This window comes from Symphalangus syndactylus, chromosome 19, assembly GCF_028878055.3.
Source record: "Symphalangus syndactylus isolate Jambi chromosome 19, NHGRI_mSymSyn1-v2.1_pri, whole genome shotgun sequence".
Lineage (NCBI taxonomy): Eukaryota > Metazoa > Chordata > Mammalia > Primates > Hylobatidae > Symphalangus > Symphalangus syndactylus.
In genome coordinates, this window is record NC_072434.2 from 66,803,905 (window position 1) to 66,875,993 (window position 72,089).

General features: G+C 41.1%; 1 protein-coding gene and 1 long non-coding RNA gene across 3 annotated transcripts; one reads left to right on the top strand and one right to left on the bottom strand.

The window, feature by feature from the left end:
• Nucleotides 1-2,679: 2,679 nt before the first annotated feature.
• Nucleotides 2,680-44,530, bottom strand: DUSP10 (dual specificity phosphatase 10). Of its 2 annotated transcripts, none has more exons than XM_055233913.2 (4): nucleotides 43,485-44,530; nucleotides 40,404-41,260; nucleotides 7,475-7,846; nucleotides 2,680-3,935 (listed from the first exon to the last, which is right to left on the bottom strand). In XM_055233913.2, exons 2-4 carry the CDS (start codon nucleotides 41,215-41,217, stop codon nucleotides 3,670-3,672), a joined length of 1,452 nt encoding a protein of 483 aa, XP_055089888.1. In that variant the 5' UTR covers nucleotides 41,218-41,260; nucleotides 43,485-44,530; the 3' UTR covers nucleotides 2,680-3,669. The 2 variants fall into 2 exon arrangements, with proteins under 2 accessions (XP_055089888.1, XP_055089889.1); XM_055233914.2 differs by lacking the exon at nucleotides 43,485-44,530 and adding an exon at nucleotides 43,289-43,456.
• Nucleotides 13,242-26,791, top strand: LOC129458205 (uncharacterized). Its single transcript, XR_008649560.2, has 4 exons — nucleotides 13,242-13,311; nucleotides 17,874-17,937; nucleotides 19,086-19,185; nucleotides 26,183-26,791. It is a non-coding gene; the product is annotated as an uncharacterized lncRNA (long non-coding RNA).
• Nucleotides 44,531-72,089: the final 27,559 nt, after the last annotated feature.

A 72,089-nucleotide genomic window follows, 5' to 3' on the forward strand; every position in this document is an offset into this window, starting at 1 on the left:
ATCCCTGTCTTGTGCCAGTTTTCAGAGGGAATGCTTCCAGTTTTTGCCCATTCAGTATGATATTGGCTGTGGGTTTGTCATAGATAGCTCTTATTATTTTGAGATACGTCCCATCAATTCCTGATTTATTGAGAGTTTTTAGCATGAAGGGTTATTGAATTTTGTCAAAGGCCTTTTCTGCATCTATTGAGATAATCATGTGGTTTTTGTCTTTGGTTCTGTTTATATGCTGGATTACATTTATTGATTTGCGTATGTTGAACCAGCCTTGCATCCCAGGGATGAAGTGTTGTGGCCTATTTACAAGAGTCTGTCCCCACATAATGTGAAGGCCATCATTGATCGATCTCTATTTAACTTGGCTCATCGGACTTCTTACCATCAGAACATCTAGTGGAGCAATTTGTTAGCATTCTATCTTAGTCAGCTTCTGGAGTGTAATTCAGGTCCTAGTTCTTTACTCTGACATAGGTTTTCTTCTTTTCATTTTAGCCTCCCATTTTCTCCTGTTTCTCGTATTACAAAAGGCCACGTTTCCCCTTTACTGCCAGTATGTGATTGTGGGGTTGTGTACATTTCTTCTTGAATATTTCCCCTTGTACATGTTTTTTGTCAGCTTCTTTGCCCTACCTCCCATGCCCTCCAAACAAGTTGCCTTTCCTTATGCAGAAGACACTGGCACAAACTCTTTCAAGAAATGAAAACTCCCTATCCTGGTTCACATGCATTGATTGGAAAAGTATTAACTATTGAAATAAATGTAATATATATAGAAAGCTAAAGCTGTTTTGTTCAACCTAAGATAACAATGCTTGCTATATTTCTTTAAATTAATTACAGGTTCATTCTACTAAGTAATTAGATTCATTTAGTATAAAACAACCATTGCTGGATTCTGAGAATTGTTCATGCATTGGTCAGGGACTTGGCTTTCTTGGGGAGACACAATTATTTCCTAGGGCAGCCTCATAGCTCCCAGACAGCTAGTGAGGCCCAGCAACATGTGGAGTCGGGTTTCTAGAGCTATGGCTTGGTTAATCTGTATTATTTTCATGAATTGGTTAACATTCCTTATGAAGAAATGGAGGCTAAGTGACTCACAGCAGACTAGTAGAAAAGACCTGAGTCCCTCTCAGAATCCTTGGTATTCTGGTTGGCAGGATTACTGTTTGCCCCAGGATAGGCTTTTCTCTCAAAATCATAAACTTCCAAAAACATAAATCATTTCCATGTGGATAAAGATAAGAAACTGTATTGATTTTCCTGTTTTGTTAGAAAGAAAAAAGAGAGAGGGAAAGAGGAAAGAGGCAAAGTGGGAAAGTGGGAAAGGGAAGGGAAGGGAGAGGGAAGGGCAGGGAGAGGGAAGAGGGAGGGAAGGGAAGAGGGAGGGAAGGGAAGAGGGAGGGAAGGGAAGTGGGAGGGAAGGAAAGAGGGAGGGAAGGAAAGGGAAGGAAAGGGAAGGAAAGAGGGAGGGAGGGATGGGAACAAAGAAAAAGCAGAAGGAAAGAAGGAAGGGACAGAGGGAGGCAATATACCTTACATGCTATCAGAAATTTAACACTTAGACTTAAAATAACAAAAAGAAATGTCTGATAAATTACCATGCATTTTAAATCACTAATTATATATCAACCTGACTCCTTAAATACTCTAACAGCAAGGAAATCGTTAGCCTGAGGAGTAGAAAGCACAAAACAGAGATTTACTTTTCACCTGATTAACACTTTGTATTAAAATAATCTAAAACAGCTGTTAATTCCTGTTAAATTCAGTCTCCACTTTTCTATAAAAGAAAAATTTAAATTACTTTTGGTAGAAAAGCTATTTTTTTAAATGTCAAAAATATTTCCTTATAACATTTTCAAGCCAACATACACAAAATTATTTATGTCAAATGTTGTCACATAGAATCCAACATGCCAGATTCTTCAACTCTTTTATTCACCCCAGGCAAATTTCAGTTTGCCATAAATCTTCCTTATGGCCAAATCCCACTAGACTTTTAATTTAATGAAACATAGAAAATATTTGCATTGTGTTTTTCCCATACCCCCAACCCTCCATCAACAGTGAATTGGGAACCCAGCTATGCGTTAACCCAGTGTTATAAGGAAGCTGTACATATGTATGGAGCTGAGTTTCAGTTTGCTGGGAAAAGAGTAGGCAACAGCAATTTGCTGCAACCCATTACATGGTTAATGTCACCAAAGATGTCAAGTGAGCAAGTGACAATGGGGTGGGGTGGGGGTGGGAGGAAGAACATCAAGATCCCTAAATGGAAGATTGTCCTAAGTATGTATCAAATAGCCACTAGGGAGATCACTGAATTCTCACCAATCAATCTGGCAGTGATTTGGTCACCAAGGCGCAAAGGCAGATGGGATCCCCTTAATGCAAGCCTTCCCCAGTGCAAAAGGAATGATATTTGCAGGAGAGGATGACAGCATTGTGAGAATAGAAGGGATAGTGACTGGGCAGATCAATACTGGAGCTCTTTCACTTCCTTGCTAATTCTCTGTTTCACAGTGAGAAAACTGGATATGTTCCCTTCCTCATCTCTCTTTCCCTATATAAAAATCTGTTTTATTTCAACTTTGTTATATATGCAAGTTACCAGAGCTAAGAAAGGCTTGAACCTGAGTTAAGGTAAAACAGGGGGGAAAAAAGACACATCCCAAACCAGTTTCATTTATATAATGAAAATAAATTTTTACACAATCAACAGAAACACACCAAGGTTTTGTGTTTTTTTTGCGAAAAATATTTTTAAATAAATTTTTTTTCTTACATTCTGATATACATATGTAACAAGGTTTATGGCACTGTAACCAGAATCAAATCAGAAAAAAAAGGAAAAAGGTGGGAAGGAAAGTAATTGATATATTGTTGAATTCCTTTCTATCTCCAAGCTGGCAAATTTGCACTATTTGTCTATCATTCAGCTGCCAGCTCTAACTTGTTTGCACACTTAAAACATCATATTATTGCACAAGAAGCCAGTGAAGGCATATAATGGTCAGTTCCTCACTATTTCAAAAAAAAATCTCTTAAACCCAGAGAAGGAAAAAAAAAAAAATCCAGAGCATGAAACACACAAAATCAAAGGTATCCTTCGTCTCTTTAAAGAATGCCTGAAGGATTCTTAGACCACTTAAGCTGCCCTGATCTTCTCTTTGCACCAGTGAGCACAACAGGGCTTGGTTTGGTTGGGTTTTTGTTTTCTGTGTGGACAGCCCAGGTTGATCCCAGGCCTTGGTGATTCAATGTCTTTTCTATTATTTACTTTTGGTTCTTTTTAATTGGTTTAAAGTGTGTAGTATCTTCGGTCTATGAACCTGCACAGACTATTTAGTCATAAACTCTACAAATAGCTTAAAAGGAAAAGGGGGAGAAACAAGTTGTATTATATTTTTATTGTTGGCTTAAAAAAATTACTTCTTTAACCTCCTTAATTTGTCAGTTTGTGGGAGGTGAATCTCAATGGCATCAAAAGTTATAGTCTTCTTACACTTGTTAAAAATAAAGTGTTTAAACAAGTTTGTTTCCATTCACAAACTTTACTCCCAACTAAAAAAAAAAAGGAAAAAAGAAAAAAAAAAAAACAGAATCCATCCTCCTTCCTCATTGTCTCCTAATGGAGAGCAGCAATCCTTTCCATCCAGACCATTGTCACACAACCGTCTCCACGCCCATCAGCTTTGGTGTAAGGATTCTCGGTGTCACACCGTTGTTTAGGTCTTCCTCGAACTCTAGCAACTGCCCCATGAAGTTAAGGTTTGGGGAGATAATTGGTCGTTTGCCTTTGACAAATTTGTAAGCGTCAGTCATGGTCATCCGAGTGTGCTTCATCAAGTAAGCAATGACAACGGTGGCAGAGCGGGACACCCCAGCCTGGCAGTGGATGAGAAGCCCCTTCCCACACTGGTGAGCTTCCTCTGAAAAAAGGGAGAAAGACAAGAGATGAAGGGAAGATGGAAGAGAGAGGCACGGAGAGAGAAACTTTTATCTCAACTTTGCAATGCCTTATTCTGTATAGAAATAATGAATTAAAACAGTTTTAAAGCCAAGTATAATCCACTAGTTCATTAGGTATATTTATGTCACAACTTCCAGAACTGGCTAAAGTTAATATTAGCACAAATAAGAAGCTATACATCTACATTTAAATGAAAGAATTGCTCATAGGAACAGTTTGCTTCACGGGTGACAGCAGTGGCCTGAAGCCAGACCTGTAACACAGTTAACTTTCACATTGAATAAGCTATTGATTAAGTCAAGTCTAACACACACTGAACCTTCTCTCAAATGCCTTGTTCTCTTTTTTTCTGGAATTACACTACTGAAAGAAAAAAAAAGAATGAAGGAAAAGGAGAGAGGGAGGGGAAAAATTATATACACACGTGAAAATATACACTCACACATATATATGTATGTGTGTGTGTGTATATATATACACATATACATACGTATGTATATACATATATGTATATACGTATATACATATATATATACGTGTATATATATATATATACACACACATATATATATATATATACACACACACATATATATATATATATATATATACACACAGTTCCTCTTTGGATTAAGGATGTTAATTCCAATTTTCGGTTGTGTGACTTAACAAACCTAGTGCTAGTAACAACAACTCTCTCACTTGTAATAGAGAAAAAACACTTTATTTTATAGAATTGCTCTGTACAGGAATGGGCATTAAATGGATAAGAGTTTTAGTCTTACTAAACCCTGATTAAGGTTAAAGGAATAAAGCTAAACTAGAAAGATACTATGTTCAGCTTTTCCCCAGAAAAAAAAGTTGTTGCAAAGTTAACTAAAGGCTAGTAGTATATAGGCCGAGGGTGTCACCTCTCAAGCGTTCAATCCCGTTTGCTTCCACATATGACATTCCAATGTGGCAATAATGCAGAAGATGGAGGAATCCCAGCAATGGCTCAAAATCCAGAGCAATTGAAAGAGGAAGACTTGCTAAGTTTTCAGATATATTAAAAGCTCGAGACAATAGTGTGTGGGCACTGCCTGAACAGGTTCTTAATGACATTTCTAGACTCTAACGCATCCCTAAGAAAGCTTCCTTGAAGGAACATCAATTAGATAAACAGATAGGGAAGGAGAAGGGGTAGAGAGAGTAGTGATTTCACCTAAACTACATCTACTGGCTACCCACTAGTGGACCAAGGAAAAAAAAAACCTGATGTAAATTTTCATCTTAAAAATTTACAGATGAGGTTTACTTCTCATAGTCAACAGCATTTCAAGAAAAGTAAGCATCTCCGTTTTTCAGCTTTTTCCCTTCAGCACACAGTATTTATTTAGCTCCAAGTCAAGACCAGAAAGCATGGTGGTGACAGAATGAGCTTCTAAATGCCTGGCTGGACCACGGGTTCCACTACACACACTTGATTCAGGAATAAATAAACTGGTGTAAACACTAAACTTAGATGCTGCTTAGTTTATATTACACTCTCAGTGAAAGCTATTATGTTTATAAAACCTGCTGTGTTTTTCCTAAAGCAAGACTGTAAGATTTCAGTTTATCCAATAATATAACAATGAAAATAAAATTGTGCCTATGCAGGTTGTGATACAGAGTTGTTCTTCAGGCTGAATGCTATTTGTTATTGGTTTTTGTTTTCCTTAAAAAAAAAAAAAAAAAAAAAAAAGGGCAGGTAAGCCTGAGTAATCTATAAGGAATGTGAGAGCTTTGGTTGAAATCCTCTTAGAACAAGTATATCTTACCCTACTCATTAAATAGAAAACAATTTCCTAACTTCCTCCAACTGGAATTAAGTCAGATGGAAGCTCAGTCATAACATCACATCATGTATCAACCAGAAGTTCCTCATCTGCTTGTTGAGAAATTTTTCTTCCTCAGTGCTCCAGGTTTGGCTCAGATTTTATTAATAAAGAAAGAATCTGCAGTATCTCTGCATCCTCAGTGTTGCCAGTTGGGAATTACTTAGTAGGGCATCATAAACATTGCCTTAGTGTGTTGTGAAAAGGCCTCAGGCTTGGGAGTCAAAAATCCTGGATTCTGGCCCCTTCTTGGACACTAGAATTCCTATGACCTTGGCGAAGTCACTTTACTTCTCTAAGTTCAGTGATCACCCTGAATTTCCTTTCAGACTCAATATTCCACGGTCCTGTGCTGACGGCATAATTAGCAAGGAAAACAGCTTGGCAAAATGACTGGAGATGTCAACACTACAGCAAATCTGCCAGACCCCAGTGGCTGTTAAACCTAAGGCTGTTATTTTTTTCTCTGACAAAGGAACACCCCACTCCACTTAACTGTATTCTTCCTGGAATAACAACCTGCTGTAATATTTAGGAAAAGTACTAGGCCACCCCTTTATGGTAATAAAAGTTGAAGTTACGTAAAAAAAAAAACAAATGTTGAGTTTTGCTATATTGCAGGTGCTCCCAAAATGATATTTTGAGTCTTTTTTTATTTTTATTTTTTTTTGAGACAGAGTTTCACTGTTGTTGCCCAGGCTGGAGTGCAGTGGCGTGATCTCAGCTCGCTGCAACCTCTGCTTCCCAGGTTCAAGCGATTCTCCTGCCTCAGCCTCCCGAGTAGCTGGGATTACAGGTACGTGCCACCACACCTGGCTAATTTTTTTTTATTTTTAGTAGAGACAGAGTTTCTCCACATTGGTCAGGTTGGTCTCAAACTCCTGACCTCAGGTGATCCGCCCACCTCGGCCTCCCAAGGTGCTGGGATTACAGGTGTGAGCCACTGCGCTCAGTGATATTTTGAGTCTTATAGCAGTTTGGGGCTATAGAAGTTGCAGAAATTAAGATTAGGATTAGGCTAATAGTTGCTTCCTTCTGGGGATTAAAGCCTGCTGTTGCTAAAACTTCCTCCTTGGGAACTACTCTGTCTACACAACCTGATCTTTCCTAGTTCAATGAGTTTGGGGCAGACTGTCAAAGGAAACCTAGTACCATCTCCCCTTATGCTGGATGAATAAGGCTTAGTAGGGTGACCGGAAGGCATAGGTGTGTTTGGAAGGCATGTCATATTTACTAGATGTGGCTTCCAAGGTGCTCAACGGTGCTAGTAGATCAAGTAGCAGCAGCACCAGCTCTGACCTCCGATTCCTTACTTTCCATCCACTTTTCTGGTTATAGAGCACATAAATGCTAACCCCTACCACTATTTCACTGAGAACTTGAGGGATGAGGATTTCTAGTTGAACGGATCCCAACAAATTCAATTACTGTCCTTTTATGTCCATCCTGATGGCTTGGATACACTCGACAGGCAATGACTTAGGAGAATGCTTAGGCTGTTTCAGGTAGCAGAGCCCTCCAAAACTCCAGGGCAGCTTTTCTTTTCCAACACAGGAATAAACCTTGAACTTGATATCAAAGCAAGAGCCAGAGGGAAAAGGAAGGCAGAGGATGAAAATTCCCTATGGGAGATAGTTACCAATGAACTCAAAAGCCTCTTCAAAGTACTGCCGCAGGTTCTGCTTGTTGCTGTCAGTGGCTGGCAGCCGCTTGTAGTTGAACAGGCCTTTCTCATAGTGGTAGAGGGGAAGATGAGTGGTGACGTTGATGACGTAGCCGATGTTCAGCCGCTGCATGGTGTCCAGGTCCTGGGCATCCTGCTCATTGCCAAGGAACAGGAAGGGCAAGATGGGGGTGAGCTCAGCGTTCTCGATGTCAGGGGTGGTGGGGATGGGCTGAGGTAGCAAGCTCGAGGCCGCGGATGCGCCGCCCCCCACCTCCCGGCACTCTTGGAGCTGGAGGGAGTTGTCACAGAGGTTTTCATGGTTCTGCTTAAAACTACTAAGTCCACCTAGAACACAAACACAGAAGTTGAGAGTGACTGAGATTTCAGAGCTCGCAGAGCATGCCACCTCCCCATTAGAATGAGTTTGCATTGTAGCTCATGCACATTTTAAATACATATATAAATATGTATTTAAACAAAAAAAATAAACAAAAATAAAAATAAAACAAAACAAAAAATAAAAGTCCATTTGGAGACCCAAGACAAGCTTCGGGGAGTATCACTGCATGGAGCACTTGGGAAATGTGCTCTTTCTACAAATGAGGGCATGTTCCCCTAGCAAGAGTTCCACGCAGCATCAGGCAATTTCCTCAGCTGCAAATGTGACCTGCCTCAAAGAGCCATATGCTCAGTGGCCTACATAGAACCCTGCGCTTTGGGAGCCAAGAAAGGCACAGATGACCTCTTCGGGTGGAATCTCAGCACCACAGGAGCATGTCTTGCACCCTTCATAGCTCACCTCACCCAGAGGGACAAGTTTGCTCCCAATACAGCAGAGTGGTTACAAGCAGGAACATTGGAAGAGACAGGTTATCTTGATTATAAACTGGGTATCATCATTTCCTGACACTATGACTTAAGTTCATTTATCTCTGTGCTTCAATTCCACCATCTGTAAACTGAGGGTGATGGCGTCTCCCTTTGAGTGTGATTGTGAGCCTGAGATAAATGAATACGTGTAAAATACTTAGCACATCTCCTGGCACACAGGAGAACTCAGCAGGCATTCACTATTTTAATTTATATTATTTATATGATTGCCCACAGGTGAAATCAGCAGAGAAGTACTTGGAAAAGACAAGCCAGGGTGGGGTGGGAAGGATTGCTCTTATAATCTTTTTTGATATTCTCCATGTAGGGCCCTGACATTTGTCAACCCTGACTTTCAGTAGAACAGAATGGGAGAGCAGCGCGGTTGCTTACTCCTCAACTTTCCAAGGCTTGTGGGCACATAAACCCATCAAGAAACCTCTTGTAGATGTGTGAATGCATACTTTTGAGCTTATGGCTCTGTTCTGCCTCCCAAGAGTTATGGGTCTAGCATAAAAAGCTTATAAACTGTGCTTATTTCTCCACTTTTAAAATGCAAACCTTCCCCTGAACAAGTGCAATCTCACTTTTGGGCATGGATCTTAGGGAAATCATCTAACCAAAGATAGCTAGATATATGGAGATGTTCACTTCAATATTATCTGTTTTATATATATTTTAAAAAGGCCAAGTAAAACACAAAAATAAAAGAAAAAAGTTATTACATTCATTCCACGGAGTATTATGTAGCGTTTAAAAGAGTAGTTGCGAAAAGAATGTGAAAATAAATAAAACATTTTGGTTTAATATTAAATTTTTTAAAAGCTAAGTAAAAAACATTCACCAAAAGCTGAAGAATTGTACAAAAAAAGAACAATTGTTTAAGTTAGGGGATTTACGGATCACAGTTGTTTATTGTTTAAATTTTCTGCTAATATTTTTACACACAATGGCATGCACAGATAAATCCAAAGGATTATTACAAAGCTCAAATTATAATAATATACATGTAAGTGCTATAAAATCTGGATTGACATTATTAGTGCCAACTGAGTTCTAACTCTAATCAAACAGAACTAGATACACTCTGGCTTTCCCTTTGAGAAGAGGGGGAAGTGGAAAAGTCCTATTAGCTGAAAGCCACCAGAACACAACATCTACCCTCAAAGACAGATGGCTTGTGGCTGTCTTGATAGTTCCAGGAGATAAGGCAGAAAACCCAAAACATGAACAAGAGACGGTTATGTTGCAATAAGGACAGGAAGTCTATCTGTCCACTAGCCTCTGAGCCTAGCATATGTTCTTCTCCATTTCAAGTCTCATCTTTGACAAACCACAGCGGGAAACTCCAGACCATAACCTAGACCGAGTCTCATGACTCTTCACAACCAATGGACCCGGAGCTGGCTGTGTAAAAGAGAGAAATCATATTCTCCTTAAGGTATGGTTGGTTATGATCCAAGGAAAACTCAAAGGGCAATATTATGTTCACTTTACTCATTGAAAGTAAGAAGTCAAAACCTACCCCAGCTTTTTGAAAAGAAAAACAAGAGCTGTATACGAATTTCAGTTGATTTCTAGAATTAACATCTGCCCTTACATATGATAGTTTATTCTGCTAGGCAATTATGACAATAAAGTTCGAACCTGAAGAGCTAATTGTGAAGTAGAAGAAAGAAAATATGCAAAATAACTTCACCAGTGAAGACTTAAAAAATAAATAAATAAGATAAAAACTACCCATTGTCATCATCACAGCCTCCACAAAAGGGATTCTGAAGAGTTAAAATCTGCTCAGCTTCGCCTCCACAAAAACCCAAATTCCACACAGATTCTGTGATGGGAAACTAATTCACTTTTTTCTTCAAAAAAGGCAGTTGTTACATTTTTCCATACAAGATGAGAGGAAAGAACAATAAAACAAATTCAAAAGAAGTCTCTAAAAGCAGGGGAAAAACCTCTCTGTTCTTATTTAGGGTACTCAAGCTGTAATTTGTCTTAAAAGCAGCTAGTTTAGAAAACCCAACACATGCTAGAAAACCCCACACACAGAAAAAAGCAGCGTCCAGCTTTTTAAAATTCTGCCTCTACACCTCCTTTCTCAATGACATCAGCTGGAGGCTCCCCACCTGCCCAGTTGCCATAGCAGTTACACAAAGACATACAATGACATCAGTTGGCATGATATCAGCTCTTTGAGTGCAAACAATACAAGAAGAACTACTTTGTTTAAGGCCTTTGGTGCAACTGTGTTCTGGGGAGCCAATGATGTAATGCTAACAGGTGGCATGGGCCTTCCATTTGCCTAATGGGGGGAAAAAAACCCATGGGGGAGTGGGGGGAGGAGGGAATTTGAGACAGACACACAGAATGCTCCAAATCACAGAGCATGCTTATGTGCAAAAGTATGGGTGTATTGTATGCTTAGGCCATGTGGGAACTCTGTTCATACAATATTTGGAGGTGGGAGGGGTGGAGAGAAAAGGAGATATTACAATTTAAACATATAAAGTAAACAAGGAAATTCTCCTTGAGGGGTCTGAAGAAATAGTCTCCTGTTCAACTGCCAGTCTGCTAATCATCTTGGGCATCAGTTCTCCATAAGGCTTATGCACAGCTATGTATTGCAGTTAAAAACTCTCTCTGTGGACGGTGCCTAAAGTAAAACAAACCAGTGGAAGCTCACAGTGGTGGATTTTCCAGAGAAGTCTGCAGGAAGGATTGTTGTCTTGGGGAAGGGTTGAAATTGAAAGCTGGAGGGGGAAGAGTAAAGCTAATCTGGTTTTTCTTTTCCAGTTACTTTCCTCCGACCCTACCCCATCAAATGTCACCAGAGGCCAAAGTGACTGATCACTTAATGAGGAACCTTGATGATGTTATATTTATTACTATTTAAGAATATCAGAACATGATAATTAACAAACAAGGCAGGAGCAGTGTAGCATGGAGGTTAAGAGCAAAGATCAGAGACAAACACACCTAGCTGCAGTTATGATTCTGCCTTCTAGCAGTTGTGAGACTCTGTGCAAGTCAGGTTCCCTCATTAAGCCTCAGTTTACCAATCTATTAAGTGGATGTAATATCATCTACCCATCAGGGTCATAGTTCAGGAAGCCTATGTAAAGGTTTTGATACACAACCAGGTATTCAATAAATAATGTCTTATTACCCCCCCATATCATCACCTTTGTCCTAAATTCCAACTGATCTATGCACACGTATAGTCCATGAGAGCCCGAAGTGCAGTGCAGTGATTCAGAGCAGGGGTATTGAGGCTGGACTTCTTGGGTTTGAATCCCCAGCACAGCCAAACACTAGCTATGAGACCCTGGGCAGGTTTCTCACCTGTCTGTTCCTCAGTTTCCCTGTATACAAAACAGGGATAATAATAGTACCTACCTCACTGTACTGTTGTAATGATTAAAATGGTTAATAAAGTACCTTAAAACAATGTCCAGCACATTGTAAGTGCTTTTTCTTTTCATCACTTTGGGAAACTACCATTTTAAAGATCTAAAAGAAAAAATCTGCTTAATATAAAGACTCTATATAAGCTAATGTTCCTGAGTTTTTACTTTTCAAATTTTATTTAACAAAAAAGAATTAGGAACCAAGGTATCCGAGCAGTTTTAAAGTTTGCATAACATACTTTTAACATAAAGAAAGCAACAGCTCCCTATTTCTCCTAAACAAATATATCTGATTTCACTTTGTTGGTCCTAGCTTTCCTAATAAAGACTGTCTTTGCATTTCTGGTTTTACCACAGAATTGGATTTTGAAAATAAAACTGTTCTTCCCTCCTTCTTCCCTTCCTCTAATTTCTACCGAGGTGGCTAACTTCCCTATGTGCACAACAGCCTGCAGTTATTAGTGTGAACATATTGTAGCCATGAGCAACAATGCTGGGGTGGAGTGAGGCAGGGCGGGGTGGGGGTCAGCAAACATTTTCAAAGCTTATCTCAAAAGTAGGTTCTCTGCCAAAATGAGGGTGGTCAGTACATTGATTCTAAATGGCAGCAACAAAGAATACCTAGCACCCCTAAAGAACTATATGTGGAAATACTGCCTGCCAGTTTCTTCTAACACACTGTCAGTTCAGTGACAGTCCTACTGAAGCAATGGATTCTAGTTTTAGTGGGAAACTTCTCTTTATAGATGCATTTCAGCTCCTGTTGCTGTTTTGGCTACTGCAGTCCTGGAAACAGAAGAGTCCTCTGTAATGTAATTCAGAAGCAATGCGCTGGGTGGTGAGTTAAAGAAACCACATCCAAATGCAGAATCTATAAGCAAGAGATTTTTATACTGTAAAGGTGGACAGCACTTTTTGGTCTTATGCTAAGCTAGAAAGTGAGCTGTTTCCAGAAATTTAAGGAACACTCTCACTGAAGGTCAGCAAACAGAAGTAATGTCCAAAGACCAAGGGGAGGGGTGTAGGCTAAAATTGGACTCTTCTACAGTTTGCTATAAGCATATTGATCACCCCTCTCTGTTGCCTAGTTTTTCTTACTGAGTAACCAGTCTTTTAAAGTAAAACAGTGCCTTGACGATAGTGGTTAAGATCATAGACTGGAGCCAGACTGCTTGAGTTAAAAATCTTGACTCCTATCACTTACCTTGTAACCTCGAGCAAGTTATTGATGTCTCTGCCTCTCAGTTTACATATCTGTGACTTGTAATATAATATCTATCTCACAGAGCTCTCAATATGGATAAAATGCTACATGAGAGGTGTTTTATTTTAAGTGGGAAAGACATTGCTGTAAGTTGGATACTATTTTGTTTATACCAAGAACAGATGGATGCTATGATATATTCCATGGAAACAGAACATCAGAGCCACTCAAGATTCTATAAGTACAAGAATCTGTGGAAGAACAAAGCCTGGATGAACTGGAGCTGATGTCAGGCTGTCAAGGCTGAAATCTTCTTCAAAGACAGGGTCAGAGTCACTTCATAAGTTTCAGGGCAGAATATCACCCACCTACCTTAACAGGAGAAACGTGGGGTGGGGGTGGGTAGCAGCTCAATCCACAAAGATTATTTCTACTTCTGGTTTTCTGTGAAATGTTCTTTATACTCCATAGATGTGATTGGGTATTTTACAGTAGGAATTGGGTATTTTACAGTAGGGTATTTTCAAGTTCAAGATGAAAATCATTCCTGCTGTAAAATACCCAAGGAAGTGTTACTTAAATTGTCTTATGATCTTGCCCCCAGGGAACTTGTATTTCTTTCCCAAGAAGAGTAAAGGGAGGCCCTATCAAACAGAGGCAGAGAGAGTTGAATGGGAGTGTTGTCTCACTAGGTATAAGGTATGAATCACGAGATAAAGAAGTATTTATCTTACTCAGGGAAAGAGAGAGATTTAGGAGGCTGACTATGAGTCAGAGAGAAGTCTTCTTATTATCACGTCATTTGACTGCTTCCCTCAAACCAGCGCGGTCTGGCTTACATGTGAAATGCCTTATGTTTGAAAAGACATAAACAAGGAAGTATCACAAGCTTAAAATATACACATATACATAAAACTTCAGATATATAATATAATGGGATCTTGAATCCCATTGAGTACCTATCCACATTATTTGGCTTGCTATATTATTAAGTCTTTTAGGAAGATATATCTAAAAATATTTTAGTCCCTCCATTCATGGGTTTTTCCTGTGTGAAGAAGACACAGTTATCTACAGATATATCTTAAAAGCCAACTCTAGAAAAGACAGTGGATGATATATAAAGCAGCAAAAAAAAAAAAAAAAAAAAAAAAAAAGAGCTTTGCCTTGGATTTAGAATAGTGGGTCTGCCACATGCTAAGTGTGTGACTTTTTTAAAGTTATTGAAGTCTCCTGGGCTATCTTTCCATAACTATAAAATAGGATACTACTACTTAGGTCTCTCATAATGATTCAATGATTTTGTGTGTACAATAGCCATCCTGGTATTTTAAGAACGCATTCAAACCCTGCAGCTATTTGAATGATTGTCAAACGGAGCAGCAAAGCTAACTAGCACTGGAGGTAGTCAGATGCAGGAAGATGACCAGAGACTACAGTGGTCAACATCAGTGTTGCTAGAGATGAACTTTTGATGCTGGTACAGTTGCTTCAGAGCAGTGGGGAAGAGGAGACCATCCTGCAGAGGCAACCCCATGCAGGGGCATCACCAGAGAGGGAGGACAAAGCAGGAGCCATGAGGACAGCCCACTGTGGCTCTGCTCTGCTAAAAGTGTACTCAGTGCTATTAGCCTAGTCTACACTCCATCACTGCCAGAGGAAGTGGCATGCAGAGTGGGGGTTGGGGCTGGTGGTTAGTGTGGTCTCCCTTGAAAACCTCATTATATTTAGTTCTTTATATCTATGATTTTTAGAAGCCTTGAAAAAAAAGACATTTTTTAGGCGTATCAAATAGCCAAAAATGCATTTCTGGTATATTTCTAAAAATATATGTATATTTCTAGAAATTTTTGAAATGGGCGTAAAGTTATCACACACACAACTTTTTCATACCTCAATTTCCTCAATAAGTTGAGGTATTTACAGTTTTTCTCAGAGTCATTCTATAAAAACTTAGTTTCAACAACTTATTATATGTATACATGCAGCCTCACTCTACAACTATAACTGCATTATTAATACATATTCTTTTAAAATATATTTTCCTTTCTGTGTATATCCAAATTAAGAGCTTTAATCGAATTTAGGTCCTTGGAGAGCAGGACTAGTCTTATTTAAATCCCTTTGTACACAGGAATTAGCCCCAAGTCACATGAAGACAGGTGACTGCTGATATGTTAGATACCAACAGGAGCTATAGGGAAAGAGGTATTGAGATAGGTGGTCAATTTCTTTTTGGAAATAATTTTCAAAAACTTAATCAAATAAAAAGATCTTCCTGGTGTTTTCCTAGTGATAAATGATAGGCTGAAATCACTTCCAGAATAGCCATCCCAAAACTATCTTCCAATAATAAAAGTTGTTCATTTTTACTTAGTTCATCTAACCAAGTAGTATTTAGTAATGTTTTAAGAGAAAAAAAATTCTGAACAGTTGATACCAGAATTTGCCTGAATTTTGAGTTAACAACAGTCTTTTCTTTTAATTGTCTGGACAAAACAACATAATATAGAATACTGATGCTTACATGAAATAAACATTGCTTGCGTTGTCATCGTATAGTAACTTTGGTATCATAGTGATACAGGAGTTAAGAAGAAATTACTTAGGCAGATAGTGAGGGTACAGAAGTCCTCCTTAAGGTTTTCCTTTTAATGAAAATCAGCCCCAAATCATTTTCTAACAAAGAGCAGCCTGTAAAGTTGAGCTGCAGACACAGACAAGCAAACTGAGAGCTTGCAGGGGTGGATGCCAGCAGAAAAGAATTACCTGCGACTAGACATGTTCAAAATGGCGGCTCCATCTTCCCTTCTCTGCCAGCCACGTGTACAGTAAGGAGCAGACAAGATGGCGCCAAGCAATGGGAGAGTTCATTTGCATAATAAGATTAGGGTGGGGTGACCAGCCTCCCTTGAGTGCTGTGTAAACCTCACACCTGGTCAAACCGATCTGTGAGCCCTACGTAAATGAGATACCACCTCCTCAAGCCAGACTATAAAATCTGGCGCATTCACCACTACCCGGCCTTTTTCCTCTGGGAAGTCACCTCCCTCTCACTAAAGGGCGAGCTGTTTTCCTTTCCCTGTCGTTTGCCTATTAAACCTCTGCTTCTAAACCCCTCATGTGTGTCCATGTCCTAAATTTTCTTGGTGTGAGACAAGGAACCCCAGTTATTTAACCCAGACAAGGTAGCCACTTCAATAGTTACTATTGTTTCTCTCAGATCATGTGCCATCCCTCCCACTCCAACATTAAAAAAATCCAGCATTCCAGAAATAAGCTAATACTTGATGATGACACTTACCAAGAACTAAAACAGTCGCTTTTGCTACTTCCTAATCTTTGTATAATTAGCAGTGTGCTTTCTTCTCGATTTTTTGTTCCATGTACTTCTACTTTTTCCAGTCATTAACTTGTTTATTGGAGGGGTCTCTTGTCATTTTTCTTATATTTTCGAATATACTGTTTCCTTCCTTGTTTGAGAAAACCTTTGCCATGCCCTCAATAGGAAGAATTTTAAGAAATGATTGCCCACGTATTTACCTCAAAAAAGTAAACTGAGTCAGAAACATCCAATGATTTAGGAATTGCGATTTATGCAAATTGAAAATAAAGTTTAATTGGAGGCCTTCCAAGAAATGCTGACCCTGGAAAGTTTTTGTCAGAGCTTTAAAGATTCCCCTCTGCTCCCACCACCCTCCACTCCTGGCTCAGAAGTTGCCTCAGGACAGAATTGGTATAGAAAAGAGCTGGGGATTGGATTTCCGCCGGCTGGAGTAGCTCAGTCCACAGGGAAAAGTCAGCCTCTGGTTCCTACCCCTGAAGGGAGGTACACTTCTCTTGCCCCCCTCCTACCATTTCGACTTTAAGGCTTTAATGAATAACCAATGTTTGAGCTACCACAAGTTTAATTTGTGTGTATTTGAATAACACAGGCAGATTGTTTTAAGAGGATACCTCACAAGTATGTAAATACAGCCTGTTTCTTTAAATCTGTTACCTCATTTATTTACATTAGAACAGAAAGCACTGCCAGAAGCAACAGCTGATGACAGTCATGTAATTTTCCACAAAGACAACAATTAAACAGCTTTGTGTTATTTTAATAAGCAGATGACTTTTATGTGAGCAGGATTTGAACCGTGAAGATCTCAAGAGTTCCCAGAGCCAGGAACCCCCTCAGGTTTTGCAGAAGTCAGTGAGACTCTATGACTCTGGTTTCTTCCCCACCAGGGCCTTGGGTTTGGTCTCTATCTCTAATCCCCTTTGTGCCCTTCTCCACTCCTCTCTCCCTCACCTCTTCTCCCCCACTGTTGCTCCTCTACCCTGATCCCTCCTCCCTCCCCTCCCCTCCCCTCTCCCTCTTCTCTCTCCCTGTCCCTGCCATCTCCCCTCTTCTACCCTTCTCTCCCTCTCCCTCCACCTCTGTCTCTCATAAATCCATCAGCAGTAGATGGGAAGAAAACATGAAAGAGAGACATTCTACCTGGAATACATTTTGATGCTTGAATTTCAAACGAATCCACAGAATATTTGTTAGACCTATTTTTAAAAAGTCAAAGGTGGGCTGGGAAGAGTGATAGAGCACTCATCCCTGCCAGCCAAACACACAGTAAGGCTCTGCTAGTGCAGAGAATACCATCTTTAACTCACCCTCCCCATTCTGTCTCACAAAGGTTTCAGTAAGAACCACCTGAAGGCAGGGTGTGGGCATAGTTGACTTCAAGTCAGTCCCTCTGCCAGAGGGGCAGGGAATTGCCTTCTGCTCTCTCTTAATCCTAGTCTGGAATGGAAGGGTCAGAACAGATGTTTCTGGTGGATCCAGGTGTCCCCTCCATCCGCACACCTTCCTCCCAGCCTGTGTAGTCTCTTTTTTTTTTTTCACCAGGATTTTATCTACGTCTATTGAGCTCCATTCTCACTAACAAAAATGCCAACTAAAGAAAATAAGTGTAAGTATTTTTGCTTTCCAGGAAAGGGTTTTGGGCTTCAATCAAGTGAATGGCTAAGAAGGGTGCCTACCAAGATCCAGTCTGGGGGTGAGGGGTCAGGGGCCAACAGAAAGACAGCCAAGTTCCAGCCCCCATGTTCCTGAAAACTTGCAAGTTCAGTTTTCTTTCTGGTTTCTCTAACTGTACATGTCTAAACTTTACCTATGTTAGCACAGACCAACCGGTTCCCAGGGAGAAAGGCACACCATAAACACTCAGATCAACTCTGGGATTTGTTAACAGACATGCCAGTTACATTAACACATTTTTCACTGTTATAATCTCTTGTATTTAAGACCAAACCCTCCCCAAACATTCTGGGAATTGAGGAGGTGAGTGACACGCTGCAGAGGCCCCTTCCCCGTCCCTCCTCACTCCATCAGGAGGAGACAGATGACAACTATAAACACAGATTCCAGAAGGCAGTCACAAATTAGGATAAGTAATAACGGAAGCCGCTCTCCAGTTCCTGGGTGCTATGAGAGGGGACTAATTAGATTGGGGTTCACGGACAGCCTCTCTGAGGTATGAGAGGGGACGGAATCCAGGAGAACAGAGGGAGAGGGAACACACTGGGAAAGGCAGGGAACTCAGGGGGCCTCTGAGTGACTCAAGGGAGCCAAATGTGGGGGGGGCACAATGACTGGGCAAGAGGCGGGTGGGGAGAAGGGCTAGGAGAGGGGAAGGCAGGGAGGCAGGGACCCTCCTCACAGGGCCTCTTAGGCAGGTTTTATTCAGAGTTCAGTGGGAAGCTCCTGAGTGTTCCAAAGTCCACAACAGGTGGTCAATATGTGCTTGAAAAGAAAAGGCGGGGAGGGGAAAAGAAACAGAGAGAGAGAGAAAACACTGATTTACCAAATGGTGTCATTTACACACACTTCAAATCCTGGGCAAAATTCATACCCTTTCCTTTTCTGAATGCATTTTTTGTGGCTGCTATGGACTGATTGTATCTCTCCTCCCCATATTCAAACACACACGCAAATTCGTATGCTGAAGCCCTAATCCCCAGTGTGAGGTCATGAGGGTAGGGCTCCTGTGATGGGAGTAGTACCTTTATAAGAAGAGACAACACAGAGCTTGCTGTCTCTCTTTCTCTGCCTTGTGAGGGCACAGCAAGAAGACAGCTGTCTGCAAGCCAAGAAGAAAGCCTTCACCAGAACCCAACCATGCTGGCACCCCAATCTTGAACTTACAGCCTCCAGAACTGTAAGAAAATAACTTTCTGTTGTTTAAGCTATCCAGTCTACGGCATTTGGTTAAAGCAGCCCAAATGAATATAGTGCCACTTGTAATTCCCAGTGTAGCTTACTTTTAGAAATTAACATATAATACTTACTTTTGAAGAGCCACACCAAAACTTGTGGGCTGCCTGAGAACAAAGCCCCTGAGAGCCAACCCAACTTGGTATCATACCTTAAAGCCAAGCCAAAAATGGTCCAAGGTCAGAATGGGGGTGGCAGGGTGGTGGGGGTGGGGGTGGGGACTGCAGGGGGTGGGGGTGTGCTGAAAGGACCAGCATGCCTATAAAAGGCAAGCGCAGTAAGCCTTGCAGAACCTTAGTTCCATGAACCAGCTACATGCACGCACAGAAGCCCACTCATCTCCCAAAGACACTTCACTCCACATTAGATATACCCGCTTTCAGATCAGCACTGGCACATGACTTCCATATGGCATCCTTCTGGGCGGAAGAATATTTTAGCTGGAGACATTCTGTGTACTGGGGAGGCTACTCTATACCATGTCAGGGCTCCACCTTTTTTGCTCACTGGTCTCAAACCTAATACTGGTTAATCCACCAAGACGGATTAAAGGAGGGGGAAAAAAATCCATGAGATCATCCTGGGAAGCTGCAGAGACAGGAATGTTAACAGGAGGAGAGTGCTATAAAACACAAAGCCATATTTCTCCTGAGAGCTCAACCAGATATTCTGCATTATTATTTAATTCTCTAAAGAATGTCTAAAAACATTCTTGCCTTTCAGTGCAGAAGTTTAAATAATGAAGCATTGCTAAACAAACAAACAGAGGAAAGCCCAGTAAAGCTATTCATTACACAAGCCCACTGTACAAGAGGAAAACTGTTGCTCAACCATCCACCCCGAGGACCAACATTTATCTTAGACCCCAAATTAAACACATCACAGCTTCACAGCAAAAGTATGTTTCCCAGTGGGATTTAAGTAAAGTCCAATTAAATAAATCTTCAGAAATGTCACGTGCGAGCCTCACAGGAGAGCATACTTCTACTGTGAAACATTCCCATTGGAAGTTACATTCACAAAAGGTCCTCTAGAAACATCCATGACAGGAGGGGTGGGGGAAAGCAGTAAGCAAGACAAAGTTACACAAGTGAAGCCTGGATAGGGTTCTGTTGCTAAAATCATGTATGGAAGTGTCCAGCCAAAAATGCTGCATCTGAGTTTGCTTTGAATAAAACCCCCATGTCCAACAAACAGCATTTATAACTGTGTATTTCAGTAGGATCTGGAGGTCAACGAGCTGTGGCTTAGGGAATTCAGGAAGTGGTAGGGGAAGGGATCAAATGTCAGCATCAAAATTTGAATTGTTTTCCTGAACTGATGTTTTCACTTCACAAAAGGCATAGCAACAACTTCCTCAAGTCACTGAGCTGGATTTTATATTTGGCGAATATAATGAGCAAGGCTGAGTACTAAAGGATCAACTTCCAGAAAGAAAAGGCATGGGCTGTCCTTAAACATGGACTCAGTCATGTCCAATGATCACACCATACCATGAGGGCTGAGCTTTGACAGGTCCACTAGAAGCAAGGTGAGGTCTCCATGCACTAAGAGACATACAAAGTTACAAGTTACATTGGGTTAAAAAAAAAAAAAGCTAGCCTGTCCCTGCCTGGGTGACCACCTTCTGAGATTAGGGGGAAGACAAAACAATTAAAAACACTGCTTGTCTCGGAGGAGGTGGGCTGGAATTACATATTGTCAACGTGGACTTGAGGCTAAGTGGAGGACCAGCCAAGTAATGATCAGTTCAACCTGGGGCGTGGGGAATGAAGCACTGACCTGGGATGCACCCCATATCTGGCACCATCAGACTTTCGACCATTTCCCCTGAAGCCATGTCTAACTTTGCACAGGGTAACAGAAGCCCTGACGGCAAGGACTCTACTGGGTTCTAGCTCTATGACCTCTTTTGCCACCCCTGTACAATCAGGACTTAGGGTAATCTTTAAGTTTCTCCCAACTCTGGTGTTCTATAACTTCAATATAGCCTTGATAAACCGTATATATGATATCATATGGTATGATATGACATGAATAAACAATGGCAAGAACAAAATCAGCTGTCAGAGGGTGTGTAAATCCTGGGTGCTCTGCTTCCCACTTCCAGGCCTTTGCATTTGCTGTTCCCTCTTCTGGAAACTCCCTTCCTGTAGATCCTCACTGTGATACTGTGAAATGAAAAAATATATATTTGATCTCTGCCCCTGGTTCCTGCAGCATAGCTTCTAAAACCCTTAGAATCTCTGAAGTTATGAGTGTTTTTTGAATGCCAATGAGATGACTAGTGGCTGGGGGTCCCTAAATAGCTGCAGGAAGGGAGCTGGTCACCAGAAAGAAAACAGCTTAATTAGAGGATTGGAACATTCAGCCGCACCCCCCAACCTCCAGGGAGGAGACAGGGACTGAAGGTTGAGTTGATCACCAATGACCAATGATGTAATTAATCATGCCTATGTAATGAAGCCTCCATAAACCCCATCCGTCTCCTTCATCTGACTGTCCATCTATATTCTTTGTAAAATCTTTTATAATAAATGTGTAAATACATTTCCCTGAGTTCTGCGAACTGTCCTAGAAAATTAGTGGGACCCAGGGAGGGGGCTGCAGAAATACTGATTTATAACCAGTGCGGGGAAGGTGGGGTAATCTTGTAGGACTAAGCTCTCAACTTGTGGGGTCTGAGGCTAACACCAGGTAGAGTCAAAATTAAGTTGCAAGACATTCTGCTAGTGTCTGCTGGAAGACTGCTCTGTGTGTAGGGGGGAAAAATCCACAGAGGTGTTCTGAAAGTATGGTAGGATAAAAATTTATTTTTCTTTAGACTCATGTAGGTGATTCAGACCTCAGACCAGATGTGTTCTCAGAAAAGTCTTCCCTGACATTCAATATACAGCTACCCTTCCAAATCTCTTCTATCATATCATGAAGTTTTTAAGAGTTTCATTGTCTTCAGAAGACTTATCACTATCTGAAGTTACCTATTTATTTCTTCCCTGTTTATTGTTCTTATTAAAATTTGGACCCCAAGAAAGTCAAGATGTTCTTTGTCTTAGAGGAAATAGAGCGTAATGGTTTGGTGCACTAGGGCCAGACTGTCTCCACAACTTTCCAGTATGATATTGACAAAGCTGTTTAACCTCTTTGTACCGTGAAATGGAGCTAATAATAGTACTAACAGGCAACAATAGTTATTGCAAGAATTAAATCAGCTACTACATTGTAGTTATTAATAGAAATTCTAAGTATTCACTGTTTAGCATCTGAATTGTATATAGTAAGTGCTCATTAATTATTTTTAGATTCAGTGAACATTGGAATGAGATGAGATAGGACCAGTTTATTGTAAAGCATCTATTATATGCTGTTCAGCATTATGCTATGGATTTGCCAGATTTGATTGAAAAAATAGTCCCCAAAGAGAAATCTAATGAGGGAAAGGAGGAAGGAACATTAGGGAAATTCAGGGACAGGACTGGCAGAAGAAACATTTTCAGAACACGCTGAAAATTGATCTGAACAATGCCATCTAGCTGTAACTCACACAGTCGGGTGCAGGACTGGCCAGGTGAATTCAGCACAAGGATTTAGAAATCCTGGCATTCCAAGGCTGGGAAGGAGGGCTGACTAGACTTATGAGGAAGAGGCAATTTACAGGGGTGCTGGGCCACCCTTAAGTGTGACAAATGGGCACCTTCCAGGGAGGGCTGAGATTAAACGCAAATCACACTTGGTGGCCTCTTACCCCTTCTCCTCTCTCTTCGCCCCTACTTCTTGGACATTCTATGTGAGTGATGAATGGTAGAGATGGATGGAAGGTAGTCATGAAAGAGAAAAGAAGGCTCAGGAGGAAAACTCACCCTGAGGGATGTCACTGAGCAGCAGGAGGGGCCCTCGATTCAGTTTAATATACATTTATTAAGCACTAAATATGAAATGGGGGCACAGTGCTCAGTATAGGGTATACACAAACTAAGATCTAGGTGGGCCCTCTCAAGAGCTTGCTGACCCTCTCACTTAGATGTGGTAAGCAGTAACAGATAATTCTGACAGTATCTTCACCACCCCCAGGTGGCCCTGTTTCTTCTATCTCCTTTTGAAGGGCTACAACACTGGATCTGAAATCAGTAATTTGGGGTTCCTCTTATCCCTCTTAATAACTGTGCACCTTTGGGCAAGTTACTTGACCTTAAGACCATGTGAAACCACACAATCATATCATAAGAGCTATTTCTTCAAACACAGTTCTCTCTTTTTTAAAAATAAGGGCTGTTACAGCCCTAGATCTCTCAAAGAGTAATAGCACGCTCTAATGCTCTTGAAAGGTACAAAAAGGGCCTTGAAGCCTCTGGTATTCTGGAAGGTGAGATGCTCAGGGACTGTGTGAGAAGTGAATGCCTCATGTTCTGTACCTCTTCAGTTGGTTCTGATGAATTTGCTCTCCCCCTCTCAGAAACTGGAACTGAGACTTCCACAGTCATTGAGTGGCAGAGAACACTGCCTCAAAGTTATCTGGTGTGAACTGTCGCTAGTCTTAAAGCTGAACACCTCTGAAGAGCAGGCCTGGTGTGGTGGCAGATGAAAAGTGCCCAGGGCTGGCCCATGTTAGAAAAAAACAAGTCATATTGATTTGTTTTTGAAAGAGGCCTCTTTTATACATTCCAAAATCTTGTTTTATTCCTGGTTTCCCCTGGTGAAGGAAACTTTCCTCCCAATAACTGCAGAGTTTATGTTGGACTTTTCTTAGAAATCTGCATTCTAAGGTGGCCCCAAGAGGTACTCATAGGAGTCAGCTTTCTAGGAGCTGGTGACCTAAGAGAGCCTTGCAGAACATGGGCCAGGCCTGAGCAGGAAACAGAAGAGTAGTGGTTACCAGGACCACAGACAAGAGACAGTGTCTATTTTAAGCAGGGATGAAGAAACTAAACCAAAATAAATAAAACACATGGATTTTGGCTTAAAAATCCAAACAAAATCCCCAAAAGAAAAAGCAACAATTGAACTAAATACCTTGTTTATGAAATGTAATAGGACATACCACAAAAGCGTAATTCCAGACAAGGCCAATGATTAAAAAACACAACAAAAAATCAAAATACTCCTTACCCATAGTATCACCCTGTGTCCGCTTCCCATGAAGATCTCAATCCCAAAACCAATATTTAAGAATCCCTGGTACCAAAGAAGGGCCAACACATATGTTTGTCACCACCACTAACATGATGCTAACTGGGAGATGAAATAGGTCCCAGAGATTACAGCCTGAAGGATTTTGAGTATGAAGGTCTCAGAGGCCTGCCTGCCTCCCAACTGATCCTAGTGGTCAAAAGCAGTTGCTCAAAGACTGAGTCATTTTCCAAGTCTAGAATGCAAATGGCCATTGTCACCAAGGAAATGGTGTTACAGAGATAAGCAAGTTAAGCTGCAGCACTTAGCTCTCTCAGCTGCTGTTCTCCTAATACATACATCCAAATAAAAGGCAGTCTATTCTTGCAATACTGCAATATAATTCTGAAACTGACTAAGCAGAGTCAGTGCAGACTCCACAAGTTAAGGCCACAGTCTCAAATAAGAATGCCTTCACTTCCAGATGCCAGCCACAGGTTCGGGGGTTCCCAGGCCACCCACACTTCTAACCAGCTGGTTATAAATTCTGTGGCTTCTACAATGCTTCAGGCTTGATAATTCACTAGAATGACTCACAGAATGCAGCCCTATCTTTATGATAATAATTATAAAAGCTACAAATCAGGAAGATCCAGATGATGACACATACAGGGCAATATCTGGGAGAGTCCTGCATATGGGACTTCTAGGCCCTCTCCCTGTGGGATCAGGACACATTACCCTGCTGACACAGCAATGTGTTCACTAGGAAGTTTAACTGAGCTTTGGTGTCCAGAGTTTTTATTGGGGTTCCATTACTTAGGTATAATTAATTAAATTATTGGCCTTGTGATTGAACTCAATCTTCAGTCCTACTCTCCTCTGCTGAAGAAGATGAACTAATACAAAGCCCTGACCTTCTAATCATGCGGATGTCTTTCTGATGACAAACTCTTATCCTGAGTCATCGCATTAGCATAAACACAGGTGTGATCCAAGGGGCTCATCATGCATAACAAAGACACTCCTAACACTCGGGGAGTTCCAAGAAATTATTTCCCAGGAACTGAGGACAATGGCTAGACAAATTCTCTATTATACAACAGTTTCTTAGTGATGAAGAGTGTGGGCTCTGGAGTCAGGCAGGTCTGAATTTGGCATTCTGCTGTGAGACTTTGGGCAACTCACCTAACCTCTCTCAGCCTCAAAATCTTGTTATACATTCCAAAATCTTGTTTTATTCCTGGTTTCCCCTGGTGAAGGAAACTTTCCTCCCAATAACTGCAGAGTTTATGTTGGACTTTTCTTAGAAATCTGCATTCTAAGGTGGCCCCAAGAGGTACTCATAGGAGTCAGCTCATCTAAAAAGTCAGCCTCATCTAAAAAGTGGGGATAATAATACTGTTATTACCATATTGAGATTGGCAACATTTGATAGACATGGAATTCAGGCTACTATAATAACAATTTTTTTCTAGTAGCTGCATTCAAGAAAGTAAAAACAAACAGGTAAAATATCACTAATATATTTTTCTTAACATGTGCAAATATTATTTCAAGAGTCAATATTAAAACAATTACTGATGAAATATTTTACATTATTTTCTATATAAAGTCTTGAAATCTAGTATATATTTTACACCTACAGCACATCTCCGTTTGGACTGGCCCCATTTCAAGTGCTCAATGGCCACGTTTGGCTTGCAGCAAGGCTACTATATTGGACACCGCAGATAGATTTAATACTACTGCTATCCCCATTAAATGAGTTAATGCTCAGTGTCATAATTGTTCCCATTCTACAAATGTTAACTAAAATGTGCATTTGTTTGCAGGTGAATGTGCGTGCATGCACGTGGAGAGGTAGTGACCAATGACTAAAACCTGAGGTGCTATAAGCCACACTACACCAGGAAGTCATTCAGCTCCCATGGAACATCAAATAGCCACTCTCTTTTCAGGAAAAGAAACACTTCAACTTGGAAAAGAGAGGCTCTCTGATCGATTAACTACAGCATGCTTTTTTATTTCAGCACTCCCACATCTCCCAGTGCATGTTTTAATATGAGCCAAATCAAGTAGCCATGACAATAGCTTTGAATGAGAAAAGACACCCCAAAAGCAGTGCACAGATACATGAGGATGCCTGAAGGAGCTCAGAATGGCTTAAGGAGTAGGGGGAAGAAAAACCGCAGAGAGGAGCTTTGACTCATTGAGTCATTGAGCAACTGTTCCGTGCCCTCTCAGGCTACCTCCCACAGCCACCGCCCAGCCAACAGCTAGCTGCACCCAGCCAATCACTCACTCCACTCCCTGGAAAAAGCTCTGCATTGGGAAGCCAGAAGAATGTCACTAGCAAGAGATTGATTTCAAGGTAATTATTTAGGCAACTTTGTAGCATCTCATTCTCAGGCCTAAAAGTGTTCTCAAAGTTTGTTTTAATAAATGCATATATTAATATGAAGTCTCTGTGTCTTTTAATAATGATATCCCACATTCAGCTCCTCCCAATCTTTCGAAGAGAGGGCTTCCTGGACTCCATAACCACAGCATTCATCCAGTTCTTTCTATTCTCACTGGAGCAGAAATGGGGTTTTCTAGCCATCCTCAAGGTAAGAATGAAGAGATTCACCTAGTAAGTGTACATGAATAGATTTTATGCAAAATTAATTATAATAAACTCAACCAATTCACATATTTTATCAAGGAAGACAAGCTAATTATCTGTCAAAGAATTATCTCCTATTTAAAGGGCACTTTACCTCAATTTGGCAAAAAGAACTAATGGGAATTATCTTTCCATTCTGATGTGTTTTTGCTGCCTGTGTTTGCTTAAGCCCCTAGAAGACTTCAGCACCGCACTAAAACCTCAGGATTTAGAAAAGTTGGGAGGGAGGGAGGGAGACACAAACACATCTACTCAGCGTCTCACTAAGTCTACCTCTTGCTGTTTTTATTGTCCCTTTCAGAGTGTTTTATCTACAGTGTAAAACTGGAAGTGACTCATATTTATGAAATAAGGAGCCATTGTTAGCCTTGCCAGATCATTCGCTTCCACAATAGCTTCTGATTTTTAATAGCGCTGAGTGGTGCTTCCACATGTCCTCACTCTATCCACCAAAGAGGTCCAAGATCTGCAATATGTGTCTTACAGGACATGTGGTAAACACACACATTCAGCATCAGTTTCAAGACCTGTGGTCAAGGATAAAGATGTCCGTAAAAACTCACAACTTTGATAGGTAGTTGGATCTTACATTCAGGAAAGAAAAGCAGAAGTTAAAAAGTGAAGGAGAATTGGGGGGAAAAATAAAATCAAACTGGCAACTAGCACCCAAAATGGCAGCTAGTACCCATTTCTCTAAATGGGGAGTGCAGGTGGGAAGGTGGAGAAAATTCCAAACAAGGGTTTCCCTTGAGAGGTTTCTCTTGTCATATCAAAACCTTGGAAACAATCTTAATTTATATTAATAGGCAAGTAAGTAAAATGTGGTAATAAGACAGGTTACAGCATTAAAGAAGAAAATCTATGATGACAACACAGGAAGCAAAAGTACATGCAATATAAAGTGAAAATGAATTTCAGTTTCTATGTGAGAAACCCTGAAAAACATGCACATATATGGGTAGAGAACAAAAAGAAACGTAAAAATGAAACTAGGCCAGTCAGGGCAGAATTAGTAATATTATGTTTTCCTTTCTAAAATGTTCTTAATATCTTAACAATAAATATACATAAAGTGCTTCTGCTAAGACGTTTATAAGATTTCCTTACATAGAAATAGCATATAATTTTTCAGCACAGTACTATTTCAGGAAAAAAAGAAACCCTATGTAGTTATCTATCCACCCCACAAGAAACACTGGGTTTTTCCAAACTTTTAAACAAAAAGATCTACCAAGCATCAGAAAAGTATTTCCTACTTGTATTGCATTAGTGGTGACATCAAAGCATTTTACTAAACTATACCACTCATATATCAGTTGACTATAAGCAGATTATGAATTATTATTGTAGAGATTCAATATTATAATTATGGTTGATTTTTAATAAATGTTAGCTAGTATGCATTAGTTATTTTTCAAAGCGCTTCTCCATATGTTATCTAATTCTCAAATGAGCCCGTGAGAAAAGAGCCATTACCCTCCCCATTTTATAGACAAGCAAACAGAGGCACAGAAAAGTGAATTTGTCCAAGTTCAAAATTATAATAATTGGCAAAATCAGAATTCAAACTCAGCAGCCTGGTTCCAGAATCTGTGCTCTTAACCTCCAAATTATGCTCCCTTCGCAAGAAAATATATAAACTCCTTATAGGAAGACTGATTACAAATATAAGGGAGCATCAGGTGGCTCATTCGATCAGTCACTAAGTATGCTCCTAAGAAAGGTAATGAGAAAAATTATGGAATGACCTGACTGAATACTTGAACCCGCAAGATTTGCTTATTTAACAACAACTCAGATACTAATCCAAAGGATTATATACTGGTTGGGCTTTTAAACAGCCTAAACTGACAGTTAGGAAACATGAATCCTATGCTAGTACTGCTACTAGCTATTTATATCCTCTTGGATAAGTAATCAGTTTCTATGTCTGTAAAATGGGATGGTTAGATCAAATGCTTGATAACATCTCTCACAATTCTGTGACACCATGTTCCTTGAAAAATGTCCTTCCTTTCTTTTTTTAATTCAACATAGAGTAAGTGAATGCTTGCTGTGCAATGGACTATAATTCTGTGGTTTTTCAGCATTTCTAAAGTCATCCTGGGGTGGTTGTGGTTCAGAAAACTCACCTTGCCATGTAAATGTGAGAACTTATTATCAATGAAGTTAATCTCCTTGAATTTATTTTAAGCTTTCTTAAAATTGATTACTTTTATATTTCAGAATAAAAAATGCTCAGATTTTTAAATTTTGTTCTCCATTCACTAATTCTACCACCTTGATCACCCATGTCTCCCTCCCTTCCCCTCTCACTGGAGGACCTGAGTGTTTGGGGTGACCTTACTGCTATGGTTTGAATATGTCCCCCAAAGTACATGTATTGGAAACTTAATGTCACTGTAGCAGTATTAAAAGATGGGACCTTTAAGAGGTGATTAGGTCATGAGGGCTCTACCCTCAAGAGTGGATTAAGACCATAATTGCATGGCCATCCCATGGAGTGGGTTATCACAGGGGTGGGTCCTAATAAAACGGATGAACTCTTAGCCTCCATTTTCTCACTCTCTTGCACATTTGCTCATCATGTGATGCCCTCCACCATGGGCTGACTCTTGCCAGATGTTGGCACACTGCTCTTGTACTTCACAGCTTCCAGAACCATAAGCCAAATAACCTATGGTTCTTTCTAAATTACTCAATCTCAGGTATTCTGTTTTAGCAGCATAAAATGAACTTAGCGACGAAACCTTATAGTTGATATCTGAGAGGACAGTCACATACTTTCACTGTGTGAAGCTGGGTGCTCTGTCAGAAGACGGATTCTGCCTCTATGAATGCTGCCCCTAACACAGGATTCCAAGGAGTCCATCCTGCTGTCCTTCAAATGTGTTCATTATTATTTTTCCCAGGGTCTGTCCTTGCCACACCCCCAGATTACCTGAGCTATATTTGTAGGCTTAGACTGTAGAAGGAAAGAACAGAGATAAGAAAGATTAGGAAAGGAGAGGAGAGAAACTAAACAGTAAATGGTTTGATAGGATCTGTTCACTTATCCCTGATAACCTTCCCAAAGGGCAATCATAACCTACTAGAGATTCTTTCTTCACATACTTGAGGGAAAACAATCTATAGTTTTCATTACCATCTACACTAATAGGACAGATAATGAATATAAAGCATAAACAATTAAATACCTTTGGCATTAGAGTCTTTAGGATGTAGTCATCATACTCATCACAGGTTCTTTCTTGTTCATTATACCTAACTTTGTACTTTACCTTTACTCATCTACTTCCTACTCTAGAAAGTGGGTTTATTAATGTGTGCAAAAGCAGGAAATATCATCCTCCTATCCACAGGCTACTAGGAGAATGAATTCTAAGGTTCCAGATATCAAAAGCACACTGAGCAGAAGTATACCAGAGCTACACCCAGGATCCGCTAGGCACCAGCTGAGTAACTCTGGACAAGTGCCTGAACCTCTCCGAGTTTCAGTCCCTCGTATGTAAATTGGAATGCGATCATGAGACATAATACTTGTAGCATAGTCTGGCATGTAAGAAATACTTCATATATGTTAGAATTATCACAGTTTTCAAAAGTTTGTTTTGCTCAAATTGTTATTCCTTAAAAAACTGTCATGACCAAAATTTAAAGTATCCAAAAGCCGGGATATAATTTGAGGCAAGGTTACTGGCAAGCCAGTCTACTCTAAGGACACACAATAGGCTACTCACCTTAGCACTGGAATTTTTATTTGAAGATATACAAGAAAAATGGGGAAAGGAAGATGGCATTATAACTAAGGCACCACAGAGGTAAAGCACAACTAAAGCCACCATAAGGAATGAGACTTGCAAATAGATATGGCCAGCCTGAAAAGAACTCGGGCTTTGAAATCGTAAGAACTAGATTTCAATTCTTATTCTCTCATTCACTAGTTAATAACAAGGGAGAAAATATTTAGTCTGTTCCTCAGATTCCTTAGCTATAAAAGTCAGGATATAAAATGACGTTCACAAAGCTTCTCTGAGAACTAAATAAGACACACATATGACAGCCCAATGCCCAGCATCTAGAAAGCATTCAAAAGCTTTTAGGTTTTTTTCCTTCCAAACTACCTGGAAAATAATTTTCTAATTTCAGGGATGACAGGTTGGTCAGAGCCAGAGTAGTTCTATGTGATTAACTGATGTTCTGCTGGCAGATTAAAATATCACCTCATGAGAACCATAAGACCCATTCCTTTAAAGTCTTATCATAAAAACATAGCATTTTAATAAAAATAGAAATTAAAAGAAACAATAGAAAATGTCCCCTCTATCTCTTCAGGGAAGGCCCTCTTAGAAGTTTGTGTCTAGTCTTATTATTTTAAGACAGGAAGAAACACTGTAATGATTGAAGAAAATGACTCACAGTCTTCAATACTGGAGCTCAGAACTCAGGTCTGGGAGCTAGAAGATATGTTGCTGTCACCCTCAGACCCTCTACCCTCATGTTATTCTTTTCTGTCTACTTCCCCACCCCTCCTCTTTCTCCATTAAATTTGTTTTTTGCTTCTCTCTTGCCAGTAGCAACAGCTGGTAATATTTAGCTCAATGGTAGTGAAGCTCAGGGATGTGATACAAAGAATGTGAGATTATTTCTTCCATAAAATAAATACGAGATATTAAAGAACCGGATAGTGATGCTCTGATGCAAAATGGTGACTGCCTCCTTACCTCAGGACACAAAATAAGATCAGTCGAGTTCGCATTATAACACGAGAGGTTTAAGCTTCTCAAAGGGAGGACAGGCCTGATGCGACCCCCCCCCCACCGGCTCAGGCAGTTTAATCTGTTTACTTGATGTGTGCAATGGACAACAGATGCCTGACGGTGGTCCATTCTGAAGTGGTAAGGCAAGAAAGCAAAATCCCGTTGTGGAAGCACTCAGGAAGAGTTGCGCTTTGTTTTGTGTTCTATGAAATTCAAGTCAGGGGGCCAGGGTTGGGGACGGTGGCCTGAGTAGGCCTTTACCACACATAAAACATTAAGGGCAATGCAGATAATTTGATGCATCCACAAATCCTTTTCTTTCTGTAAGTGATTCTCTCCTTTGCCAGAGACAGAGTGTAGGGTAATAGCCTTTATTTTATATGAAAGTACTAGGCCTGCATAGCTCATTTCCTTATCCAAAAACATATGCTCAAGGTTTCTTTTCTTTACTTTTAAGTTACATAAAATATGGGTCTTGCTTGGGTGGGGGACTGGAATGAAAAAAAATTACATATATTTGTATCTCTCTATATATCTATGTATCTATATGTAACTCCAACTTTTAAGTAATAATAGATGATGTAGACATAAGCTGGAAAAAACTGAAGCCAAGATCTCACTCTTGGGTTATAGATGAAAACACCTAAAGAATCGAAGACTTCATAATTAAAAGATTACATCAATTTTAATATAAAATGTATATTTTTAAATCTTTTATAATGAAATTCAGGCTACAGGTCATACTCATTTTCTCTTCCTATATTTTTCTGAATTAGTATGATTACACTCGTGAATATAGAGTCTACAGTATATATAATAGAAACATAATCAATGAAAATTTGTTGAAGAGGGATTCAAATCTTCCTTGAAGGGGATTTAGGGGAAATAATGCAAGCTTTGAAATCTTAGAGACATGTTTTCATCCCACCCCTGTCCCTTATACTGGTTTTTAATTGTACTTGCAAACATTTTTTTTTAAGCAGGCCAAAACCTTGCCTCTGAAATATTGTTTACAATGCTTGTTTTCTTAGCACATCCTCTTTCCATAGAGAGCATGATGCGGCGAAAATAAATGAAGCCCTTATTCCTATCATCAACATGTACAAAATTGGGGGGGGTCCAAATTACAAAGTTTCACTCTCCCACACAGAGGAGACTTGTCAGCCCTGAGCTTTTGAGGCACAGAGGGCATATATATTTATTTTTTTGTTAAAAACCAACAAATCATTTCTTTTCGGGTCAAGACATTGGAAAGAAATCATATTGGCCCATGACATATTTAGAAAAGTCCAGGCTATTTCTTTCTTTCTTTTTTTTTTTTTTTAATGAGACGGAGTCTCACTCTGTCTCCAGGCTGGAGTGCAGTGGCGCAATCTCGGCTCACTCCGACCTCTGCCTTCAGGGTTCAAGTGATTCTCCTGCCTCAGCCTCCTGAGTAGCTGGGACTACAGGCGTGCACCACCACGCCCAGCTAATTTTTGTATTTTTAGTAGAGACGGGTTTTCACCATGTTGGCTAGGATGGTCTCGATCCCTTGACCTCGTGATCCATCTGCCTCAGCCTCCCAAAGTGCTGGGATTACAGGCGTGAGCCACCACACCTGGCCAGCTATTTCTTTAAAAAGAAAAAGAAAGAAAAAGTAGAAACAAGTGCTTCGCAGGAGAACAAAATTTCCTGAAGATGAAACACTCCCTAAATGAGATTGTGTGGCAGAAGAGGATGAAGAATACAAACACGAACACAATTTCCAAGATGGAAAGGATCTAGAAGACTGGTCCCATCCATATATGTTGTCTTTCTTGCATTTGAATGATAAGCATTGTGATGCAGATTCCCCAGCCTGCAGATTAGTGCCTAGCACACCAAAGGCATTCAACAATATTTATTGAACAAACAAATGAATCTCCTCTACCCACAAGTTTGTACAGCTGTGGAGACCACCTACCAAAAAGTCCCTAGAAACGTAAGATGGTTGGGCCTCTTTGATACCTGTTTTGATAGCTGTTAACAGCTTAAACCACTAGGTTAACAGCTTAAACCACTAGGTTCCCTAGATGAAGAGATTAAATCAACATTAATATTTGGCTCATATTCTAATATCCAGGTAAACATATAGACCATGAACTGCTGGTTTTGAAAGTCCTCAGACTTTGGTCTTTTTAGTTCTGAAGTGAAATCTCAAAATTCAAGAAGAAAGGCATCAGTACTCAAAAAGCTTATATTTTATGCTATATATTAGACTCTGTTGTTATTAAATAATAATACATATGAATACCTCAGTCTGTTGATATCTATTGAATCTGTTGAACCTGGCAAGACCTACTTTAACATTAAGGACCAAATCTCTAAAAGTAATCACGCATGTGACCTTGGACAGGCCGCTTTCCTGTAGTGGCATAATGAGAATACTGGACTAGACCAGTGGTTCTCAAACTTTGCTGCCTGTTAGAATCACTTTGGGAGCTTTAAAAAATCTTGATGTGTAGGCTGCACCCCAGACCAATTTGATCAGGCTCTCTGGATGCAGGAACTGGGCATCATAGGTTCTAAATCGCCTTCAGGTGATATCAATGAACAGCCTGCAGTGAAAACTACTGGATTAGGGGCCCTCTAAACTTCCTTGCTCTTCTCGAAGCTGGGATTCTTTGGTTCCAAAAACGTGAGATGACCTCTCCTGGAACTAGAATTTCTCTCCTTAGTATGTAGTCTATCTTTTTCAAGGAACTTGGATTAAACTGCCTAAGCACTCCGATATATCACACATTCATGCCCAAACTGCTCTTTAGCAATGCTGGGGCTTGGAGGTTCTGGCTTCTGATTATGCAGGGTTTAAGGAACTAGATTTCTGCTACTGGTCAAAAGCTCTCACTTAGTCCCTGAGGGTGGATGCACCAGGAGTATATGACGGAAAGTTTTTCTGCTCCTGTAATTTTGTCAGACTTTCAGATGGGTTTGCCCAAAGGACCAAGTAGAAAAGTGTACATATTCACCATTCTGCCTTCTCCATTCTCCTATACAAACATGTTTTGAAAACAGAAATAGGCAAAGTGCTTTACCTATTCAGGTTCCTTCCCCTACTTTGCTTTTTCTAATGTGAAATCATATCTACTATTGCCAGGAGAGGAGCTTCTTGAACTCGTCCATGACAAGCTGGATGATTAAGTTAACTGTTCTGAATTGGTAAGGGCAAGAGTATTCATACTTAACAGGCTCCCACAGTACTGTGCTTAGAACGACTTGCCCATCCTCCCCAACACCCCTGCCCCTGCAATGTAAGAGGTTCTTACATTAGGGCATGAAAGTAGGAGAGCAGGGTCCAGAGGCTTGATTTACTGACAGCCATCAAATGCCAGGTACTTTATATCACCTAGTTTCATCCTAGGATGCTGGAGCTGTCCCTGTTTTACAATGAAGAAAACCTGGCCTCTGAAAGATCCCCTGATTTGCCTAAAGGCATACAGTTGGTCAATGGAAAGCCTAGATTTGAACCCAGGTGTAAGTGAGCAAAATTTTACTCTGCTGAGCACATCGTGAATGAGGAACAGATGAAGCAAGAACGTGGCTGGGAGAGAGAGTTCATTTCTATTATCTGTTCACCTACACTTAAATTAGGAAGCAGGAGAGTGTACCCAAAAGCTCAGAGACAGGACAGCCAACTAACTGTGCAGCAGTTCAAAAAGAAGTTTCAGGACTTCCTGAAAGACAGGAGCAGGCCATTCAACTCCTTCCCTCCTTTTTCCTTCACATTCCAACTCATCACAAACCCAGACTCAGGAACCAGTGCACCCCTCCTTCCACCTCCCCTTTTATAGTCAGTCTGCAATCCTTATTACAAAAATAAATCCTCCTGATGAGATGATGAGAGGCAACAAAAAGCAAAGCTAAAAAGTTTTATGCTTTTGTTATGGGACATTAGTTGGACAGAATTATTATGTTTTTACAAATTTCCCTAAAACAAATAATTCTGGATATACCCAAATTACTCCAGCCTCCTGGCCCAATGTGTTTTTGCAATTACTTGGCACTCCAACTCCATGCTACTTAAATTAGTTAACAGTCACCAAGTTATTTTTAGGCCATAGCAACACACACATTCTACTATACCTTGCTTGTTATTTGTACTCCTTAGAAACAAACTTTGCCTTTTTACTGGCACTATCATTTCCTTTCAATCAATATCAATAACAACATTCTACCATATTTATGGAGTGCTTACCATGTATGTGTGTAAAGTTCTGAACACTTTACACACATTAATTCATTTATTTCAGAAACTAACACTTTGAGATAGCTATTGCTATATCCTCTTTTTGTTAATGAGGTAACTAAGGAACTGAAGGATTCAGTTCCTTCCCCAAGGGCACATACCTAGTTAGAGGGGAGCCAAGACTAGAATTCAGGCTGACTAGATCCAAAGTTCTGCCTTGATTTCTCCATCATTTGCCACAAGGCTGTTTGACATTTTAGCCTCGGATGTTAACCAGAGGCTCAGAATAACAACAGCACGTTTATGAATGTAGATACGTCTTTATTTCAGATATTTTTAAAAATCCTCATAACATCTCTGAGAGAAAAGGGGAGACTTTTATTCCCTTCCCCACCCCACCCCCCAAAAAGGGGCAGAAACAGAATATTTTTCACAGGTCTCTGATTTCTGAGCCTAGCCATCCACTTTGTCATAGAACTCTACATTGCCAACAAGAGTATATTTCAGAATTCTTTTCAACTAGGGAAAACTGTGCAATCTATGGTGCTCAATTCTAAGGAGTGATGAAGTTTTATAGTATAAAGGCCTAACTGCCTGCATGATCAAATCCTCCCCATGGATCATCCTTTTAAACCATTTCCCTCTTCTTCTCTCATTCCCCAGTAAAGGCCTTTGGTACAGAGCAGTCCTATAAAGATTGTAGCAGTTGGTCATTCTTTGTTTTACAACAGCATAGAGCAAGTACAGGCATGGGCCCTGACATACCAGGGAGGAAAGGGGACACACAGACACCAGGGAGGCACCTGGAGCCCTCCCACTCCCAGGGAGGGAAGCTCCTCTGTAGACCTGACTGCCAGTCAGTCACAGAGGGATTCTAAGTTGAAAAGCACTTAAAAATGGGTACATGACACTCAAGTGTTTATGAGTGAAAATGTTGTTCATAGTATACTATAAAATATTTCCAGCTTCATTGAATTTGAAACATTAAGTTACACATTAAACATACTTAAATACATCAAAATGTTATCTATATTATATTTTTAAATATTTCAACAGAAAAGAGAAAGCAAACAGGAAAAATATAATTGTTTAATCTGGTTGATAGGTATATGGGTGTTCATTATACACTTTTCTGCTTTTCTATTTGCTTGAAAATGTTTATAATAACATTTTTGAAGGCATATACTGTCTTTAAGAAAAAGGGGCAGTTGACTATTTCTTCCTACCTAAGTATATGACAAATTATTTCCCTGGACCCAGCTTTACTGAAAAGAAAGGGAGCCTGAAAAACTTAATAGCAAAAACGATAGCTGTCATTGTGGATGGTCTAGAATTGTTTAGCTTTCTTATTCAGTTTGACTAGAAAGCAAGTTTTAGTTGATTAAAAATCAGCTTTGAGTAAAACAATATAATTCTTTCAAATACCTCACAAATCCCTAAATATTTATTCATTTGGATCATTTTCACCAAGTTGAAGAGAAGCACAGGTCTGATGCCATTTATTCTTCAGAAGATGAGACTAAAACATAGATTCTAACATAGGTCACAACAGGGAGGGCACTGTAAATTAGAACAGTAACTTAATCCCAGGGGCTGCCATGCCTCTGATCGGTTTCTTCCCAACCTGACACAGCATTACTAAAATGGCAAGTTAGCAGCCGCTCTACTTGACAGACAGCACCAAAAATGGAGAGTATGGCATGGAGACAGGGGGACAAGGAGCTTGGACAGGGAGGGTAGCAACCAGTGTTTACAAACATAAACCAGAGCATCAGATGGGCCAGCCATAAATTACCCAAGATTGTACTGAAATCTCTGAAAATAAACTAACAAGCCTTTAGAAGTTTCCTCCTTATGTTCTAACTATGCCCCCCTCCCACCAACTTCCCTGAAAAAATTACTCCCTCCGAAATGGTACCACTACCATTCTTGCTGAAATACAATCTTATCACCAAGGGAGGGGATTACTCAAATAAATCTGAGAGGAGAAGCCAGACCAGAATGGTCTGCTTGACCCACTCAAGAATCTGGGAGAAGTCTGCTGGTCATGCCTTTGGGGAATGCCCACCCCGTCTTTCACCACAATGGTGCTATGGTATTAATCTCTGGTTTACCAAGTTGAAAAGATAATGAAGGGCATTCTAATAGTGACCCATTCCTTTCCCTTCTTTTCCATCTTGGTCCCAATTTTAGGCCATTCTCCCAAAAGATACCAAATGACAATGATAATTATAAAGCAGAACATAGACCCCTTCACTCCTGAACTACATATTTTCAATGAAATTCCCAGATAAGGGAAAGGCCCCCAAAACTACAAATAATCTAACCTCTACCACCAGAGCGTCTTCCAAGTCGACTGCCGCAGTGTCTTACCAACTCGAAATGACCAGCCCTCGCAGTGGCTGCCCAGGGCGCCCAGTGGTGAGGTCAGCAGTGTGTCCTGCCCCGCCCCATTGAGGCAATCTTACTCTGACACTGAGGAACAAGTCTAGGCTGTCCAGAATCTTAGCTGCATCCACAGGAAAGGGAGAGAGGAACCTCACTTTCACAAGTAGCACCCAGGAGATTCACTTCTCAATGACTGACGGGTCACCCCTATCCACAACTCCACCCACTCCAAAATAGAGAGTAGGGTCTGCAACTCCTCCTAATCATCCCCATGATTGGGAGGTCTAGGGTCATCTTGATCCGTGTTGTTTCCTCTCTTCAGATCATCAAGACACAAAAGACTTGCTTTTTATCATGAACAACTGCTCTGCATGAGAAAAGAGGAGATCATCATGATCCTTGGCTATCCTCCTCTTTGCTCCCCAAGACAAACTATTATAAATGGGAAATTCCTCGGTAGGATTTTCTCATTTGTAAGAGGCCAGACACATCAAGATTATGGTAAGACAATAGTAGGGTAAATATCCTGGGAATCACTCAAAGTCAACCAAACAAGAAAACAGAAACAATAAAATACAGAGCTATATGGAGGAAATCTGAACATATTTGTGACCCCAAGAAAACCCACCACCACAACCACCACCACCAGGAAATGCCTAGAAGCTTCTGGAACTCTCTACATACAATTCCTTCATGTTCTCCTTCCCAGCAAAGCCCACCAGCCCTAAGGAGAGATGTGCCTTTGTGGTAGTGTAGCCCCATGAGGGCAAGTTTGAGGAGAGTGGAGGGTGGGAAGAGGAGATTGTGTCAATGGAATTCAGAACTATAGTTCCCAGAATGCTGCTTAACAAAAGGCAGAATGCCTCACTGGGAAGACAAGAAGGAGAATGGCAAAGCTGTCCCATAGAGACAAAATAACTAACTTGCTCACCCACATGGCCTATTGCAATTTAAATATGCAATGTGTTCAAACTCAGCAACACCTTTGGTCAACACACTTTAGGAGACTGGTTGGAGATGTGACCCAGAAACTGTGTACCTTAGCTCAAAACACAAGAGAAGAGAAGAGAAAAGATGACTATCTCTCACTACCACCACCAGGTAAAAGATGCCAAATGAGAGTGATGTACAGTGCCCCAAAAGTCAGTATCTGAGGGCAAAGAGGTGCAACTAGGCTGGGCACAGGATGCAGGCTACTTGGAAAGGTTAGGCAACACGGTATGGAAGGTGCTCCGAGAAGAGTGGGTGAATATTCCTTCTGCTGGAGCTTAGTTCCACTAATCTCAGTTATTCTGTATTCAGTATACTGGGGCGAGTGACCCATTACTCCATCTTGGGAGGAGCCATGATGCCAACTGTTGTCAGGTGAGGCCAGAAATAACAATGGGTTGGGGAGTGTTTCATAAAAACGTCTCTGTTCCCTTGGAGCCTTGGCAGAGGAATGGATGTAATTGGTGAACTTATACTTTATATGGGACCTTAGAATAAGAAGCTCTGCCCTTCTTTAAGGTCACTTTATAAACCACATAAAAGTCAAGCTGGTCAGAAAGGTGAGAAAGAGAAAGAATTTCCCACAATAAGAACTGGTACCTGTAGGTTTACTTGTAGTTCACCATAGTTGCTCCTTCCTCTGTTCCATCAACATTGGTTAAGTCTCAGAGACAATAACTTTCCAACTAGTGATTGATTGGAATAGAGCTAGCAGACCAGGCATGACTTGAGATACCATCTGGTGTGTATAAAGCCCCTTTTTAGAAAGGTGAGAAAACAGTCCCAGAGAGGTGAAATGACTTGCACAATGCAAATTAGAACCCGAATTAAGGGTAGAACCCAGATCTTCTGGCTTCCAGTTCAGTGCTGCTGGGTTTTTCTTACTAAACCAAAACAATAAAGAGCATAGAAGGGAAGACAAGAATAAAGTCTATTTTGGTCTTTGGTAGCCAGGGTAAGGAGAATGCTGTCACTTCTACGAGAAAACCCAAAGTGAACCTGGCTAATCAGGACCGTGCTTGGGAAGGGAGCAGGGGCATTACCTTTCAACACCAGAGGTTCTTTGCCTTCTCTCTTCAGGGACTCGAGGACTATGTGAAGTGGCTGGGAGGGCATCACTCGGCTTGGCTCATTGGTATTCTCATCATAAACTATAATTTCTTTGGAAAAGATCCTCTTGAAAGAGTCCTTGCCTTCCCTACAGGAAATCAAGTCTAGGACAGTGATCTTGCCCTGCTGCAGTCTCCGCCGGCTGATCTTATCGGCACAGTTAATGTGGACAGCTCCTTGGATGTGACTCTTGTTGTACTCCATGAAGGGCCTGCAGTCAATGATGACAGGGCCCTGACTCGGCAGGTGACTCTTGCTGCATTTGGTCATCTTCTTTGCCAAGTCATTGGGGTAGATTATTTTGATGCTGGCCAGCTGCTTGGGGGTCCCTGACACAGGGCTGCCCACTCCACTTGATGGACTTAAAGAGCCTGTATTCTCATTATTGTTGACCATCTGGTTAGCAGGGCAGGTGGTAGAGGTTCCGATGGCAGTGGTGGTGGTGGTGCCAGCGGCAATGGCTTGGGTTTGGGCCTGATTGTCCTTGTCGTAGGTTGCCACAGTGCAGCAGCTGGCACTGCTGCATCCACAATTCAGGGAGCGGGCAGAGCCGCTGGATGAGGGCATATACGTCAGATTCGCAGCCTTGAGGGACACAACGGTGGTGGCGATGACAGGAGGGTGGCTGTTACTGCCTGGGGCGGCAGAGCCAAGGTAGCCAGAGTCTAAACAAAGGTTGAGATCCTGAGGTCGGACGGGCCTAGATAGTGCCACTACTACCCTGTCGTCTAAAGGAGACGGAGGCATGAGGAGGCTGAAAACTGGCAATTCAAGAAGAACTCAAGACAGTCTGTAAAGAAGGGGAAGGGGGAAAGAAAGAATAAAGTCACGTGACACAAAAGGCAGTCTCATCCAATTCCTAGGAAAGACCTTTGCATCCCTCTGAGCAAAGTCGTCCTAATTGCCCTTTATCATACCACTATCAAAACTTGAAATTCATTTTTATGTATTCAAAGAGGATGCAAATCTGAGGGCCCCAATCAATTTGGTTGCTAAGTCTAACGTTAAATTTGGATGTAATGTTGTAAATGTTAATGAACAACCTTTCCTGGACCTACATAAAAGTTCAGCTGTAGAGAAGGTATAAGCACAAATAATTAGAAAAGCTGAAGACAGAAGGGAGGCTCTTAGGAGGCATCTGTTCTGAACCTCAGCTCTTGGGCAGAAGTACACTGCAAACATCTGAGAAAGACACATTTGTCCACCCTTGCATGCTTGCCATTTAATTCCCTCACTCGCTGCAAAGGCAAAGGGGTAACCAAGAGCACTGGCATGGTTCACAGAAATGTACAGCAGCAAAATATACATCAGGGTGGATGTCAACTTTCTGCAAATCCCCTTAAGTGAATCTCTTTAACTTGGAGCTATTCTTGCCTTCCATTCTCTATTGGGGTCCTTTGAAAAGCACAACATAGTCATATTAAAACCTCACATGTTGTCTTTTGGCCTCTTATAAATTAATCTGCATTTCCCCTTTTCACTACTAACTGGTGTCCTAAAACGAAATCTCAAGCCATGGAGCCAGATCTGGAAACCTGGAAACCCCAACCCTGGCAAATCCATCACCCTTTGCTCTCTCACCTACCCCTACCCTCATTTCTGCCTGGAAAGGACAACTTGGGCTCTCCTCCCCTCTTCATCTCCCTGGCTGGCACAGACTGTGCATCCTAGAGCTTCTCTCAATGGGAGGCAGCCACGTTGTATAAGGTTTCAATCCCATACAGATATCCCCCCTTCGAGAGTACTGATTCCGTAAAGAGGACCTCCCAATTAGACTGTACTCGTTGAAGGGGGCAGTGAATTGTTGCCCACCAGATCTATCTCTGATTTCAAAGAGTGTCTGCAAAAAGACGGCTCCTTCCTCCTGTAGGCACAGGGGCACTCTACAACCCAGGCTTGCTAACTCTTCTTCTTCTATTAGACATGCACACAGCAAAGACACCAAACCCCACGCCAAGAGCCGCTCACCTAAACGAACTTTAAGAGCTATCTGGAAAAATGCCAACTATCATCCGTCTACACACGACCGTCACCATTCTCATCCGTCTGTCTACACACGACGGTCACCATTCTCTGACACAGAACCAAAGTGTCACAGGCGGAATCCACACTCAAGCGCGCACACGGGGGCACGCACCCATCACGTCGGCAGATCTCCAACGACTCGGGTTTCTCTCATCCACTTTTGGATGGGAGCGAAGGAGTCAACCCCCCTTCCCTTGCGTAGTATTTTTTCTGAAGAGCGAGTACTATTCCAGAAGCTGTAACTGTTTCCCGGTTGGACCAAGCGGTGAAAGTCTTTGCTATTGTGTTACCTGGTAGGACACGTCCAGGATCAACAGACCATTTCTTTTGAGAGGGACGCATAAGCGTGTTCACAGAGACACACTCTGGGACCCCCACCTCCACACAGAGTTCACGGCTCACACACACACACACACAAAGTGTACAGAGAGATCTGCATCCCTGCAGCAGAGGGTCGGGCGTATATACTGCCCGTGAAACCATCCAGTCTGGCCCAGAAAATCTCCCAGAGAAATACTGAGCTATCCCCTCTTCCTTCCACCACTAGGCAAGAGCTGGAGAGAAAATTAAGTGGTTAGAGAATGCTTCCTCCCCACTCCTGGAGCACTTAACATGCCCCCGCCCCCCTCTTCAATCTTCGGCACACAGCGCACTAACGAGCCCCGGGCATTTAAAACTGCCGCAAAGCATCCCAACAAACCTCATTTTTTTCTTCGCCCCAAACCCAAGTAGACTGCAGAGAGAGTAAACGCACAGGGCAGCAGGAGCCAACAGCAGAACCTTATAACCCTACCTGCTGTAGCTCCTCCGTCAGCATCGCATCTCTATCTTTCTGTCTCTGTCTCTGTCTCTCTCTCTCTCTCTCTCTCTCTCACACACACACACACACATACACACACACAAACACACACACTCACACAAGGACCGCCTTACAATCCTCCACCTCCAGTCTCGGGCTCTCAGGAGTAGTCGCAGTGACTTCCACTTACTTCATAAATAAGTGTATTCCTCCACCATCTGGCGCTCCGCTTCAGCTATGGACTCGCACATTCAGCCCCCATTCACTTAGCTTCATTGATCTCCAGCAGCAACATAGTTACTTTCTCTTTTGCTACACTGTAAATGTAAGGTTCTGAGGGGGCGGACTCGCCGCCGACCGACGGCGGGTTGGACCAATAAGAATCCGGAGAAAGCCGACCGCTACCTCACAGAGCCCCGCGACCAATGGGCAGCCTAGGGGGCGGGTAAGAGGGCGTGGCCTCATCTCTTTAAGGAGGGTTTGTCCGACGCTGCTCTGGGTCCTCGGTGTTATAACACGGGCGGTGATGTCATTGGCAACCAATCAAAAACTTAAAAGAGCCAGCCGGGGCCGCGCGGAGCAGCTGCTCTCTATTTACATGTAAACCGAACCAGCAGGATGCAGTTAACCCTTTACCAGGCTGAAGCGTCAGCGGGCTGGACGCGCTGCTCCGCTAAAACTGGCTCTTCCCACTGGACGGGATCCTCCAACACTCCCTCACCCGGGGACAAACCACCTATTTTTCCTCCTTACTATGGACGGATGATCAAAAGTGTCGGAGTAACTTTCTAAAGGAAAGAGACTGCGATCACCGTCCCTAGTGGGAAAGCCAGGTTCTCTCCGAGTCGCTCGAGGTGACTTGACAAACCCTAAGCCAAAATTCGCGGACCTCGCCGGGTCTTCTGCTCTAGACCAGCATGAGCGCGCAGCCAGGGGCGACGCTTCCGCTCCGAGCAGCGGCCCAGGGCCACGCGCTTAGGGCCCGAACTTGGCAGCTGACCGTCCCGGACAGGGAGGCCCTTCAGCCTCGACGCGGCCTGCGTCCTCCGGACGGCCCTGCTCCGCCCGGGAAGCGTCCGCCTCCCGCCCGCCCGCAGATGTCGCTGCCCCTCTTGCTGTCCCGGCCTGACCGCCGTGCGCCGCCCTGCTGCTCACCTACTTCCGCGCCCCGGTCACGCCCCTGCCGTCCCCAGGCTAACCCTCCCGGGGCTCGACCCGGAGCACTAAGGCGGCGCCACTGAGGGCTGCTCGGAGGAGGAGGCTTGGGTCGACGCCAGAGGCGACAAGGGACGCGCCCTGAGCAGCGGCGCAGAGGCCAATCCCCTGGCCGGGCGTCCTGGGGCCCGCTACCCGCCCGCCGTCCCTCCGGGGCTCGGTCCCCACACGCCGCCGCCTCCCTTTCCCGCCTGGCGCGCTGGGTCCCCGCGCCGTACCAGCCGCGCGCAACCCACCCGCCCCACATGCCTCGGCCGCCACCCCTCGGTCCCGCACGGCCCCTGCCGAGGCCAGGACCGGCAGCCCGGCGCTTCTGGAACAGCCGCAGCTGGAGGAAAAGAGCCAGAGCCGAGTGCAAATAGCTAGATTGAATGGGGCCGGAGGAGCTTGAAGGAGGTGACGCCGCCTCTCCCCGCTCCCCTGACTTTGGCCGTCCCCAGGTAGCTGGCAGCAGCTCCTGTCCCGGGAGAAGAGTAGGGGGCGGGGCAAGCCGCCCTATGCCTAGTCCGGAAAATATTCTCATTAGGGAAACTGCAGGAAAGTTGCCCTGGGATACAAAAAGAAGTGGAGATGAACAACCCCAGATGAACTGTGGAGAGTCTACGTCCAAGAACCCTAAAGAAGTAGAGCTTTGTCTTTTCTTATCTGTGAGAGAAGGGCTAAAAAGTGAAATAACGGAATAATACATTATGAGCACTAGGGAATGTTGGGCTATCGTTTCTCTCCCTTACCTGACTGGATGGGGTTTGGAGGTCTACTTCAGACTCCAAGCCTAATAGTATACTGAGTAGCAGGGGCATATTCATGTAATTGTTTTCAGGGCAGATCTGAAATCAGAAAGTGTCAGACCATAGCTAGCAAGTCAGCTATGCTCAATGAGCTGTGAAGAGAAATCCTCTTAGGCACCTCCACTTACATGCAGACACATACCCCCCAGTCCAGCTTTTCACACCAGTGTTATGACGGGCATCACGTAGACGTCCGATAGTCTTACATAGGAGAGGATTTTGTGTAACGTCTGTCGATGAAAAGAGTCAAACTCTGTAAAATATTTGAAGAGATTTATTCTGAGCAAAATATGAGTGACCACGGCCTGTGACACAGCCCTCAGGAGGTCCTGAGCACGTGCCCAAGGTGGTTGGGGTCCAGCTTGGTTTTACACATTTTAGGGAGGCATGAGACATCAATCAAATACATGTAAGAAATACACTGGTTTGGTCCAGAAAGGCTGGACAACTCTAAGGAGGGGGTGGCCTTTCAGGCTATAGGCAAATTTAAACATTTTCTGGTTGACAATTGGTTGAGTTTGTCTAAAGACCTGAGATCAAAGAAAGGAATGTCTGGGTTAAGATAAGAGCTTGCGGGGACCAAAGTTTTATTATACAGATGAAGTCTCCAGGCAGCAGGTTCAGAGAGAATAGGTTGTAAAATGTTTCTTATCAGACTTAAAGTCCATGTTGATATATAATAGGGTGCATCCCATCCTCACTTCCCCTCATGGCCTGAACCAGTCTTTCAGGATAAATTTTGCAGGAGCCCTGGTTGAGAAATTAGTCCGTTGGTTGATATATAATGAATGGGGCGCATCCCACCCTCACTTCCCCTCATAGCCTCAACCAGTCTTTCAGGATAAATTTTACAAGAGCCCTCGTTGAGAAATTAGTCCTTTCAGATGGTTGCCTGGGAAGGGGGCGGTGGGGGGGGTGGCGGCGGGACGGGGGAGGGCTTAGAATTTTAATTTTGGTTTACACCTCTCTCCATCCACACACCAACACACACATCCATTCACCCTCCTGATAACAGCAGAGTGCTTAGGGCACACCATTTGGTTCTTAAATGTTTGAAGATCAACAGGTTATGGTCAGGAAACGGGTTCCAGGTAATTTCTATACAAATCAGAAAAGAACTTCCCAGAGGTCCTACCCTTGATCTATCTGGAGCTGGAAGGCTGCAAGCTTACCTTTCCCTAAACATAGACAATTATTGGAAAATTTTTCATTAACTCAGAGTTTGAGAGTTCTAAGTTCTGATTCTGACTCTATGTGTTACATCTGTTCATCCAGTCTCTGTCTTCATTTATCCATAAAATGGTAATACCCTAACTCAGAAGAAAAACGGAACTCATTCAAGTGCTCAGGGGGGAAGAAAGATCCCCTGCTGATAAAAGGCATTCAGTGGAAAAAAAATTAATTTACTTGCTTTAGGAAATAAGGAGCCTATCTTTAAAGGTATGTATGATCTATAAACGATGAATTCATTTCTAATGCCTCAATATCTAAACCCAAATTGTAGATTTATACAATTGCAGAAGAGTTCTTAACAGCTTTTCCCACAAGGCCCAAAAAAGAAAAGTAATTTCAAAAAGAAATGTAACTCTTGTAATAAGATGATTGTTTTATTATAGTTTCAAAGTAGTAGATTATTATAATTTAGTTGATTAAGAATCTAAGCCATCCAGGCTGAAGCATTGGGAAAGATGGCAAAATTCCTTATCATGTATCAAACCTGAAACGTGGAATAATTACCAGATTGTGAATATAAGCAAAGTTGTAGTTATTTTTTAAGTTAGGCATCTCTAAGCTTATATTCAAGTCATAAGACTGGTGAAAAAAATCAGATTATAGATGGAATTTTTTCCCATTCATTACTCTTCAAAACATCTTTTGGACAGAAAGAAGTGGTTTTGTTCCTGTTTTTGAGTGATAAATGTGAAAATACTACACTGAAATATAATGCCCTGAGACTTAAATTCATAATGCTAGTCAGCCAATGGCTACAAATCTGATCTGTATATCAATAACCAGCAGCAGAGCCTTAATGTTAGTTTCAGTCCCAAAGAAACAGTGAAGCACCTTCATTCAGTTTGGATGTTGTAACATGATTGTATTGAGCATATCTTTTTTTCCACAAACATCATAAGAAAAATATTGACTGTTTCAGCACAAAGTGCTGTGTATTAAAGTCAAAAGATGATGATAACTTAGGCCAACATATAAGATATAATATAGATAGTATTTAGCAAATGTATTAATTAAATTAATTCTTTTTTGTGCACTTAAATGGTTAAGTGTGTGGGGAAATGGCAGAAGGTGGGGCCTTCAAAATAATCCTCAAGGTCAAGGTAGATTTCTGGAGGTACTAGAATTAAGGCAGAGAATGGCTTGGAGAAAACTTAAAAATAATCCAGGATAAAGATGATATTATACCAGAAGGAGTGGGGAATAAGCTGAGGAATAGGAAAGCGGCATGGTAAGTGTTTGAGGTCATTGAGACCAGCGTGGCAAAACATCCAGCAACACTTTCCAGGCCCAGGGAAGGGCTGATAAGAAGGGTTCCCTGAAGGAAGTAGCTGCTGTGGTTTGAATGTGTTCCCCCAAAATATATGTTGAAACTTAATCGCCAGTGTGACAGTATTAAGAGATGAGGCCTTTTGGAGGTGGTTAAGTCATGAGGGCAGAGGCCTCATGGAAGGGATTAGGGCCGTTACAAAAGGGCTTCAGGGAGTGAGTTAGTTTTCTTCCATTCCCCTGTGGGGACACAGCAACAAGGTGCTATCTTGCAATCAGAGATTGGGCCCTCACCAGGCAGTGAACCTGCAGGCGGCACCTTGATCTTGGACTTCCCAGCCTCCAGAACTCATGTGAGCAATAAATTTCTGTTCCTTACAACTTCCCCAGTCTCAGGTATTTTGTTATAGCAGCACAACTGGACTAAGACGGTGGCTACTGTAATGATGGAAACAGAGGCAGGGCCATGTGCTTGTCCCACTATCTATGAGTTTGAACACAAGAGGCCTGCAGTTCTTTCCTACAAAATTCATGGGCAGGTGTGTTTGTGACTCAGGAAAAGGCTCTGAGCCATTTAAGGCTCTATATCTGTATTTTCCAGTGTGGTAGTCATTTGACACATGTGTCGGTCACTCCAAGTGTGGCTAGTCTGAATTGAGATGTGCCATAAGATTAGAATACACATTGGATTTTGAAAACCTTATATACAAAGTGTAAAAGACATCAGTGCAAGTGGGGGCAATAGAAATGGGAGCAGGGGTGAACTGGTGGAGCCTCTGTGACCACAATCTTGTCCTCCACACCTCCACACTTGACAGATGCAGATATGGCTGTGGATAGATATATGTCTTATTCATGGGGTTCCAAAGTAAAATTTCAGTTAAAGAAAGGATCCTGGTTAGGATTTTTTTGTTGTGGTGGTTCTGGATTTTTTGTTTGTTTGTTTTTTGTTTTTTTGTTTTTTGTTTTTGAGATGGAGTCTTGCTCTGCCACCCAGGCTGGAGTGCAGTGGCATGATCTTGGCTCATTGCAACCCACGCCTCCCGAGATCAAGCAATTCTCCTGCCTCAGCTTCCTGAGTAGCTGGGACTACAGCTACTCAGGAAGCTGAGTAGGCGTACACCACCACGCCAGGCTAGTCTCGAACTCCTGACCCCATGATCCACCCACCTTGGCCTCCCAAAGTGCTGGGATTACAGGCGTGAGCCACCACGCCCATCCTCTGTTTTGTTTTTTAATCCTGTTTCTTTTTTTTTTTTTGCCTGTAAAGCAATTTCATTGGATGGCATGGCCAAAGCATGACTGACCTCAGACCTCTTTTCAAGGTTCACTCTGGCCTCTACTGATCACACAGAGGTGACTGGCTGGTTAGGGGAATTAATATGCTCCCTGTCTTCATTTAGGCAAACAGATCCCTTTCAGTTTTTTCTTCCCCTTCACTGCTCCCCTATTTGTAACCCCACAAACATCTGCTGCTATTTCTCAGAAGAGGATTTTGCCTCAGTCCAAGTGTGTGGACCATGGATGTAAACTTATTTTCTTTATGAAAATAACACACACAAAACATTCACTGGCCTTGGGTCTCCAACAATGCCCTCCTCTGTGGCGGAAGGCCTATTGTTATTATGTGTTGCTACATCAAAGACTGTTAACATTTTCCCCTTTACTAAACTGAGCAATCATGTTTTATCATTACGATATGCTGTCAGCGCCAGTTTCTCAACCCCAGGAGGCTGGGTCTAACTGTGTTACTGAGGGATGCAAAGTTATAAGGTAAACATGCACACAAAGCATTCATAAACCCCCTCAAGACTTGTTTCAGGTGTAACGCGAAAGAATTAATCTAACGTTCTCAGCATCTCCTAGTAGGTTCAGACTGTACCACTTCTACATATAAGAAGTTCCTTTAGACAACAAAGTGCATCATAATGTACTGTATCTTTATAATTGAATATTAACTGAACTGATTTTAAAGATCTAGAATTTGGGGAAAAAATAATCATAGGTAACATATTACTAAGTGTTTTGTTCTGTGCTAAGCACTGCTGGAAGTGATTTACATGCATTAACTCACTTAAATCTTCACAGCCACATCGATCTATAAGTAAGTACTTTTTTATTAGCTTAATTTAAAGATGAGAAAACAGAAATACAGATGGGGTAAGTAATTTGCCCAAGCTCACAAAACTAGAAAGCAGCAGAGTCAACACTTAAACCCAGACAATCTGGCACCAGAGCATCTGCTTTTAACCATTTTGTGTTATTTCATTCACTCTCATTGTGATTTTATAAACTTCTATCATGTCCCCCTCAGTCTACAGACTGCAGTATATTTTTAATTGCCTCTTCTTAAGAATTTGCTGTTTTTTCCTTTTGTTTTCTTCTGAACTTTTCTAAGTCCATTATGACGTGAATATCCATGTGGTCTCACTCTTACAACCGCAGCCTCCACCTTGGGGAACGGATCCAGACCTCCACTTTATTTCCAGAACAGTCTCAAATATTGCCCTAAATTGTGTCAATGGCTTGGTTGCTACTGCAGATTGGCCTGGTAAATTCAAGGAAGAGCCTATGACACTTCTATTAGCAAAACCATGTCTTGTTTGCCATCCCATCCCTAGCAGGTGGCCCAGGAGCTAACACATAGTTTGAACTCATTAAGCTTCAGTCCAGTGAGTGAGTGACTGAATGAATGAATGAACTGAGAATGTTTTTTAAACATACTGTCTTTGTCCATTCAGACTGCTATAACAAAATATCATAAACTGAATGGCTTACGAACAACAGAAATTTATTTCTCACAGTTCTCAAGGCTGAAAGTCCAAGATCAAGGTGCCAGCATGATTGGGTTCTGGTAAGGACTCTCTTGCAGGTTACAGACTACTAACTTCTGGCTGTGTCCTCACATGGTGGAAAGTGTGAGGGGTCTCTCTAGGGCCTCTTTTATAAGAGCACTAATCCCATTCATGAGGGTTCTGCCCCCATTATCACCTTGGGCCTTAGGATTTCAACATATGAATTTTGGGGGGACACAAATATTCAGGTTGTAGCAAGCACGTACCTTTGAATTATTCATTTTTCTAGAGGCATACCCTGGTCCATCTGATGATAGCTTTCTAGCTACTGATTTGGCCTTCTGTAATAGCTGGAAACTTAGAAACCTCCAAAGTCCCTAAATTCACTCCTCTTTTGAATTATTTATGCAGATATTAACCAAGTGTCTATCTCTGGGGAGCTACATTGTTTACACATCACTTGTTTTGTTTTGTTTTGTTGTGATCATATTTCCCGCTTTACAGTTTAACTCCATTTATTTCCCATAGAATTTAGAAAATATCAACATCTTTCTCATTATAATCCATCTCATTATATTCCATACCGTACTTTATTTTTGTTTTGGTCAGTGCTGTTTGCAATTATGATTGTCTTTAATGCTTAGAAAAAATTCCTCTTCTTGTTCACTGAGTTTCAGCAGGATGAAGGTATCTTCCTTTTCTCGTTCAACATCTTCCTTCTTGTAATTCTCAAAGGCATGCATTTCCTGGTGTTTATCTCCCTGACGGATTGTCCAGTGTTTATTTTCTCTAGCATGTGACTGATGCCAATAAATAGCTTTCTTCAGAAAGGCATTTAATCAAGGACCTGAGCCTGGAAATCAGTGAGTTCTTCATCTGCCTGGTGGATGTGCTCTGAAAGGAAATGCCACTACCGATTCTGGGTTAGGTGGGGAGTATCACCCTGAGAAGTCCTGTTTCTAATGCTCTGTGAATGGGCCCAAGTCCACCTGGATTTCCCACCCAGGGGGAGGGTTCAGTGTTTTCCCTGGTTTAGCTGGTAAATAAAGCAAACACTTTGTAATTATACTCATGACCAGCAAGGGCCAAGAATGTATGAACATGGTGGATGAAGCCCTTTTTGGGTGAATTTAAGTGTCTATGCTATGCTAAGTACTGAGCCCACAGTACCACTCAGGCGTATAGTAGGGGTATTCAAATTAATCCAAATCAGGTCAGGTCTAGTCAATTCAAGTTATTCAACAGATAAGAGAAAAATCCTTATTGGAACTGGCTAAAATTTTAGTTCAAGTAGAAATGTTAGAAAAGAAGGAAATGTTATTTTTGCCATTAACTTGCAGGTCACAAAAATTTAGAATGCAAGAAAGATAAATAGATTGGATCAGAAAGTAGCCAAACAGAGATCTGGCACTGTGCTTCATTCATCTGCCAGTGCTCACCATCGCAGGTATGGTGACAGAAAAACTGTGTCATTTTTCTACAGTAGTAAACTAAGATGTAAAATTCACAAGAATTCTTAGCTCCTTCACGCTTCAGTTTGCAATTCCTATTCCCAGTAGTTAGGAAAACTGAAGCAACTCTACGAACCGCCATTCTAAACCTTAAATTAGATTAATAATAGCAAACAGTCCAATGAAGTGTCTTTTCTATGTTCTGCAGAATAGAAATGCCAATAGATTTGGACTCCTTTTTCAACACAGTCCTAATCTTCATGTAATACACGAGTCCTTCCGAATATGGATCAGAGGAGTTAAAGGCAGACATTTTAACTCATCAAAATTGGCCAGCATATTAAAGAAGGACTGAAAGAAGTAAGGCAGGCAGGCAAAAAGAACAGCGGGCTGGCTGGGTTTTTTGTTTTGTTTTGTTTGCTTTTGTTTGAAAATTTAGTTTGTATTTTGACTCCAGAGTTGGGAGGGGTAACTTTGGGCAGAGAGAAAGCAAGGAGCAGACAAGTAGAGGGTATTTTGCTATTTCCAGAAATTTACAATTTCACAAGCTATTAAATAGAACAGGATCTGATTACAGAGGGATTGTTGAATGTTTGCTGGCAAAAAAAAAAAATGTGATATTACTAAAACTCATTTTGATTGACTTCAGCAGACACTGGGCCCCACCACCTGGGATAGGAAAGAAAGAATAGGGCTGTCTGTGTCGGTGCATGTTAAGGAAGGCTGCACTGGCTTAGACAGGAGCCAACAGCTTTTGTACAGTTGAGGGATGTCAAGCACACACCTGGGGCCCCTCTCTTTAAACCCAGGAGAACCTCAAAGACAAGTTCCGCTAGTCCCATGGCATAAGGAGTAGTTTGTGTCTCTTTCTGTGTGGATGCAGAACTTTCCCCTTTGTATGTTTAAGCTAGTGCAATCTTCCTTTCTGATGGTTAATTCTGTGGCCAACTTGACTGGATCATGGGGTATGTGGTCAAGTGTTATTCTGCTTGTTTCTGTGAAGGTGTTTGTTTCTGTGAGGGTGTTTTTTAATGAGATTAACATGTAAAGGGGTGGACTTTAAGTAAAGCAGATTACCCTCCATAATTTGGGTGGGCCTCATCCAGTCAGTGGAAGGCCTGAATGGAACAAAAGACTGACTTCCCCTGAGCAAGGGGAATTCTGCCAGTTGGCCTTCAGACTTTAACTGCAACATTGGTTCTTTCCTGGCTCTCCAGCCCATTTGCCCACCCTGCAGATTTTGAACTTGCCAGCCTCCATATTGCATGAGCCAATTCCTCAGAGTAAATCTCCATATATACACATACACATCCTGTTGGTTCTGTTTCTCTAGAGAATCCTAATACACCCTTTTTCCCCTTTGGTGGGCAGAGTAAAGCATAGCCTAGAAGATGAGCCTTGTACCAAGTGTCCTGCAATCCTCTCCTGTACCACTAAAAAATGTACTGAATTGGGTTCATCTTCACCTTTGAGTAACATAATTTCCATGATTTTAAAGCTACCCTAAAAAGGTGATGAGGATACACTTAATAGATCTAAGATAGAATTATTGATGCCAAAGAAAAACAAATTTCCCCCCTACAATGTATTAGGGAAAAATAGAAAATCCCAGTTGAAGTTTCTGGCTTTGGGATTCTAAAGAAATCTGGAGATTGGAATGATAAAAATAAACCTAAGATACAGTTTCTGAGCCTCTGATTTGTGTCCATTCAGCCTGAAGGAAGAAATATATGAATATTTTTACTTTCCCCCAAATGCATATTTAATCTTTTTCTAAACATCCTGAATTTTGAGACTGTCAGGAGTTTCCATAGTAAGAACAGATTGTTTTCTCAATTTTATAGCATGTATTAAGAAAGCCATTTTAAATCTCAGTATTAATGTTGACATCTTGTTGAGGTTATTTATTTGTTACTTCTGCTTTCCCAAGTTAATCGACATATGGTTGAATTATAAAATCTCAGCTAAGAGCCTAAGGAGTGGATTTCTCAAGAAGTGTTCACAGTTCACAAGAGCAAATCAGAGATAAAAATGCATGCCATTAGACTCCGTCTCAAAAAAAAAAAAAAAAAAAATGCATGCCATTTTTGCAGCTGCCTTACGTTTTTTGTTTCCCTGGCTCTTTATCAGAGATATGTAGAGTGCTTGGCTGTGAATATGTAGTTCACCATTTCATTCTCCCTCATTTCTAGTAGACTGGAAGCTCCCTGCCTGTTAGCCAGACCAGCATTGCTCCAACTCTAAAGGCACACAGATCCCTGGGGGGCTTGGTTCAGTAGGTTTGGGATGGGAGTGGAAATTTTACATTTCCTTTCATGCTTTCCAGCAATTCTGAAGCAACTGGACTACATACCACACTATGCATGTCTAAATCCACACCCTCCAATACAGTAGCCACTAGCCACATGTGGCTATTTGAGCCCTTGAATTGTGGCTTGTCTGAATTAAGATCTAATCTAAGTATAAAATGCATACCAGATTTCCAAGTTTCACTAGGAAAAAATGGACAAAATATTTCATTCATAATTTTTTACTGATTACATGTTAAAATAACATTTTAGATATATTAGGTTAAATAAAACATATTGCTAAAATTAATTTCACCTGTTTCTTGTTATGTTTAAACATGCAGTTACTAGAAGATTTCAAACTACTTATGTTGTTTGCAATTGCCGCTCACATTATATTTCTTTTGGATAGTGCTCCTCTAGATCAACAGAGCTGGACTTGGAGAGATTGTGAGGGAGAGTAACTTCTCTGTTCCTTTGGTCACTTTTCACCAGGTACTCGATCCATCTCTTTATCTCCTCTGCTCCTTGGAGCTGCTGTGGAACTATTTATTTCTGCATTCCTCCTCTAGGCCCCTTCATGGTCGCTCCCAACACTCCTTGGCCATCTAGGGTGCTATGTGTCAGGATATACACCTTCTAGCAAGATATAGCCAAAAATGACATGAAAGATCTCTCAAAAATTCATTAATGGGGCTCTCCTTTGTGTTCCCAAAAAACTTTGTGACACAAACATTGCATTTATAAAGGACCAAGTCTCCTAGGAAACACGGCACGGGCTTTAGAATCAAGAGACCCTGGAGTTTAATTTGATCAACTGATTGATTAGATCATTCGGTAACCTACTCTGTACCTACCTCTTAAGTGCTAGGGATTCAGTAATGAACAAAATGAACATTTTCTCTGCTTTAAAGAGCCTACTGTTTAGAAGAGAAAATGGACATTAAATCAGAAGGCACACTAATAAATACATAATTAAAGGACACAACCCCAACTTCTCTTTTGTCTTGTATAAAAATTCCTTACTCTTTCTGAGCCTCAGTTTATTTTTTGGTAAAATGGGAATAATAACACTGCCTTGCTGAGTATTGTGGGATTAGAAATAATGATTCTGTTTGTGTACTTAGCATAATGTCTGACACAGAGACTAGGTGCTCAATGAATGGTTTTTGGATGGCTAAAACAACGAGCACCATAATCATATTTAGAGTAGCTGGTTAGGTTATTGTTGCATGGCAGATTGTAGGTGAATTTTGACTCCTGATGTAACTCACACTTCTTGAGTATATTTTCTAAATCTATTCTTGGCACATATAAAACATGCAATAAATGTTTCTTGAATCAAATTCTACCTGGAATAGACTGGAAGTGTCACAACACAACCCTGCTCATTTTGTGGAAGAAAAAAGACAATGTTGGAGTGACTTACCCAGAAACAAACTTTCAATAGTAGTTTCAGGAAAGAAACTATTTTCAAAAGAAACTATTCCAGGAACATACTTTCATTAATAGTTTCTATTTTCTTTTTTTTTTTTAAAGAAAATATATGCTTTTATTTTTCCGTGATTACAAACACAACTGAATATCAAATGCACAAAGTAAGAATTATACGGGGAAAAAAAATCAGATACATTCATATATATATCACCTTTTCAAGGCTATTTCCATGCAGAATAACCTTGGTTTGCCAGGGCCAATAGAAAGAAGTCACAAAATAGCCTTTAGTCAAATTTGTGTGTTTGCTTTCTTCTATAATTCCAATACCTCCACCATCAACGACTTGAGATAGCTGCCAAGGTGTCATATAATCAGTGCCAGTGTCTTCATTCATTCTACAACAAAGGCTGTCACTTCACACTTGGAAGGTTGCACAGCCGCCAGGCAGAGGCACTCCTCACATCCCAGACGATGGGGGGCCAGGCAGAGACACTCCTCACTTCCTAGACGGGGTGGCAGCCGAGCAGAGGCTGTAATCTTAGCACTTTGGGAGGCAAAGGCAGGCGGCTGGGAGGTGGAGGTTGTAGCGAGCCGAGATCATGCCACTGCACTCCAGCCTGGGCAACATTGAGCACTGAGTGAGCGAGACTCCGTCTGTAATCCCAGCACTTCGGGAAGCCCAGGCGGGCAGATCACTCGAGGTCAGGAGTTGGAAACCAGCCTGGCCAACACGGCAAAACCCGGTCTCCACCAAAAACACAAAAACCAGCCCGGCGTGGTGGTGTGCGCCTGCAATCCCAGGTAATCAGCAGGCCCAGGCAGGAGAATCACGGGAGCCCAAGGCAGGGAGGCTGCAGTGAGCAGAGATCATGCCGCTGCACTCCAGCCTGGGCAACAGAGGGAGACCGTCTCAAAGAAAGAAAGAAAGGAAGGAAGAAAGAAAGGAAGGAAGGAAGGAAGGAAGGAAGGAAGGAAGGAAGGAAGGAAGGAAGGAAGGAAAGAAAAAAAGAAGAAGGAAGGAAGGAAGGAAGGAAGGAAGGAAGGAAGGAAGGAAGGAAGGAAGGAAGGAAGGAATAGTTTCTATTTTCATAAGAAACTTATGCAGCAAGATATTTTCCATAATAGTTTCAGAAAAGAAACTATTTTCAAACTACTTTCAAAAACTATTTCAGAAATTAGTCATATCTGCTAGGCATCTGTGGAAGGAGACTAATTTGTGGCCAAGTGGTCAAAGAAGTGAGGAAAGAACTGGGAGAACAAGGACCTTAGAAATGAGCAAGTTTCAAGAAGACTAACTGATGTTTGACTAAATATCAAACATTGTGAAGAATTTTAGTAGGTGGAAGATGGAAAAAAGACGTAGCCATAACAACTGAGAATCCCACCAAAAGCAGGTTGCAGAGAGGGAGGGAGTTGTCCCCTGAGGGACAGTGGAATTCAAAATGGTGTGTGATAAAGGAAAAGAGAGAGCTAAGGAGCTAGATGCAGTAGCCAGGGGTAGCCAGGAGATTTCCTGTTTATTTTTTTCAGAATGGAGGACTTGAGTATATTGGAGGCTCTGTTGAGTTCATGGAAATGAACTCCTTTCAAGACGTGGAAAGTACAAGGGGGAGACAGTTGTCAGCACCATGTCCTGAATGAAGGAGATTGAATGAATGGGTCAGCAGGACCGGGGGCAATTATTCTATTTTTTATTTTTATTTTTTGAGATGGAGTTTTGCTCTGTCACCCAGGCTGGAGTGCGTGGCTCAATCTCAGCTCACTGCAACCTTCGCCTCCCAGGTTCAAGTGATTCTCCTGCCCCAGTCTCCCGAGTAGTTGGGATTACAGGCACATGCCACCACGCCTGGCTAATTTTGTATTTTTAGTAGAGACGGTTTTCACCATGTTGGCCAGGCTGGTCTCAAACTCTTGATCTCAAGTGATCCACCTACTTTGGCTTCTCAAAGTGTTGGGGTTACAGGCGTGAGCCACCACACCCAGCCGGGGGCATTTATTAGCCTTCAAAAGTGAGGAGGCACCTTTGCTTCTGAGATGAAATGGAAATATTAATAAACATTTAGCTATATGTTGAGAGGAGAGAAGTTCAGCTGAAGAGGTGAAGAAGGAGACAAGACCAGCTATGGAGAGTGAAGATGGCATCATATGTGGATGGTCTACCTGAACATCTAGTCCCAACTTTCCTGAACTCCTACCCTAGACCTGAGCTTCTCAAAGTCAGGGTCCCTTGGGCCAGTGCAGGACTACAGATTATTTGTTGCTGGCTCAAATTCAGAGAAGAAGCTTGTGTTGGAATGCAAGTAAACAACTGATTTTCTTCTTCTCCTTATAAGAAGCGCAGCATTAATTTACCTTCTGGCAGCACTCTGTTTCTCATCACAGTGTCCAGGGCAGGTACTTTTGGGAAACACCAATCCACGCAATTTCCTACTGACATGTCAATCTCAATACTCCAGAGACATCTCTAGCCAACCTGAACTCAACACATTACTTCCTATACTTTCTTCTGTTTGTTTACTCTTTCTCAGTGAGTTGGTGCCTTCCATCGCCAAGGCATCAAGCCAGAAATATGGAGGAGTATTCTTCTTCACCTGCCTTGACTAATCATTCACCAGCCTAGTTGATATTCTCCCCTACATAGCTCTCAAATCCACCCTCTTCTCTCTATCCTCATTACCACCAATCTAGTCTAGGACACCTTGAAATTTTGCCTGGATATTGCCAGGCAAATCCAAGCAAGCCTTTCTCTACTCTGCTGCTCCAGTGAGCTGTCGAAAGTCCAAATCTAAACACTTTACTCCACTGGTTGGCCCTTCACTAGTTCCTTATAGCCCATGTAAACACCAGGCATGGCTCAGTTAACTCTCCACAAGCCTGGCATTTTGAACTACTGGAATCTGCCCTTTCCTTGGTCTCTGAGTTTTTATGCATGTTGTTTCCTTCACGTAAGATTTTTGGCCTATATTTCTGTTGCCTCTTAGCTCCTTACTACTAAGAATAGACATTTTGTCATTCCAATCACCCAGAACAGTGCCTGGAAAATAGTAGGCATCCAGTACATGTTTGTTGAATGAATAAATGAAGCCAAGGGATAACTTAGTTGATCTCATACTGAGCAGAGCTGATGAAAGCGGTGTCATTAAATGCTGCCTGATTATGGTCAAGGTGGTCTCAGATCCCAGAGCCTACAGAGAAAGTCATAGAACCCCAACGATGGATGTGGAGTGCTGTGGAGGATGAAAGGCAGGAGAGCCACTACTGAAATGCATCTATTGGTTGTGGCTTCCTTCACTGAATCTGGTACATTCATAAAAGCGTTCCTGGATTACATCAAAATCAGCTGTGGCTGAGATCATCTTTCAAAATGAGAATCTTACCATCCACACACTTTGTCTGCTACTCTTCATTTCTAGGTTCCCTGGCTTCTCTCTCTTATATCCCTAATATTACCATCCCCCTTCCCCATCACCACAAACACCACCACCATTTTGGCTTCTGTCCTTGACTTACCATTTAATTTTTGTCTTTGCATTCATATAAGATACAACTTGCAAAATCTGGCCACAGACACCAATGTAGCAAAGAGAGCAAAACAGCCCCAGTTCTGACATTCGATCCTGGTCTTTAGGACTTCACCTGCTAGGTTGTCACTTTATGCCAAAAGAACGGTAGGTAGGACAGAGAGGGAGTGGGGGTGGGGAAACTAGCACAACCATTTGGAGCTAAATAATAGATTATGGCTGGAAACTCCCGTCTTGATTTGGCCCAAGGGCCACAGCTATATTTGGCTGGCCCCTGATTGACATAATTATTATTGCCAGAAAGTAATTTTAGAAAGAACTTCAAAGGAGGACATGGGTGATTAAACTTCTAATAATAACATTTTTTAAAAGTCTGGGTTAATGAATCTGTAACTTAGGTAAAAGAAAAGAGGCTTCAAGTGTTCAGGGACTAGTACCTGGAACTAAGCTTGGGAAAAAAAATATTCTGTTGGGGAGTCAAGTAGGGCAAGAATAGATCACATGCCCCTGAGTAATATTGGGAAAATAGAGAGAGATGTAGCTCATTTTATACTGGAAGTTCTTCTAAAAATGTTGTGAGCAAAATAAAGTTTCGCAAAGCAGATAATGTTTCAAATAAATTCACTGAGCATCCCTTATACGCGAGGCACTGTACTAGTCCCTTTGGAATATTCCCATGGGTATGCACAGGGCTGTCGTGAGCACGGGCTTAGGCATTCTGGGTGTTCATAGCTAGTGTCTGCTTTGATTAGGCCAATGTACAGTCTGATTGGTTGATGCCCTACCAGTTGTTAAATATTTTGAATATAATAATTTTGAATATCACCTGGGTAAGGCAAACTTCCTGTTTTGAAATAGCCTATAGTTTAGATGAGGTATGCTTACAGATAACTATAATTCAATGCTGTGTCGTAACAATTGTCTTTGCAAAGTGCTTTCATACATTTTATCTCATTTGAACTCCACAGCAACTCTGTGGTGCACGTTCCTATTCTCATTTTGCAGATTAAAAAAACATGAAGTTCAAGGAGAGAGGCAGTCTTTCACGTTTCGTAGAGCAAGAACGTGCCCTGATTTGTCAACATTTTACTTCCCCTTTAGTGCTCACCCCACAGTGTCCGTGGCTTTCGCTATTTAAAACAGCAGATTTATTAATGCAAATGATTATTTTATGAATTAATTATTGATTTCTAAATACAGATTTTCATACGCAAATAACCCTATGAAGATTAGCCTTTTAGCCCCATCATCCTGATAGGAAGGTTAACAAGCCTCATTCTGAGAAACAAAGAGTCACAGAGCTCAGCTGATGTACGTTTGGGGAAGCATGGAGTTGCCTTTAAGCCCTCTTCTAGGCAGTGAGGTATAAAACAAAAAAATACAAAACAAAACAAAAAGGCAAGGGCAATGAGAGAGTTGACTGCAGAGGATACAACAAAGACAAAAATTAAGCAAGCAAACAAACAGCAAACAAAACTTTAAAAATAAAAAGTGCTCCATTATCTGGGTTCAGATCTACACTCCTGAACAAGCTGTAGCAAGTCACAGTAGCTCAGCACAGAACAATGTTGGTGCTCCTCATACTGGCTCTGAGTAAAATAGGTTAGAAGCTGCTGAAAGGAGTGCTAATGTTTCCAGAAATAAGCCCAGATTTTCTGGGAATTTACTCATGTAGAGCACCATGTTCTCTAAGGAGCCACATACACATATGGCTGCTTTTAAAACACCTCAAGTCTTTATGTACAGGGCCACATACAACATGCAGATAGGTCACAGGGAAGAAAACAAAATATCTCCTGAGGGAATGATACCTAGTATTTACATAATAATTTGTCCAGTGCTTCTGATACAGGAGGATACCCAGATCCAGGTTTTAAGAGCTGGGATCCCTGGTTAATTTGACAGCTTTTCCTCTGTATCTAGCATGCATTTAGCCACATTCCATCCATTCTACTCCCCTAGAAAGATTTCCTCCATGGAAGCATACAGAAAGACTATGTCATAATGGAAAGAGAATTTACAAATTGTTTAATGCACCTTCTCCCTCTTTTTGTAGGAAAGGCAAATGAAACTTACAAAAGTGAAACGACTTCTTCAAGGTGACGAGAGAGGTTAGTTACAAAATCAATACTAGCAACTCTAATTTATGGTTATTGATACTAGGCCTTTCTTATTTCATGTGATTTCCATGTTTGAAATAACCTTACTATGAAAAGACTTGTGGAACTAGTAACTCCACTAGGTATTATAGTGTCAGTCACAGAATTAGGCCACCTTATTAGTACCCACTCACTAGAACATCCTGCCCTCTATATGAGGAGGATTTTTGAAAAGTTTGGCATAAATTCACTTTGGATTATTTAGATTCTGTTTTGCACGTATTCAGGGATCTCTGTGGTGCATCTCTGAAAAGACTCCAGAATAAACTTTTTTTTGTGTATGAAGCAAAGAAGCTTGTTACAGGAAATATTTGCCGCCTGATTAATTCTTTTGACAGCTCTAACTGTGCTTATCTTCAGGCTGGCATACCCATATCGCATCGTCATCTGGTTTGTTTTGGTTGCTGATTAATTCACTTTGCTGCAAGAAGTGCATAAATTAAACCTCCATAGGGGCAGGGATATTTGCCTATTTTGTTCAGCCCTGAATGTCTGATACTTAGACAAGGGCTTGGAACATAGGAGGTGCACAATAAGTATTTACTGGCTGAATAAATAAATGGATGTTTAAGAACAGAATTCCTGACCTTGTCTCACCTCACTTGTGTCCACCTTCACAGATGCTCCTCTTGCTTGGGGCTGCTTCCTGTGAAGAGCGTGGCTGCACAGCTGCAAACCATCCCGTCCCTGCCGCACCGGCACAGGTGGCCGCTGCCACCTAGGACAGCCTGGACTTTGCCATCTCCTTCTTGTGGAGTATGAACAAGCAGGCCTCCAGCCCGATGCGTCAGATCCTTCCTACCATGGCTCTCCAACTTCCATCATTCTTCACGGGACTATCTTCGAAGCTTCCTCAGAGTATGTTTTGTCCTCATGCTAGAAGCGGCCCCACATAGGTCTACCCACTGTTGGAGTTTCCTCGATCGCTCATCTTGGAAAGTACATCCCCATCCAATACTGAGTGGAGACCACATTGGAGACTTTATGGCCCTGCTCCTGCTAACAACCCAGCACCCTCCTTCCCACTAGGCGACAACGCTGCTGCTGCTGCCGCCACTGTTGCTGCGCACTTTATAGACAGGTGCAGCTTAGTTTCCATACCATTGTTGAGTTGTAAATGCCCTCTCTGTAAAGGGCATCCACAATTGTGAGGTATATAAACATCATTTGGAGACAGGATGGCGTCATGGTTAATGGTGTGAGCTTTGGAATCAACTGACTGGAGGTTAAGTCTGGCAACTTCTACTTCTTGTATAACCTTGGGCAAGTAATTTAATTTTTCTACAACTCAGTTTTCTTATTTGTAAAATTGGGAAAATACCAGAACCTTTCTTGGAGGGTAAAAGTGAACATTAAATGTGAAAAGTTGCTCACAGCCTGGTACCTATTACAAATGCTCAATAAATCTTTTATATGTATGACAGGAGAAAAACAAATGATTATTTTCAGTGGATGGCAATTCAAATAAAAGTAAAGAGAAGGCCAGATATCAGAAGAAAACAGCCTCCAAGGGAGAGATTAGGGATGGGGTTGGATTAGAGGAAATGTAGGCAAAGGAAGGATAAATAATGTTGGAACAGGTTTGTAGGGAGGGAGAAGCAGAAATTGGAGATAAAGAAAGAGTAAAAGGAAGAAGGTATATTCTAAGCTTTTAAGGAAAGAGAATTTTAGGGAAAGACTTTGCCAACCAGTTCTCTTCACCCCCACGGTGGTGTGTGCTCCCTCTGACTACAAGAACCTACAGTCTTTCTTTTATTTCATAATTTTATAAGTTACCACTAGACTATAATCTCTGAACAGTAACAACTCCTCCAGTTTTACTCACTCACATATCCCAGCATCTAGCTTAATCTTCTGGACCAGATATCTGACTGCATGGGAAACAGCCCAGGTCTCTTCCTGTCTTTTCAGAAAGCATGGGCTTCAAATTCATTTGATTTTAAAATAATTATTGAAGAGATATAAGTGGTTAGTCCCCTTCCTGCCTGCTCTTGCTATGAACACAACAACAAAGATAAATCAATAAAAGTTAAGTGTTTATTCTCCTTAACTTCAGTTCATTTTGAGATTTAGCCTCATGTTCATTCTCCTTAACTTCAGTTCATTTTGAGATTTAGCCTCCTGTTCATGTGTTCACTCAATAGTGTGCTTTGCTCAGTAAGAGAAAATAGCTGTGGATGATCAGGACCCTGATCTATTTTACAAGTTTCAGTTGCTTTTTTATACTCGTAGGTGGTCTAGGTCTCATCAGGGAGCCTCTCAGGGCAGACAAATGGCAGGTGGGTGGAGAGGCCCAGCTTTCTGTTCCACCCCAGCTCAGCTTCTGAGCTCTGCCCCTAGGTTCCAGCACAATTCTGACCACAGGCGAGAGGGACTGCATCCCAGTGCCCATGCCCCAGGTCCTCTGTGCTGCTTAGAATGTGGTTCCAGGTTTCATTCTCCAGCCCTTTCCCCATAGAAGTTACAATCTTCATAATGGGCTTTGGCCACTTATCTCTGAGTCTTTGCTCTAACTCTCCCTTCTCTCTTAAGACCACACGTTGCTTTGGTCCTAACAACAGTAACAACAGTAATAATAGCTAACCCTGAGCGTTAGCGGTGTGCCAGATATGGTGGGAAACACTTTATTTGCATAGCCTCATTCAACCTTCGCAATCATCCTGTGAAGTATCAGAACTATTTATTTCGTTTTACAGATGAGGACGCTAAAAGAGGTTATGTAACTTGCTCAAGGCCACATAGCCTGGAAATGTCAAAGCCAGCCCTCAATCCAGATAATTGGTCTTTCTGCTTCTTTATTACGTCTCTCTAATCTGTTCCTCTTACAGAATAATTCTTTAAAAGAGGAAAATCTGAATGGGTCAGTCTCCTGCTTGAAATACTACACTGTTACCTCTCTGCTTTTAGGATAAAATCACTTTGTATTGGGAGGCCCTGGAGGGTCTGGCCTCTCCTTCTATCCCCAGTTTCATCTCATATCCTTTCTTCTTCCCTCACTAAATTCCAGCCTCACTCAGTTCCTGAAGTAAATGGACTCCTTTCCAGCCTTAACATATATGAGTATGCCATTTCCCCTCCGGAAGGCTCTTATCTCAGCTCTTTGCATATCTGGCTCCATTTTTCCTTCAGTTCTGAGCTTAAATGCCACTTCCCTAAGAATTTTTCTAAATTGAGTCCTCTTCTTATTCTGTGTCATAGCACCCTGTTTATTTTCATCATAGCAGATAACATTTTGAAATTACTTGTTTACTGGCTGATAATCTGTATTTTTTCTTTCTGTTAGAATGAGTTTTTGATGAGGGCCTGAAGGCGGGGACTTCATCTCACTTATCATTGAAAACTTAGTCCTTTGCATATGTAGGTGCTCAGTACATATTTCCTGGGTGCGAGAAAGAATGATCTCTCTAACCCAGGGGTAGATTTGCCATGAAGCTAACAAACTTAAGCTTAAGACTCTATTACTTGCTAATGGCCCTAGCAATGTGTCCATATGGTCACATATTTTTGAAAAAATGTCAAAACTGAGATATTTAAGCTGCAATTGGTTAAAATCATTGGGGGTTTTATGTAGTTCTCAGACACTTCCATGTATAGTTAAGTTGCTACTGGCTATTTTCAAGCAAGACTGATTTTCAGGAATACTTCCACTGTTCATTGCATGATGCAGAGACATGGCATCAGGGACATGGCATCAGAAGTATGTGGATTGTGGAGGAGAAACAAGGTTTGAAATGTTTGGCACCAGGTGCTAGTTTACAGAAAATTCTTCCAAATCTTATAGCTCATTTATGAAACTTCCACAGTTTTTCCAACTTTAATAACAATTCTGAAAATGTATTTGGCATTGATGAATAACAAATCTGAAAGAAACTTTTTTAAATTATTGGGTTGGTACAAAAGCAATTCTGGTTTTTGCCATTACTTTTGCACCAACTCAATATCATTAGTTAAAAAAATGAAAACAAAAATTTCCTATAGTTGTGGATTTATGATACTAGGTGAACCTTAATATATGCAAACTCTTAAAAATTTAGGAAGTCAGGAGATCTTAGGATGGAATGCAGAGTGTGATACAAAAATCTAACTGAATCAAAAATGTATGAAACAAGCTTACTGAAGTGGATGGGGGAGAAGGAGAAGAGCCTTTGGAAATGAGTGGCATCTGTAAGACTCAAGGCAACAGACACTGCATAAGCACTGTACCCTATCTGATAAAGTTGTGTCCCACAGGCATAAGGGTTAATAATTCCAAAATCACTATCCGGGTGTCTTAGTTATTTTGTGCTGCTATAACGAAACACCTAAGACTGGAGAATTTATGAAGAACTGAAAGTTCTGGAGTCTGGGAAGTCCAAGGTCAAGGTGCCAGCAAATTCAGTTTCTGGTGAGGGGCCCAGTCTCTCCTTCCAAGATGGCACCTTGTTGCTGTATACTCCTGAGGGAGTGTACACTGTGTCCTCACATGGCAGAAGAGTGTAAGAGCAAAGAAGGGCCTAAGCTAATTCTCTCCAGTAGAGCCCTCATGACTTAATTACTTCCCCAAAGGTCACACCTCTTTTTTTTTTTGAGATGGAATTTTGCTCTTTTTGCACAGGCTGGAGTACAATGGTGCAATCTCGGCTCACTGCAACCTCCGCCTCCTGGGTTCAAGTGATTCTCCTGCCTCAGCCTCCCGTGTAGCTGGGATTAGAGGTGTGCACCACCACACCTGGCTAATGTTGTATTTTTAGTAGAAATGGGGTTCCAACATGTTGGCCAGGCTGGTCTTGAACTGCTGACCTCAGGTGATCCACCCGCCTCAGCCTCCCAAAGTGCTGGGATTACAGGCACAAGCCATCATGCCTGGCCCGGTCCCACCTCTTAATGCCATCAAAATTGGGATTAAGTTTTGACAGGAATTTTGGAGGACGCATTCAAACCATAGTACCATGTATACTGAAATTAAATAATTAAGTAAATAGATGGTGAATGGTGACAGCCAGGTTTCTCACTCTTGGAGTAGGAGGTTACAGAAAAGCAAAGGGAAGAAGCTAGAACGAGCCATAAGATAATGGATTGGAGTCAGAGACATCAGTATGAACTGATGTTTAGCTTCATATAGATATGGATAGTTACATATGGAAATATTTACTGATATGTATGTATACACAAGTTAGTATATACATCTATTTTTCCTTGGTTTGTCAGTGGCAAGGGCCCACAAGCAATAACACTCTAGTAGTAATGAGCACACCTAGTACTTATAACTTGGTTTTTAATACCATTCTCCAATAAAAGGAAACAGAGCACTTTGGAGAAATAATTGATTCTGAACTGGGAGAGGAAACATACAAGATGAATCTGGAGCATCCTATAGTGTCAGAAAGTAAGAAAGGATTTAAAAAAAAAAGTGCAGGGGTATGTTAAAGAGGCACAAGAGCCAACTGAAAGAGCTCCCAATGGTTAAAGCAGAAATAATTTGAGCAAAAAATAAATAATATTTAATTACAACCCAACATATAAATATCCACAAGTCCATAGCGATATACACAAGTGATTGAATACATAGGTAAGTGGGTGAGAAGAGACAAATTTCTCATGCTGAAGCATTCCAACTAATTTATGTAGAATTTCTTTCTCAAAGAGGTGGAATATAACTCACCACTCCTTGAGTATAGGTTGTGCAGAATGACTTCCTTTGAAGGAGTGCAGCATGCAAAGGAGTACAGCAGGGGAAAGGTGAGAGAATAACTGTTCAGTAGAGAAACCTAAGAAGCAACGCCTCGGCCAGGTGACCAAGGTCAACACTGATGTTAATAATAAGTCATGTTGGCAACATAGACCCTTGATATAATGTGATGAAAATGGTATTTTACTTCTGTGTTTTCTTCCTCCCCAAGACCGTAACTTCAGTCTAATCATGAGAAAAACATCAGACAAACACTGATTGAAAGACTTTCTACAGAATACCTGACCAATATTCCTCAAAACTGGTCCTCAAAAACAAGGAAAGTCTGAGAAACTACCACAGCCAAGAGGGGACTAAGAAGACACTACAACTGAGTGTAATGTGGTATCTTTTATGAATCCTGGAGTGGAAAAAAAAAAGACATTTGTTTACAGCTAAGAAAATCTACCTAAAGTATGAACTTTCCTTAATAATGAAATATCAATATTGCTTTATTAATTATAATCAATGTATCATACTAATGTGAGAATCTACAGGAAACACTAGGTGTGGGGTATATGGGGCCTCTTTTTACTAACTTTACAATTTTTTTTTTTTTGGTAAATCTAAAGTTATTCTAAAAAATAAAGTTTATTTAAAAACTTTCAATAAGATTTGTTAGAGAAAAGACAATTTATCTTTATACTCTCTGTATAGAAAATGATATTCCAAAACCAGTGATATATGAAAAGATGGTCAAAGAATATGTAGTGAATATATACAAGAAAAAAAATACTTTAGAGGTGAGTCATGCAGTTGTGTTCTGGAGGCCATAAATTAAGTTGAGTAATTAAGTTGTGTTGTTACACTATTTTTCTGTAATTTGTAGAATTTGTGAACCACTAGCTTTGCCACATGTGTAATTTTTTGTGACCTCTCATTCTAAATGAATATCACTTTTGGATCAAATTTGGTATATGTAATTTGGTACTGTTTTCCTTACATTGGACTCCCCCAAATTGTATAAGCTTCAAGCCCCACAAAACCCCCTCCAACTCCAGAGCTGACCTCAATGCTAGGTCAATGGCCATACCTTGAGCCCCAGACCAGATGCTTGGGCACCTTATGAAACCCCTCATTTGCCAACTGCAATATGCTTTATTTTTTTTAAACAATAGTATTTCTCCCCAATCTTGGTAGGAGTGTGTGTCTGTGTTTGTGTGGGTGTCTGTGTATGTGTGTATATATATACACATAGCACTTCTAGCATCCTTGTTGAAAAAGAAATGTCCACTTCCATTTTCTGCACTTCTCATGAGGAGAAAAAATAAAATTGCACTGGGAGGATAGTGGAAATATTATTTAAGGTGTAAACTGGGAAATTGTTCTAGTTTTGGTTGTTTTATTTCAGATGGAAGCATTTGTTGCAGACTCTGAACTTAGAACTGTTGTCAAACAGATGTTTTCATTTGAGGAAGGCAGGATGGGTATCCAATTACCAAACATCCTGTTAAAGTTTGTGTGTGTGTGTGTGTGTGTGTGTGTGTATGTGTTTGTGTGTGTGAAATAATTGCTACCTTTGAGATTCTCAAGATATTACTGGTGCCAAAAAATCAACAAAAAATTAGTTGATTAATTAAACCTAACTGTAGAAAAATTATTAGCTATAACTGAAAACAGTAAGTCAAACCATTTGTTTTAGTCAGTTATTTACTCCAGAATGGTTGCAAGAATGATGAGATACTGTCTGTGAGATGCTCTGCACAGTGTCTGGCACTGTCTACAGTCCAGGAGTTGTGGCTTCCTCATGCGCTGTACTCTAGTCTCTCTGTTCCCTCTAGCCACATTGGTCTCTCTATCCATCAAATGGGCCTTTGCACATTCTTTGCTCTCTCTGGAGCCCTCTTCTCCCCAACCTGTGTCAGGTTCCCTTTTAGATGCTGTCATAGAATTATAACCTTTCCCTCACATCACTAATCTCAAAGTGATTATCTGATAAAAATGTTTCCCCCACCAGGTGATAAACTTCATGAAAGCAGGGACAGTGGCTGTTTTTGTCACTATTGTTTTTCTCCTGCAGAGAGCTTAGCATGTACTAAAGTTTCAACAGTATTTGTTGAATGAATGAATGTTTACTACCACTAACAAATGATTATATGTTGGAGTTCACTGATTTTATGCGTATTTTGGGCCAGGTCTTCTCCCTCTGTCTCCGCGTTTCCTTCCCCTCCTGCCTCTCCTACTCCTGTTTCACCACTCACAGCCCTCCTTTTCCTCCTCCCCTTATATTTCTTCCTTCTCTTCCTCTTTTTCCATCATCATCATTATCATCATCACCATCATCATCATGCTATATTTATGGAATATTTACTAGACATTCTGCAGAGGGATTTTCATAAGTTAATGAATTCTCATAAAAATCTCATAACACAACAACGATGGCAGTTTATTGCCATTTCCATTTTCCACATGAGGAAAACTGAGTTATAGAAAGTTATTGACTTGCCCGTGATCATACGTTAGGTACTAGTTAAGCCAAACTTTGGTCTTTTGGAATTTACTGAGATTCATTTTATGGCCCAGCATGTGGTCTGTCTTGTGAGTGCTCTATGTGCACTTAAAAATAATGTGTACTCTGGCCAGGCACGGTGGCTCACGCCTGTAATCCCAGCACTTTGGGAGGCCAAAGTGGGCAGATCACAAGGTCAAGAGATCAAGACCATCCTGGCCAACATGGTGAAACCCTGTCTCTATTAAAAATACCAAAATTAGCTAGGTGTGTGGTGCATGACTGTAATCCCAGCTATTTGGGAGGCTGAGGCAGGAGAATCACTTGAACCTGGAAGACAGAGGTTGCAGTGAGCTGAGATCGCGCCACTGCACTTCAGCCTGGTGACAGAACAAGACTCTGTCTCAAAATAGTAATAATAATAATAATAATAATAATAATAATAATAATAATGTGTACTCTGAAGTTATTTGCTGTAGTTTCTACAGATGCCAATTAGGTCAAGTTGATTGATGGTGTCTTCACATCTTCTACATCTTCACTGAAGGTCTATATATATGTTCTATCAATTACTGAGAGTGGTTAGTTTTATATGTCAACTTGCATAGGCTTTAGTATCCAGTTTGTTTGTTTGTTTGTTTGTAATTTTAGATTCAGGGGCACATGTGCAGATTTCTTATATGGGTATATTGTGTGATTCTGAAGTTTGGGCTTCTAATGATTCTGTCACCAAATGGTGAATATAGTACTCATAGGTTTTCAACCCTTGCCCCCTCTCTTCTCTCTTCACTTTTGGCATCCCCAGTGTCTACTGTTCCCATCTTTATGTCCAGGTGTACCCACTGTTTAGCTCCCACTTGTAAGTGGGAACACACGGTATTTGGTTTTCTGTTTCTGCATTAATTCACTTTGCATCTACGTTGCTCCAGAAAATAGGATTTTATTCTTTGTTATGGCTGCATAGTATTCCAAGGTGTATATATACCACATTTTCCTTATTCAATCTGCTTTTCATGGGCATCTAGGTTGATTCCATGTCTTTGTTCTTGGGAATAGAGCTGTGATAGATATACGAGTACAGTTGTCTTTTTGGTAGAATTATTTATTTTCCTTTGGGCATTTACCTAGTAACGGGATTGATGGGTTGAATGGTAGTTCTGTTTTCAGTTCTTTGAGAAATGTTTAAACTGCTTTCCACACTGGCTGAACTAATTCACATTCCCACCACTTATGTATAAGCATTCGCTTTTCTCTGCAATCTCTCTAACATCTGATATATTCAGCTACTTAAACAAACACTAATCTAAGTGTTGCTGTGAAGGTATTTATTTTGTAAAAGTAGTTAACATCAACGATCAGTTGACTATTAGTGAAAGAAATTCACCTTAATTATGTGGGTGGGCCTCATTCAATTAGTTCAAAGACCAAAGAGAAAGACTGTAACATCAGTTCCTGTCTGAGTTTTCCTTTTGTCACTTCATTTCATGCTGGCCTGCCCTACAGATTTCAGACTTGACAGCCCCACAATAGCATGAGCCAAATTTTTGAAATAAATCTCCCTTTATGTGTATATCTGGATCTATTATGATTATATATATATATATATCCTAGAGATTACATATATGATATGTAGTCATCTATAAATATATGCATAGATTATATATAAAATATATATTCTATTTCTTTGGAGATTCCTGACAGACATGGGGTGTTAAAATCTCCTTTAGGATGGATTTGTCTATTTCCTTCAGTTCTGTCAGTTTCTGCTTCACATATCTTTAAGCTCTGTTATTAATTACATTCACATTTAGATTGTTTTATCTTCCTAATGATTTTCCCTTTTATTATTATGCAATATTTCTCTTTGTTGTTAATACTTAAGTCTACTTTGTCTGATTAATATAAACACACAATTTTTAAAGTGCATATTGTTCATACTTTATACTTCTTTCCATCTTTTACTTTCTATTTATATTGTGCCTCTTTTAGACAGCATAATTGAGTGTTGCTTTATTTATTCAGTCTGACAATTACTTCCTTTTAATTGTAGTGTTCAGTTCATTTACATATAATGAAATTATTTATGTAGTTGAATTTTACCTACCATCTTGCCGTCTGTTTTACATTTGTCCCTCATGTTTTAGCTCCTCTGTTGCTCTTTTTTAAAACCTATTTTGAGTTAATTGAATAATACTAGTATTGTGTTTTATTGCTTATATTGTCTTCTTAGTTGCATCTCTCAGCTTTTGTTCACTGAAAAGGTATTTATTTTATCTTCATTGTTGAAGGACATTTTTCCTTTGGATGTAGAAAGCTTGGTTGGCAGGTTTTTGTCCCATTTATCACTTTAAAGGCATTGCTTCAGTGTCTTCTGGCCTCCATTGTTTTCACTGAGAAGTAGTCAAAATCTCTTATCATTTCCTCTTGTATATATCCTTTTTAAAAATGATAGATAAATAATTGATAGATTATTCTTTAGAGCAGTT

Excerpts from the sequence above, each read along its gene's own strand:
- DUSP10 (XM_055233913.2), bottom strand. The coding sequence starts at position 41,217 with ATGCCTCCGTCTCCTTTAGACGACAGGGTAGTAGTGGCACTATCTAGG. Across the intron at positions 7,847-40,403 it reads AGAACCTCTGGTGTTGAAAG|GTGGACTTAGTAGTTTTAAG; the intron begins GTAATGCCCCTG and ends TTTGTGTTCTAG. Across the intron at positions 3,936-7,474 it reads AGAGGCTTTTGAGTTCATTG|AGGAAGCTCACCAGTGTGGG; the intron begins GTAACTATCTCC and ends CCCTTTTTTCAG.